The following is a 72,089-nucleotide window of genomic DNA, read 5'->3' on the forward strand; positions in this document are numbered from 1 at the left end:
GAAAGTTAAACACTGAAAATCTAAAAGAACGTAATTTTGCAATTTTTGCTTTTGTTCTGTAACAACAATAGGCCAAATACCAATATTCGTTGGACACTTGCAATAGTAATGACAATTTTATCTTCTACGATGCAATTGTTAAATCGATGGTGAAACCATAATTTTACGCGAGTTCACCTGATTTTAACGATTTTACCTGATTTCAACACGATTTCACCTATTTATAAGTTTTATGAATGATTTAGCATGTTAAGCCTACATTGACTCGTAAAATCATATGATTTTACTAGTCAAATTGTGATTTTAACAACCTTGATCTAGACAGTAACAGTTGGACATTAATAGTTCAATGTCTAGACAGTAACAATTAAAAAGTAACAGTTGGACAGTAACAGTTCAATGTCTAGACAGTAACAGTTGCACAAATAACAATTCAATGTCTAGACAATAACGGTTGGACAGTAACACTTCAATGTCTAAACAGTAACAATTGAACAGCAACAGTTCAAAGTTATATAGTAATAGTAGACTTTCACGTTAATAATATATGTAAGAATATAAAATAATTGAGTTATACGAACACTTGCACATTGAGATACTAACTCAAAAAATATACATGATATATGTATGTATATTATTATGAGGAAATGAACATGCATAGAAAGTAACATATGAGTAATGAATGAATATGGATTCTCTATAATATAATTGCCTAAAAATATCCAGGTCAGACTTTACAAGGTCACCCGGTTCATGCAAGTAAATAAGAGTATTCAAATTAAGAATATGTAAATGAGTGTTAATTGGGTTTAAAAGATTTACTAGCAAAATATAAGTTGTTTGTTAGAATTCCTATGAATCCGATAGAAAATTAATACTTCATTCGTATACATTACATAAGCATATATATATATATATATATTTCTTTTATCAACATAATGGTATGTTTATTTATGTAACAGGTCCATCAAATATTCAGGGAGATCATTAGTTTAAGACTCTACTTTGTCAAGCTTATATAAATATTTAACTTAAACAAAATAGAATTATCACGTTTATGTAGTATGCTTTTGTGTAAATCTTGATGTATTTATAAAAGTTCAGCTTAGCATGTAGTACTTTAGTTATCTTGTAATTAACCCTTTTGAAATGTTTAAGAACACTTATTATGTTGTAAATGTTTTCTTTGCATGTTAGTATTCCTTTTTCTTATATAAATATATAAGAACTACATGCTAAGCTGAACTTTTATAAATACATCAAGGTTTACACAAAAGCATACTACATAAACGCGATAATTCTATTTTGTTTAAGTTATATATATATATATATATATATATATATTGTGTGGATTGTATGAGGTGTTGAAGTATGATGATTGATATAAGGTCTGGAATTATGGGACCTTGTGATGATGGGTTGATTGAGTAAATTGATAGTAGTCGATAACTTCCGATGTCCTAAATACAAACGAAACTCTGCCGAATTTTTGGTAGATTTCAAAAAAAAAAAATTACCCTCAAATTAAGAGCATATGTTGGGATCTTTTAACATTGATCAAGTCATACAGTCTGGTCGATTATAGTAGTGGTGCTTTTCCATAGAGCTACTCGCAGTGGATCAAAGACAGGGAAGATGAGGAGAAAGTGGGAAACGAGGGCGGGGAGAGCAAGTGTGTGGTAGCTCTCTGCCCGTGTCTCGTATGCTTTATTCTTCTCCTGATTGTAGTCTCGGTTATTCTCATAGTAAAGTTCCATTTCTTATGCCACACTCTTCTCCACTCTATTATCGTCACAAAAAATTGTCACTTCAAATTAGTCCTCAATTTATCCTCTGTTCAATTAAGTCTTCAAATGCAATTTTGATTTTAAGAATCAATTTAATTGCATACTGCCAACTTCAATTGCCGGCCGTAAAATTGGCCGCCTTTTTAACTTTAGTCTTTGGTTTTGAATTTGTGCATTTTGAGCCTCAATTGATTAATAAACTTTAAATTTTTTCAATTTGGTCCCTGATTTAGTCAATTTTAGTCCCTCTATTTACGCGTATATTCTAGTTTGGTCCTTGGTTTTGGATTTATGCAATGAAGTCCCTAATTGGCCACCAAACTTCAATATTCATGCAATTAAGCCCCTGATGTGACCAAATCAACTCTTTAAAATTGTAATTTGACCCTTGAACTTTAATTTCTTAAAATTAAAGCCTAAATTGACTTAAAAATCAATTTTTCTTGCAATCAAACCCTCTATAAATTCAATTAAACCTTCAATAAAATCCAATTGAGTCTGTAAACATCTAATTTTGGACTTTTCTCCTTAAATTGAATTTTCTTTTCCAACAGGGTTCTCATCATTCAAGTATATACTGTCAAAATTTCAATCTTTGTATTTTTGAACCGCCTTAATCAATTTTTCTAACCATTTTTCTGAGTGCTCCAGCCTCCTACTGCTATTATGATTTTTCCAATTTCTTCGACTATACATTTACATTTATATTTATATTTATATTATATATATAATATATAATATATATATATATATATATATATATTGTATTGGGACCCAAAATGGGTTACAACAGATGCCCCTGTTTTTATAATACTTATGGAGTAGGGGTTTTGCATAGTAAGTTTTATAAAGATAAACAAAATTGAACTTTCAAAACTGATCTTGTCGAAGCTTGATTGATTTGAAACTCTATCTTTACAACAATCTCCTTCAACCCGAAACTAATGATCAAAACTATGTTCAACTTAATCATCTTGAGATCCCAATCTAGCGATCCTTTAAATTCTAACTTCGGTTTGATTAACCTGAAATTCCATCCAAGATCCCTTATGGCGACCTCTTTTTAACCAAAAATATATATTTGTAGCTTGGTCAACCTGAAATCTTATTTAGCAATTTCCTTTAACTAAAGCTGAAATCAGGTTTGTGGTTAGGTTAATTTGAGATTCCTTCTAGCGTCCTCCTTTAACCAAAACCAAAAAAATCTATATTTATAGCTCGGTCAAACTGGAATCCTATCTGGCGATTCCCTTTAACCAAAGCTGAAATCGGTGTTTCAGTTGGGTTAACCTGAGATCTCTTCTGGTGATCTCCTTCAACCAAGACCAGAAAATCTATATTTGTAGCTCGATCAACCTGGAATCCCATCTAGCAATTCCCTTTAACCAAAGCTGAACTCGATGTTGCAGTTGGGTTAACCTGAGATCCCTTCTAGCAATCCTTTAACCAAAACAAAAAAAAATCTATGTTTGTAACTTGGCCAACCTGAAATCTCATTTGGCGATTCCCTTTAGCCAAAGCTGAAATTGGTGTTTGTTCTTCTTGATGGCAGGGTTTGAGCCTTTCCTTTTCTTTTGAAAATTTCCTAATAGGTTCTTCTCACTTTATTATTGTTCCAAAATCAAAACCATGATTCTTTGTTATCATCAACTCAATGATTCTTTATTCATCCACAATCTTGTTAGATTACATTAAGGATTCCTCCTGTAACAATTCAAAAAGCATTTATGCAATGATTTATGGTTAGATGCCATGCATGTATTCTTACCTGGTTTTGAAACATAGGTCCGATCATTTCTTCTTTTTCATGAAACTCTCTCTTGACATGAGGTTGTTTATGCATTTGAAGTTGTATGTTAGATTCGTTTCTCGTGCTACCTCTTTTTACCCATCATATTTTTTAGAGGAAGTCTTCAACTTTTTACAGGTAGATTTTCCAAAAATGTATGATTTGTCATTACCTTCTTTTTTCATTCTCTTGTCAAATGCTTTAACCCATCTTTTTCAAATCTACAGGCTTTCGTCCCATTTCAACAGGTAAGACTTTTCATGAAATATCTCTTATTGCCCCTAGTGTAGAGGCGTGATCTTAGTCCAGGATTTTATAAAGAAGAAATTGATTCCGGCTCAAAAGGGGACCACCAACGATAAACTCTTTAGAGAGTGAAGGGATAACAAAAAAAAACAAAATTTTTCTCATTTCAAAAAATGCACATTGTTAAGATTGATAAACTTTATTCTTATCCTGAAACTATCTCGGTGTATCTAGACTCACATTCGGTGAGTTTCTTACTTAAGTAATAAATAGCCCTTTCCTTCCTTTTGATTTCATCATGCTAACCCAATACACATCCCATGGTTGCATCGGTTACTATTAGATATAATACTAGAGGTTTTCCTGATACTGGAGCAACCAGTAAAGGTGGATTTTGTAAATAATGTTTGATTTTATTGAATGCCTCCTCACACTCTTCATTCCAAGTTCCAGTATTCTTTTTCCTTAATAGTCGAAAGATAAGTTCACATGTTGTTATGAACTAAGCTATAAACCGAGCAATATAGTTTAACCTTCCCAAGAATCCTCTTACTACTTTCTCCATCTTAGGGGATGACATAGATTGAATGGCCTTTATTTTATCTGAATCCACCTCTATATCTTCGTCACTTACCACAAATCCTAACAGTTTACCTAATTTAACTCTGAATGAACATTTTGCAGGATTGAGCCTTAATTCATACTTCCTCAACCTCTCAAATAACTTCCTCAAAACCTCAACATGATTTTCTTTCTTTTTGGACTTAGCAATCATATCATCTACATACACCTCAATTTTCTTGTGCATCATATCATGGAACAGTGTCACCATTGCTCTTTGATAGGTTGCTCCTGCATTCTTCAAACCAAATGGCATGACTTTGTCGCACTATGTCCCCCGAGGTGTGATAAAAGTTGTTTTCGCCTTATCTTTTAGAGCCATTTTTATCTGGTTGTATCTTGAAAAACCATCCATAAAGGAATATATGAAAATCATTGTGTGCAGCATTGTCGACTAAAACATCTATGTGTGGTAGAGGAAAATCATCTTTAGGGCTAGCTTTATTCAAATTCCAGAAGTCCACACAAACTCAAATCTTCCTCTCTTTCTTAGGCACGATAACAATGTTAGATACCAATTGTGGATATCTAACTACTTCTAGAAAGCCAGCATTCCACTACTTCTTGAGTTCTGCCTTGACCTTGATCGAGATATCTGGGCGAGCCCTCCTCAACTTCTGTTTGACTGGTTTACAACCTTTTTCCAACGGTATTTTGTGTACTATAATATTTGTATCCAAGCCAAGCATATCTTCATAGGACTAAGCAAAAACATTTGAATATTATTGTAGTAGGGCAATTATTTTTGTCCTTTGTTCAGAAGTAATTAAGGTACCTATTTTCAACTCTTTCCTAAGCTGATCTCCGCCCATATTTATGGTTTCGAGTTCCTCTACAATGGGCTTCCAAGTCTGTTCACGTTGTTCCACTAGTTTTATGAATTCACTGATATTGCTTTCATCCCACTCTTCTTCTTCCATAGCTATCACATGTTCATTCAAGTTTGGCCATTTATTCTTGATGCTAAGTGTATGTGATGTTGTAGGCGATCCGCTTTCAGGATTCCTGAAAGCGTGAAATGTTTGGTGTAAATGCATATAAAAGACAATTTTGAAAAGTGCATGATCTCATCATTTATTTAAAGAAAAGGTGGGCGAAATGACAAACATAAAATCTAGCTGACATCATGAGCCTTGATTGTCAACTAGAGAAAATAAAAGCAAACAAAAGCAATGACAAAAGCATGTTAAGGCAAACAAAGTTGGTTTACATTTTAAAAACTACTAGAGCTTCTTGGGTCACTAGTTCTAAAACTTCTCACCCTGAGCCAACTTGCACACAAAGGTCTTGGCAGAGACTTCTTTTAATGTGTGGACAGTCAGTTATGGTAGTGCTTCATCTCCATTTCCCACTATCGTTTTCATGTCACCTCCTTCCACCTTATTTTCCTCCAAGGTGTTTATGCTCATATTTGACAGTTCTTCACCAAGGCTTTTTGCTCCTTTATCAGGTTGCATTACATATGCAGCTTTTGTGAATGACACTTTAAGGCAAGGGATTTCCATCTTTTCTTCTTCAGGCTCTTTCCCTTCAATTCTAGCCATTCTTCTTTCCCTTCTCCAACCAGCAACCCACTGATGATCCTCTTTGTTAGGTTTATACCCCCAGCCCAAATCTTTGATCAACGCATTTCATCTTTGTCAGATTAACCCTTTCTGGTACCCCAGTGATAGGGTTATACTGAAATGGGATCCTGAGTTCCAATAAGCATTGAGTTGCCATCCTTGCTGCTTCTAAGATCCTTGGCCTTCTTAGTACCATGTTCTCAGGCACCCAGTCAGTGTTCACAATCTTAAAAGCATGGATATTGTTATCCTTGCAATCCTTCACCTCGATGAAAGGTATGACCACATTCTTTATAATGGATATTGTATCCTCAGCTTTGACAGTTACTAACATCCTATTCATGATATACTTCAAGCATTGGTGTAATGATGAAGTTACCGTCCCCGCTCCATAAATCTAAGGTCTTCCTAACAACATACTATATGAAGGGTGAATATCCATTACTTGAATCGTCACTAGGAACATTTGTGGCCCTATATATAGCTCCACTTCTAAAGTCCCAATTATTGGCCTCGATGAGCCGTCATACGCTCTGGCCATCATAGTACTCGGCTTCATATGAGATTCATCGATCAACATTTCTTTTAGAATGTGCTTTGGCAACATGTTAAGAGCCGAGCCATTATTGACGAGCACCTTTCCTATGAGGCAGTCTTTGCACCTAACAGTAATGTATAAGGGCTTGTTATTTCATGTACCTTCAGCATCAAGCTCATCAGTCGTGAAGTACAGGTAATTAGTTGTGTGGATCCTCCCCAACAAATGCTTCATAGTTTTATGTTCAATATCTTGAGGTATATAAGCCTCACTCAATACCTTTTACAAGGCGTTTCGATACGACTCAGAGCTGAGTATCAAGGACATAAGGGAGATCTTAGCTGGAGTCTTTTTTAGTTGATCTACTATGCAATATTCACTATGCTTTATCAACTTCAAAAATTCATTTGACTCATTTTCAGTTACTGGCATATTAACTTCTAGTGCTTTGTCAAGATCTACCACTTCTTTCCCTTTTGCTTTCCTCAACTCCTCAGGCGTGAAGCACCGGCCACTCTATGTCAAACCATTGATCTCAGTTTGGAACAAAGGAAAAGGGGCTCGAATGTTAGAGGCATAGCCATAATTATAAGGCATGGCATTGTAATTTCCTTTTGTGTAGGAAAGTTTAACCAAGATTAACTTTGGTGGCCCATTAGCTATTGGTTAGACCCTACATACTCCTATCATCTTATCTTGACCTTCCATCATACTCACCTCATGACTGCCCTTCATGGGTTCAATCCTTAACTCCCCCATTATCAGCATTTTTGTAATCCTTTCACGAAACTCGATGCAATCCTCAAGTTGATGCCCCTCTCTTCCATGGAACTCACAATAATCACATCCCTCTAAATGGCATTCAACATTTATCTCTATAAATCTTGATTGTACCAATATGTTGTATATTTTTTTCATGGACACCTTCAACGCCTTGCTTTGATTCCCAACTTCTATCATGCCCACTCCACTATTACTTGCGACATGATTAGGCAACGAGTTTGAATTAACATTGGGTGTGTCTTCAAATGACACCCATCCTATCTTGATAAGCTCCAACAACCTTTTCTTGAAAGCGTAGTAGGTTCCAATCTCATGCTCGAGATTGCCAACATGGTACTCGTAAGTCAACTCGAGCTTGTACCAGATTAGGAATTGTGGTTGCAGTGGTAGTGCAGGGATATGAGCTATATGTCCAATGCTTAGCAGTTTGACATACATGTCCTTCAAAGGCATGGGTAATGGTGGCAGTTGTTTTGAAGTGTATTTTGTATTTGGTCTTTGGTGGTTGTTTTTGTTGTTTGACTAGTTATTTGTTCAATTAGGGGAAAAAGGTTTGCTAAAGTTCATGTGGGAAAATTGAGAGGTAGGTATTTGTGGGTTATGGAAATCCACTCTCTTGCCCTTGTACCCATATTCCAAGTTGTTAACGTCACCTTCCCTCTTCATTCCAATAAAACCCTTCTTCTCCAACAGCTCAACTATGCGTCTAGCTTTAATCCTTTGCTTTATTCTTTCAGTTATGTGTACTGCATTGTAGAATTGATGAGATGAGCTACCCATTAGATGCTCATAATAAGGTGCCTTGAAGATATTGGCAAACAAGGTCACCATCTCTGTTTCTATTAAAGGGGGTTGGTGTGTTGTCTCATCCCTCCACCTTTGTGCACAGGCCCTTACTAACCCTTGGCTCCTTTTCTCCATTGACATTAGATTTTTTCGATCTTGAGCAATTTTTAGGTTAAACTTGTACTGCTTAAGGAAAGGCTCCACCAAATCTCTCCAACTCATGATGCTGACACTGTTTAACCTCATGTATCAGCTCAAAGTAGATCCTACGAGGATATCTTGAAAGAAATATATTAGCAATTTATCATCATAAATTAATTTTGCTATTTTGTTGCAATATGATCAAATGTGAGTGTTTGGGCATTCCAAACTTGTGTACTTAATGAAATCTAGTATCCTAGAATCCTTTGGCACCACAATGTTTGGTACCAAACATACTTTGACTGCTCGCATGGGGTCGAACCAGTCATTACCCTCAACTGCCCTTAATTTTTCTTCCAAAGCAAACGGTTTGTCATGGTCCATCAAACTGGTAGACCTATTATTCGGGGTTCCCTCCACCGTTAAGTCCACAGTGATTGGAGCATGAGTTGGCTGGTTAGGGGTGATGGGCACAAAGTGTTGTTCATTGGCTGAATTTGCCCCCTGGTTTTGAGATGCTTGAGGGATATGAGTTGTTGGCGCTTCTACAAGCGGTTATGCAGATGTTCCTTCCTTATTCTTAGCTCTTAGAAGTTGCTCGAGTAAGTCGGTCAGCCGAGCAACTTTATTTTTTATAGATTCTAACTCAGTCTGATAATATGACTCTAAGCGAGCTCTTTCTTCGTTCTCCATCCTTGATCTGGACCGAGTGTGGTTGACTTTGGATGTGGGACACATGTTTCCTAATCTAGAATGCATATGATAAATTATAAACAAATGTGTGATGAAAATACGATACACATGCGATGTGTATTTTAGAGCTAATTTATGACTTTTGTAATCCTTTAAGCAAGATTTATGAGTCGAACTAATTGTTGTAAAGGAGGGTTTGCCAAGTTCTTATCATGGTAGCCTACCAAAACACATTAGAAAGAAAGATAGGTCATGGCCTTCTTATAAATAAGATTCGCTCATACAAAGCTAAAATAAAAAGGGGCCTTATACATCGTTACCCTTAAAGGCATTTCCCCTATTGGCTAAGTCCTTAATAAAGGAGGTGATGGACCCCATGTACTCTTGATACTTTGAAGCATCATTTCCAACTTGGGTGGCTTGTTGTTGCAACCTTTCCGTACAATGGGCTGCTTGCTCAACCTGCTTTTTCATATGTCTTATCTTATCATGGAACATGGTGTTATCTGCGATTATCACTTCGTTGCTGGCTCATAAGGCTTCATTATTCCTTTCCAATATTTGAACTATAGCCTCCGATCATGCCAACTTATCCCTTGCCCTTTGTAGTTCTTCTCTCTCGATATCCAGCTCGGCTATTTTAGAGTTAATTTAAACTGTAAAGCTGTCCATATAGTCTTGAAATTCTTGATGCTCTTGCTTAATCTTACTCAACTCTTCTTCCATCTCGAAGTAATGGCTTTTCAACTCCCTCAACTCTTCTTCTTGTATTTCAAGCTCGAATTGTAAAGCCATTAGCCTTCCCTTCAAAGACTTAGCTCTCTTCTGGTAATCTCTCATATCAGACTCAGTGGCTTTCCTTGCACTTCTCTCTTCCTCAAACTGCACCATATATTAAGCCTTGATCCTTTTTTCCTATTCTACGTTTAGCTGGACTAGCCAATTCTTCTTTTTTTCAACTTCTACCTTCTTTATAAGAATGCTCCTTCCCTTTTTCAAGGAATCCATCATCTCTTTATCAACATTCATCTTGCCTTTTGTTGATCTCTTAACCTTAGCCAACTCTTTTTCTATGAGACCATTCTTGTTAACCAGCTCATCATATTCAGTTATTCGATCGCTTAACTCAGCTTGGACCCCTTTTGCTGTTTCTTCAGCTACCTCGACCCTTTTCTGCCATTCTTTAAAAGATGTAACTACGTATCCTATTTTTTCAACTACTGGTTCAAGTAATTCCTCATCGTATTTTCTTCCTCTAATTGTTTTTCCAGTAGTTGTTGCTGCCCTTTGCTTTTGCTGAGATCAATTCTACATCGTTCTAATTGCTTTCTCAACTCTTCCTCGTTATCAGTCCTTTTACTTTTTGGTTGCTCTATTGTTGATTCTAGATGTTTTGGTGTTGAGAAACCCCTCACTTCAGAAAGCTTTTCATTTATCCAAATTGCATAATTCTAGCTGAATAACATTTCAAAATTGCTCCCTTCTTCCTTTTTTACCAGCAAGGGTATTTCCCAGTTTTGTCAAATAAGTTCCATCTTTTCAAGGAATGGTTGGTGTTTGAATAAACCTATGAAATTGGCTAAACCCAAAGTTCTTGGTGTGTACTGCATTCCACCCAACTGCCTTGTTACAAGTGCGGGTGCATAACTGATGTATCCAGTTACACTGATCAAGGGAACCCATATCTTGCTTCCACAACCCATTGTGTAAATGGTGTTGTTCATCCACGGTGCTTTCCATTTAAAGTTGCTCCGTGGGATTGCTGCATATTTATCCATTCATGCTTTCTTATCCCAGTTCTTCCAAGTCTCATCTATGGTAAATTTTAATGGTCGTAGGTTAAACCACTAGAAGTTGTTAAAAATGTCTCTTAGTGTTTCGATATGACTAATAATCCATAAATACAACATAGGGATGTAGCATCTCATAGCTCATTTTCCATGTGTTCTGCAGTGGTTGAGTGATAACATGGTTTCTCCTAAAATGGCTAAAGAGGGGTTGACCCGGTCATGCTTGTATTCTATGAAGACATTTACGGCTTCTAAACTGATGACTTCAATTTTGAATGGGAACAATACTAGTCTAAAGATGGCGAAGGCCACCAACCTGTATCATTCATCTCCCAACTTGCCTTCTTCAGCATTTTTCTTTCGGGCTTCAATGACCTTCCATTTAAAACCCCTATTAGCTACTCTACATTGGTTGATCTTTCTTAGGACTAATAAATTGACTACTTTCGAAGTTATGTCTTCAAATATTCGCCTAAGGTAGATCTAGGATCCCATATTCCTCCAAAGTAGGTGTCATATAGATGTTCCCAAAGCTAAAACACCGATAACTAGGATCCCAAAAATTCAGTAGGGCTTTGATTGTTGTTGCTTGTATGGGTAACCTCATTAATTGTGCAATTATCCCATATCGCCTTTCAAAAAGAGTCTCATCAATATATTCCATAATAGACAATAACTTCCCAAAGTCATTTACCATGTGATTTATCTTAGTAATGCAAGGCAATCCACTAGCATTAATTATTGGACATTTTCCTTCAGCTACCTGAGTCAACTCAGATTCATGCCCAAACTCTTAGAAAGATAGGTAGTCATGATTTCAGCTCAAAAACCTGGATTAATTAATTTAACATTATTAATCTTGATGCAAATGAAAGTAAAATACATATCCTAACGACAAGCTCTATTTATTAAGTGAGAATGGGTAGGTTTTTTATATGGTCTTGAAGGGGTCTCATATTTGCCCAATGACAGTCTTTGTAAAAACAGTATAGGGGCATTACAATAAACAGTTAAGGCACGAATGCCCACCATTACCAAGCACGCACTTAGATATGAGTTGGGTGTTTCACGCATTTGAACCCTGACCAATAGTCATAGGGCAGATCGTTAATCCCCTGCCTAACTTAAATCTTATATGTGCTTCTCAAAAATTAAAATATGTGATATATGAGACAGTTCTATACAATGCATGAAAAAAATGTGTTAAAAATTTAAAGCATGTAAACAAATAACAAAAGGAAAGGCATATTAACAATAAACACACGGAAACACAAACAAATTAGACAAAAACAAAGCTTAGTCCACAAGGTCCCCAGTGGAGTCGCCATTCTGTCGCACATGTGTGGCGTCGCGGTGAATATCCCACTTTATCTAATGTATCTATTTGGAAAATATGGGGAGACAATAAATTCTTGTCTTTTATTAGTGGAAAAATGGAATGGGATTCACCACCTAGTATTTTGATCACTAGGAACCTTAACTAGTCTTAGAGATCGAGTACGGGGACTGGTTGCGTAAATCGAAGGTATTAGCACCCCAAATATGTCTTACCTAAGGTAAGCTGCATTGTTTGATTGTCTGATAAAAAGCTAAGGTGTTATTATATTTCTAATTGTTGGTTCGTCTATGGTGCAAGAAAAGTCATCCTCATTAAGGAGGTCCTTATCTTATCGGGTAAAACAAACCTAACTGTTCTAATGTCTATATAAGAAAAAAAAAACTATATTTTCAATATTAGGAATACGTTTTACGTATAAATTCATAATCCCATATACTTAAAAAACAAAATATTTTTTGTAATTTTTAAAATATTGGCCTAGTTCTCCTGGCTCTAACAACTTGTTATTAAAGCCAAAGTGCATGCCAAAAACATATTTTTGAATTTTTTTTGTGTTTTATGTATAAAAAAACAATCATTTTTTTTTTGTATGAAAATACGATGTGATGATTTTTCTTATCTTTGAAAGACTTGGCCGTATGCATGAAAAACAAAATATTTTTTTTGTTTTTATAAATGTTTTTGCAATGTTTTGACAAAAACCAGATATTTTAATACCGGATTTGCATCTTTATGGTATAAAAATAAAAACCAATATTAAGCAAATTTGATAAAAAAAAAATGCTGGAAAATCAAAAAAATTTAAAAGGATTTTTCAGAAATTTTTAATTTTTTTTTTCATATATATATAATATAAAAATATTATAATATATAACATTATAATTATGTGGGCTGGGCCGGCCCAGCTAACTAGATCGGACTCAGCCCAAAAGGGTTGGGCTAATCTCAGTCCAACAGTCCTCTTTGTTTTCTTTTGGTCTAGGCTGGACCCGGACCAAACATCAAGGCTGGGCTAGAACCGGCCTAACCCAGAAAAGAAAAACGGGGGGGGAGGAATTATTTCCCCCCTCCCATCCTCCTACGTGTAGAATGATATTCGTTCTGCATGCAGGAAGTGATGAAGCCGAAGATGAAAAAAAAGTTGGAGGGGAAAGAAGAGTTACCTGGTGCGGAAGAGGCGGTGCCTTAATGGTCTGGCTGAGGATGTGACTCACGGACAAAAACTCTGGGCGGTGGTATTGTTGTTTCAAACAGCGGAGAGAGAGGTTACTGCTCTTCCCCTCTCCTCTTGTGTTTTGTTTTTCCTTCTCTTCTTTCGTTGTCAAGCGGTTTCCCCTTTTGTACTCCTTACTCTCCCCTGTTTCAAACTCGTCTTCTTTCCTCTCTCTCTCTCTCTCTCTCTCTCTCTCTCCTCTCTACTTTCCTTTTCTTTTCCTCTCTCGTTCATCATCCTTTGTGTTGGCATTAAGAGTGGTATTTATAGGGCAAAAGGGAGCAGGGGCATCCTTATCGCTGCGCATAGGGAGCGGGGCCTTCCTGCCCTGCCAAGGCGCCGGGCTAGGTGGCCAATGGGTGTGGATTGCATGGCGCAACCCCTGGGGGTCTCATCAATGAGAGGGCGTGCATTTTGACAGAGCACGCAAGGAGGAAGAGAGGCAAGAAAAAGTAAAGAAGAAAAAACAAAAGTTTCTATCTTCCACATCCAGAGGAAGAAGGAGGAACAATGTCACTCAAAACAACATTGTTTAGTTCTTTTTTAAAACAAAAACATGAAACGGCGTCATTTTAGACAAAATGCGCCGTTTCATTTAAATAAAATATAGCACCAAAACACGTCAACTTCCAAATTAGTCCGCAATTTATTATTTGTTCATTAAATCCTCAAATGCAATTTTGATTTTAAGAATCAATTCAATTGCATCCCTGCCAACTTCAATTGACGGCCCTAAAGTTGGCTGTCTTTTTTACTTTAGTCCTTGGTTTTGAATTTGTGCATTTTGACCATCAATTGATTAATAAACTTCAAATTCCTTTAATTTAGTCCCTGATTTGGTCAATTTCAGTCCCTCTATTTACGCGTATTTTCCAGTTTGGTCCTTGGTTTTTTATTTATGCAATGAAGTTCCTAATTAACCACCAAACTTCAATATTCATGCAATTAAGCCTCTAATTTGACCAAATCAACTATTTAAAATTGTAATTTGACCCCTAAACTTTAATTTCTTTCCAATTAGAGCCCAAATTGACTTAAAAAATCAATTTTCTTGCAATCAAACCCTCTATAAATTCAATTAAACCTTCAATAAAATCCAATTGAGTCTATAAACATCTAATTTTGAACTTTTCTCCTAAAATTGAATTTTCTTTTCTAACAAAGGCTCTCATCATTCAAGTATATACTGTCAAAATTTCAATCTTTTTATTTTTTGAACCCCCTTAATTAATTTTTCTGACTATTTTCTGAGTGCTCCAGCCTCCTACTGCTATTTATCATTTTTCCAATTTCTTCAGACTATATATTTATATATTTATTATTATTATTATTATTGATTTTATATATATATTATGTGGGGACCCAAAAATGGGTTACAACAATTCTCATAGTAAAGTTCCATTTCTTATGCCACACTCTTCTCCACTCTATTATCTGCACAAAAAATTGTCACTGAATGTTCTAGCTCAGCTCTCCCTGTAGCTGCTGACTGGTGAATATTTGTTACTATTATATTGCAATTCATCTGTATCCTCGAGGACCTTGACAGTGTATCAGCTTGTTTGTGTTGTATGTTTTTTTTTTTTCTGTTTGTTCTTGAGATTTATCGTTCATGTAATATATAAATTAGCCCTGTTTTTCTTTGTACCAGGTATTTGTTTGATTTCCATATCGATGCAGCATAGGAACAATGTAGTTTAGTTATTTGTTTATAATCTATTATGCATAGAATTTTGTTACTATTTAGATAGATTTTTAGGGCAGCGCCTTCAAAAAGTAAGTTGAGGTTCCCAAACCAAGATATGCTACATAAGTAAGTTGAGGTTGTTAGGACAATGTGTACATAGAAAAACTTGAACAGTAGAAACACAAAAGACAACTGGCTAGTTAACATGCTAAAAGAGATCCCGGGGAGATCAAAGGGCCAGAAATGTTTGGACAACAAAAGCAGCACGACATGGAGAAGCAGGTCAAAACCACAGCACACCAAGCAGGGCAGTGGAGAGCAAAATAAAACCAGCACTTGATGAAAAGACTGATGCAGTAAAATCTTTTGACCAAATGAAGAAATCTAGTCAGACCAGGAAGTTTTCAGTAGATACGAATGCTACTGTACAAGCTTAAAAAAAAAAAATCGGTTCATAGCATCAATTCTAATTCCATAACAGGCGCAATGCTCCTTTGTCAAGATTACCAGAAACACAGGTGCTTGGTCTCAGCTTACACCAGCATCATGGAAATGAAACAACCTGCAAGCAAAAACAAAAAACTACTACACTCCATAGGCAGAGGATGGACATTATTGGTTAGCAAAAAAAAGCCACCACAGTCACTGTTTTGTGCTTCAAAGAGTCACACCCACACTCCAAGCACCACCGTGCACAACAGGACCAGGTTCAACCAGAACCTACACAACCAAGGGAAAAACCAGCAGCGAAACCGTGACTCACTCCAAGCATATCCACGCACATGCAACAAGGGCTCATGAAAGATTAGCATAGGAAACCCAAAACTAGAGCAGAACCAAAGAGCAAAGCAAACAGCCGAAGCATGACTCTCACAAGCAGCAAAGATAGGAAATCAGGTAAAGCGTTGGAATCAAAAACTAAAATAAGAACAGGCCAAAAACAAGACTCTAGGATAACCAATTAGAAATTAAATAAACCAATTAGCAAATGATGAGCAGAGGCATTCACAATTAGAGAAAAAAAGAGTCATAATGCAAAATCATCAACCCTTTCAACTCCCATGCTAAACTATACAAACTGCATTGCTTTAACGGGGAGTATAGTTATCTTACTTAAAATATTCTTACTGAAAAATCTCAACCATTGAATTTATAAGGTCCCCTCATTCAATGCATGAAATTTTTAAAACTGCTATTGAAAAGGACATACGGTAGGGTTAGCATTACTTCTAGGATAAATTAGTACAAGGTCTCATTGTACATGCATGCATGAATCTAATGTTTAGAAGCAATGCAAAATTACAATAAAGATACATTAAAGGATTAAAGATGCATTTTTTTTCGTTGAATGTTTCTGATTGTCTCCTACAGCTGTTCCATATGGATTTTTTTGTTCACGCAACTATTTGTTCCAGCCTCCTTCATCTTCTTACCTTCACCTCCTGAGTTATCTGCTGAGAATGCTAAGATAGGAATGTGAACACCATAAAAATTCTCATAAAATCCTGAAACAACCAACTTATTACTAATCTGGTTTAAGTTTAATGTTCGGTTGACAAGAAGTTTTAATCAAATCTCACGAAATAAAACAGTATGCATTGTAGTTCTCTAACCTTCCTTGTGTATTCCCCCAAACTGGAGACTGGCAGTTTGCTTTTATTTGAGGAGAAAGAGGGGAAAAGGTTACGAAGGTGAATTTTGACATCTAAATGATTTACTAGTTATTGCAACTAGTATATGGAAGATCATGGGGAAATATGTTGCCACTTAAACTTGGTTCACGCAAATAATTTTATCATATAAAAAAGTTTATGTTAATCATGTTTTAATATCTTGTATTCAACAGATGCCAAAAATGGATGGGTATGAAGCAACAAGACAGATAAGAAAAGAGGAGAAATTTTATGGCGTTCACATCCCTATCTTAGCATTCTCAATAGATAACTCAGGAGGTGAAGGTAAGAAGATGAAGTAGGCTGGAAAAAATGGTCTAGTGAACAAAAAAATCAATATGGAACAGTTGGAGGAGACCATCAAAAACAATCAACAAAAAAGAATGCATCTTTAATCCCTTTAATGTATCTTCATTGTAATTTTGTATTGCTTCTAAACATTAGATTAATGCATGCATGTAAAATGAGTCCTTGCACTAATTTATTCTAAAAGTAATTCTAGCCTTACCGTATATCTTTTTAAAAAGCAGTTCTAAAAATTTCATGTATTGAATGAGCGAACCTTATAAATCCAATGGTTGAGATTTTTCAGTAAGAATATTTTAAGTAAGATAACAATATTCACCATGAAAGCAATGCAGTTTGTGATAGTTTAGCACGGGAGTTGAAAAGGTAGATGATTTTGCATTATGGCTTAATTTAGAAATTCAAAAAAAGAAACCCTTCCTGGCATGAAAGAAATTAATATGAGAAGGCTTAAAAAATATTAGGGGAGAAATACAAGTTTATAAACAAAGTTGATAGTGTATTTTTGTGTAGAAAAATATAATTCTGTAACAAAGCTAAATTCATATCAATTAAAAAGTATACTAATAGCCTTAATTCAATTTACTTAAGACCATACTAAAATATTATACTTGAAAAAAAAAACCTTATGCCTTCTATTTTCCGTACAACTTTTACTTCTAAGAAGATAATTTTCGTAGTAAAAAAACAAAAAATTATCAAATATAATCATTAATTTATCGTACAACATATAGGTACTCATAAATCATATAGGTATTCATAAATATATCATATAGGTATTCATAATCATTAATTTACTTCTAAACATTACTTTTTATTTTTTAAAATTTATTTTTAACATTAGTATATCAAAATAATTTAAAAATATTTAAAAAAATTAATTTAAAATAGATAAAATTAATTTTTTAAAATATTTTTAAAAAAACACAAACAAATGAATCTAAAACTACTACAAATGGTGTTAGGTTCTAGTCAAATTACTCGCACGCCACCATGTGTCCTTCAAATAAAAACATTTAACTAAGAAAACTTTTTAATGATTATATGATTTATGAATACATATATCTTGTACGATAAATTAATTATTATATTTGATAATTTTTTTGTTTTTTATTATGAAAATTATCTTCTCAGAAGTAAAAGTTGTATGAAAAATAGAAGGCATAAGTTTTTTTTTTAAATAATATTTTAGTATGGTATTAAGTAAATTGAATTTAGGCCATCAATATACTTTTAATTGATATGAATTTAGCTTTGTTATAGAATAATTTTTTTTTTCTACTTTGTCTATAAACATGTACCCCCCCCCCCGAAATATTATTTAAACCTTCTATATTAATTTCTTTCAGGCAGATCTCGAAAGATATTAAGCAATGCAATGTGCTCTTAAATTTTTTTTTTTCAATTTTACTCTATAGAATTTGCTGCCATGCTGATAAGCGGTAACAATACTGCTTGATTCTCTCATTCTTTATCAATTAAATGTCTTAACTGTATATAGAGAAATCAATAGTGATGATAAAAGAAACAAAAGAAAAGGGAAATTATTGGGGTTAGTACCACTAGTATTGCAGAAACTAACCCCTGGAGCTTATAATTTTCATATGAACAAGAAAAAATGAAAATAAATTATAAGTTAATTATTTTATTCAATTATTTTGTATGTATATTTATCTTTTCAAATCAATTCATGTAGAGATTGTTGTTGCATGGAGCCAACATGGTGCTTGTATCTTAAAATTTCTCAACAAAACAATAATTACCTTGTCAGTAATAGCTTAAATTTGTTTATTTCAATTAGTTGCTTTTCTGAATGATCAGTCCCTCGCTAAAATTATCGAAATTCCCATTACTTACCTAGTATTCTCCTTTTTTGAAAAACAAACTTTTCCTTCTAAATACATGAAAAAAAAACCTCGAAAGGTATTTCAACTTTCAATATACTCTAAATATTGCTCAATATTTGTCTACATAAGTGCCAAATCTTCCTTGATAGATATATTACTACCTTAATGAGCTAAAGCAACATATTTAAAAGAAGAAGAAAAAACACAAACAGAGAGTGATGCTTTCTGCTTCAAATGAGGAAGACATTGACAGAGAGTTAGAGTTTGGCACAGGATTTTGTGTTCGTTTTTATCCCCTCTTTTGCGGCGCAGTCAAAGCAGGTCCTCTCTTTTTCTCTCTCAAAACTAATATCTTTCTCTATGTTTTTTTGTACTGTTTTCCTTTCGGTGTTCCATCTATGTGTGGAGTACGTAGTCGATATCCTATATCCCTCTAAATCATATATATATATATAACAATTGAATCGTCTATATATGTTCGAAGAAGATTGAAAATTAAGGATAGTTGAGATTTTATAACACTATTTGAAGTACGTAGATATTCTTCTTTAATTATTTTTATTATGATTTATTACTTCAGAAAATCATGTTTATGTATATTTATATGGAGAAAAATATTCAAAGATTTTTTCATTAGTTTTTAAGAATAATATTCCAAGTTATTCCTAAACGAATACTCATAGTTAATTTCTAGAGAACTTTGTTCCTATAGGGTTGAAATAAAAAAGACATGGTTTTTCATCTTTTTTATTTGTTTGGAGAGAAGTAGTAGAATGAGAAAGAAAAGATAAAAAGAAAATCAAGCATATACCTTCTCTTTTTTTTCTTAATTAAAAACATGCATTTTGTTATTAATTTCTTGAATTTCTATAATTATCAATACATGTGTGTGAATTTTATATGATTTTTAAATCTCCTCTACCATGCTAAATTATAATAAAAGTATTTGTGGGCGTGTGGGCGTGTGTGTCTAATTCCTCCGTTTCAGTATATGATGAATGTTGTATATAAGATGATTAATTTGTTATTAAGTCAAAAGTTAATTTTTATTTTATTTCTTTAGTTAAAGGCATACAAATAATTTTATATAACTAATTTTTTGCACCGACTATTATTTAGTTAATTAACATAAACTATAATTTTATTTAAATTTTACCGAAAACTATATCTTAAAATATTAATTATAAAAAATATATTTTATAATTTTTATTATCACCTACTATTTTTTTCAAACTATATAACAATAAAAATCATTATAAGGCCAAATACACACTTACACAAGAAAGATTATTGAATATATAGGGTGGCATAGATTTCAATAAAGTTTGATGACTTAGATTTTTCACTTAAGAATTGTTGGGCTTTTTTATGTCAGCTATTTAAAGTGTCCAAATAAATAAAATTCTTCTATTCTTGTACCATTAAAGTGGTTGTTCAAGGTAAAGTATATGGTAGAATCCTCACACAAGTACAAACATGTTGCAAAAATGTTCCACTTGATCATTAATTAGTTTATGCCAGCAAAGTTCTACTCTGCTTTACATGATCCAGTCACATTAATTAGTAATTTTAAGGAAAAAACTATACCTAGCAATTTACTCACCAAATCATTGCATTTAATATCCAAATCACAAAATACGATTTATTATACTTGGCAAGAGTTTCTAAAATAAGTAATAACCATCCCTTTATATATATATATTATATATATAAAGAAAAATACTTTATAAACATCACAATATCATTACTTAACAAACTCTTTATTTTTACTTTTTTAAAATATTTAAAAAATTATTTTTTTATTTAATTTATTTCTTATGTTTGAAGGTATTAATATCAAAAAAAATTGATGTATTTTATAATAAAAAATATTTTAAAAGATAATCACTACCACATTCTCTAACATTATATAAGTCTTAGAACACTAACTACAAGGGGAAAATATATATTTTTTTTTTCTTGTTTTTTCTTCATCGAAAATGAGAATTTAGAAGCAAAATGATTTAATAAGAAATGAAGTAGAAACATTAATTACCATGTATATTTGAATATCAACCAGATATGATTTAAATCCTCTTACATATAGTCTTTATAAAAAATATATATATATTTCTAATTATGAATAACGATAATCAACATAACTAAGTGAAAATATTATTGATTTGAATCTCTATGGTTTTCATGGATGATGAAAAAGAATCATGTTTTTTCATCACTAAACAATAATGACAAAATATTAATTAGTTCAGAATTGTATGTTGTTAATTCATGCAATGGTAATACTGTTTATGAGCAATTGGTTTCCATGAAAGAGCAAAGCATGAGCATTTTGAAGGAATTCATCACTAAACATAATGTTCCTAATCATAGCCCTAATGAACTAGCTGAAAGCTCTTCAGAAGATGATGAAGTCCTTGAGAAGCATCAAGTTAAAACGAAGAAATCAAAACTTACTTAATATTTTATTTGTTCTTTGCTTAAAGTTGAAAACATGAAAGTTAAGCTTCTTTTGTATGGTTCTTGTTATCCTGAACAAAATATTCCAAGTATTAAGAATAGGTAGTTATGCTGCTTTACATTTCTTGGTCATCGACCACCTTCTCTCGCTTATTGTCAAAACAATATGTTATGATAACTTTGGTCGTTTAGTACCACTAGAACGAATGCTGAATTTTCAATACAATTCTAGTTGAAGCAATACAAAATTAAAATGAAGATACATTAAAGGGATTAGAGATGCATTCTTTTTTGTTGATGGTTTCCTCCGGCTGTTCCATATTGATTTTTTTGTTCACTCGACCATTTGTTCCACCCTCCTTCATCTTCTTACCTTCATCTCCTGAGTTATCTGCTGAGAATGATAACATAGGGATGTGAACGCCATAATACTTCTCCTATTTTCTTATATGTCTTGTTGCTTCACACCCATCCATTTTTAGCATATGTTGAACACAAAATATTAAAACATGGTTAAGGTAAACTGTATCATAAGATAAAATTATTTACATGAACCAAGTTTAAGTGGCAACATATTTCCCTATGATCTTCCATCCTGTATACTAGTTGCAAGAACTAATAAATCATTTAGATGTCAAAATTCACCTCCGTAACCTTTTCCCCTCTTTCTCCTCAAATAAAAGAAAACTGCCAGTATAAAGTTTGGGGGAAAACACGGGGAAGGTTAGACATCTACAATGCGTACTATTTTTTTCATGAGATTTGCAGAAAACTTCTTGTCAACCAACTAATTACTAGTCTAGTTTAAGTTTAATGTTGGGTGCTATTGTTGTTTGTTTTAAGAAAATAAAAGATAAGTAGGCATTTTTTGCGAATAAAACAATTGATAACAACATGAAAGTAACGAGATTCATATTCTTTACCTCGCAGTCCATTAATATGTAGTCATAAGGAAGCACAATAGAGTCGCTATATTCCCTTTGGTTGTGTGGACCTATGCGAACTAGTTGGAAAGCTTCCTCTCCATTTTCACAAACCTCAACAGTTGCACCATGCCTTTTAAGAATGTGTCTGGTCACTCTGCAGGATATTTCATTATCATCAACGACAAATAATTTCAACCTGTTTAAGGATTTGTCTTTGCTTAGATTACCACGTGCTTCTTGGATCTCTGATGATCTAACTGTTACCCTTTTAGTTGGAGACTGTCTTAATTTGGATCTAACATGAGAATGATCTGGATCATCTAACAAAGGATTCTTCCTGTTTTTTTTTCTTTTTTTGAGTTGTCTTCTGCCTGTGAGTCCACTTGTTGAAATGAGTTTTCACAAGTTGATGGAACCTTTAACTTTGTTCTTTGTGAATGCGTTGATCAAGATGAACCAGGATCATTAAGAGCATTTATGGCTTGGATTGCACTTTCTCTCTTTGATCTGGAAATAAGTCCATATCCCCGAAGAAGTCGTATCACTTGATGCAAGCGAGAACCATGAAATGGTTTCAATAAAATGCCATCCCTTGGATCGATCAAGTCCTGTTCAAAGCCTCTCAAATTGATATTTTATGAAGTTGGTTTATCCAGCCAAACAACCTTGCAGCAACTGCTATGAAGGTCTCTTTTAAATTCACCAACGACTCTACAAAGCTCCTGAAATGGTCCAGCACCACCATCAATCACAAGCAATACAAAGCCCGGCGCACCTCTAAGATTACTACTTCTATTTGCGGATGGTTTTTTATCTATCCCGTCCATGAAACTTAAAGGCACATCCTTCATTGATCTAGACTTGAAATGATCACTTCTTGAGCCCAAATCAGATTTTCTTGAAGAACTATGTGGTGAAACATTCTGCCTGGCTTTTATCCTTTTTAGGGTAGAGGGAAGATGCTCGCATTTCTTCACAGATGATACTTTTATCCCCAAACCCTCTATATATTTCTTTGAACTTCTTAGCCCCTCTTCATTTTGAATCAACATAACAATATGTGATCCTTCAATCTTGGGACTAGAACTAAGTATAGACAGCCTAAGACTAGGGGTGCGAATCACTATGTCTGGAGAAGGATTTCAAATAGTTAGCTCCGAATAGTTAGGTTCACCATCAGGCATGGAATCCTCTTCAATCTCAACTTCAGCATTTTGGATATCTGCTAAAGGTATCTCGCATATGTAAAGGAAAACATTGAACTTGAAGCAAGATCCCTTCTCGCCATTCTCTTTATTCACGATTCCTATTTCTCCTCCTATTAGATGCACCTAGTGAAAATTATTTAACAAAGATTGATCGAAGAAATATAATCAAAAGCATAAAAAAGAATGGAACATGTTTTGAGGATTTAAACAGGCTTTGGTACTTAATGTGCTATAAAAAAATACTAGTTAATTTGTGTAAAAGTTGAGTACGTACCAAAGATTGAACGATGCCAAGTCCTAAGCCAGTTCCTCCTTGTCCAAGAGTTGTTTCTTTGACTTGAACAAAATTATCAAACACTGATTTTTTCTTTTCTCTCAAAATTCCTTTACCTGTATCATTCACATCAAATACAAATTCTATAGAGCTTTGTTTTTGCTTCACTTCATTAAATTCTTTTTTGTTCTTGGAAAAAAGGCATGAAAAACATCTCCACAAACCATTCTGAGTGGAAGTGATTATCTTGTTCTCTAAACTAGGTTTTTTAGTCCAGGCTCGAACCGATACATGCCCCTCAAATGTAAACTTAACAGCATTGCTAAGTAAATTGCACATCACTTGCTTTAGTTTTCCCATATCGCCTTTCACTCGAGAATGTTTGAGAATAGAACCATCATAGGGGTCCAACACGACACCTACCCCTTTTTTCATCCCTACATGATGATACAAATCAACTGCATCTTCAAGAAGCTTGGCTAAATCAAATTCTTCTTCTTCAAGTTGCATTTTGCCGTCTTTAATTTTGCTGGTATCAAGAATAGAATTCAACAAACCTGTACAGGTAAGAAATTTAAATTATTAAAGAGAAGATTCTTTACATAAAAACTATAATTCTAATGCGCTAAAAAGATTAGTCCATATATAAGCTTACCTATTAGGTCCTTTGTGCAACCATCCATCTATCATAAATTTGTGTCTAACTCGGAACCTGAACGCACTTCTACATAGCATATCTCTATCAAACCAGTAATGCCTGCTAAAGCCGCTCGAATGTCATGGCTAGCACTAGCAAATGCAAGACTCTTATTCATACTCTATCATTCTGTTTGCTGCGTTGCTTTCATTTGCTTTATTAGTGCTGAGCACAAGTGGATTTCCCTTCTTGCAACCCTAACCACAAGCAATATGAAGCTAACAATCGAAATGAAAATCGCAGCAATCATTATTATGAATAGAATAAGGGATATTTTGATTCTTGTTAACACTGCTTGCTAGTCTATTGTATAGGAAAGCCAACACATATACCTGCAATCCAATAGAATAAGGGATATATGTGTTGGCTTTCCTATACAATAGACTAGCAAGCAGTGTTAACAAGAATCAAAATATCCCTTATTCTATTCATAATAATGATTGCTGCGATTTTCATTTCGATTGTTAGCTTCATATTGCTAGTGGTTAGGGTTGCAAGAAGGGAAATCCACTTGTGCTCAGCACTAATAAAGCAAATGAAAGCAACGCAGCAAACAGAATGATAGAGTATGAATAAGAGTCTTGCATTTGCTAGTGCTAGCCATGACATTCGAGCGGCTTTAGCAGGCATTACTGGTTTGATAGAGATATGCTATGTAGAAGTGCGTTCAGGTTCCGAGTTAGACACAAATTTATGATAGATGGATGGTTGCACAAAGACCTAATAGGTAAGCTTATATATGGACTAATCTTTTTAGCGCATTAGAATTATAGTTTTTATGTAAAGAATCTTCTCTTTAATAATTTAAATTTCTTACCTGTACAGGTTTGTTGAATTCTATTCTTGATACCAGCAAAATTAAAGACGGCAAAATGCAACTTGAAGAAGAAGAATTTGATTTAGCCAAGCTTCTTGAAGATGCAGTTGATTTGTATCATCATGTAGGGATGAAAAAAGGGGTAGGTGTCGTGTTGGACCCCTATGATGGTTCTATTCTCAAACATTCTCGAGTGAAAGGCGATATGGGAAAACTAAAGCAAGTGATGTGCAATTTACTTAGCAATGCTGTTAAGTTTACATTTGAGGGGCATGTATCGGTTCGAGCCTGGACTAAAAAACCTAGTTTAGAGAACAAGATAATCACTTCCACTCAGAATGGTTTGTGGAGATGTTTTTCATGCCTTTTTTCCAAAGAACAAAAAAGAATTTAATGAAGTGAAGCAAAAACAAAGCTCTATAGAATTTGTATTTGATGTGAATGATACAGGTAAAGGAATTTTGAGAGAAAAGAAAAAATCAGTGTTTGATAATTTTGTTCAAGTCAAAGAAACAACTCTTGGACAAGGAGGAACTGGCTTAGGACTTGGCATCGTTCAATCTTTGGTACGTACTCAACTTTTACACAAATTAACTAGTATTTTTTTTATAGCACATTAAGTACCAAAGCCTGTTTAAATCCTCAAAACATGTTCCATTCTTTTTTATGCTTTTGATTATATTTCTTCGATCAATCTTTGTTAAATAATTTTCACTAGGTGCATCTAATAGGAGGAGAAATAGGAATCGTGAATAAAGAGAATGGCGAGAAGGGATCTTGCTTCAAGTTCAATGTTTTCCTTTACATATGCGAGATACCTTTAGCAGATATCCAAAATGCTGAAGTTGAGATTGAAGAGGATTCCATGCCTGATGGTGAACCTAACTATTCGGAGCTAACTATTTGAAATCCTTCTCCAGACATAGTGATTCGCACCCCTAGTCTTAGGCTGTCTATACTTAGTTCTAGTCCCAAGATTGAAGGATCACATATTGTTATGTTGATTCAAAATGAAGAGGGGCTAAGAAGTTCAAAGAAATATATAGAGGGTTTGGGGATAAAAGTATCATCTGTGAAGAAATGCGAGCATCTTCCCTCTACCCTAAAAAGGATAAAAGCCAGGCAGAATGTTTCACCACATAGTTCTTCAAGAAAATCTGATTTGGGCTCAAGAAGTGATCATTTCAAGTCTAGATCAATGAAGGATGTGCCTTTAAGTTCATGGACGGGATAGATAAAAAACCATCCGCAAATAGAAGTAGTAATCTTAGAGGTGCGCCGGGCTTTGTATTGCTTGTGATTGATGGTGGTGCTGGACCATTTCAGGAGCTTTGTAGAGTCGTTGGTGAATTTAAAAGAGACCTTCATAGCAGTTGCTGCAAGGTTGTTTGGCTGGATAAACCAACTTCATAAAATATCAATTTGAGAGGCTTTGAACAGGACTTGATCGATCCAAGGGATGGCATTTTATTGAAACCATTTCATGGTTCTCGCTTGCATCAAGTGATACGACTTCTTCGGGGATATGGACTTATTTCCAGATCAAAGAGAGAAAGTGCAATCCAAGCCATAAATGCTCTTAATGATCCTGGTTCATCTTGATCAACGCATTCACAAAGAACAAAGTTAAAGGTTCCATCAACTTGTGAAAACTCATTTCAACAAGTGGACTCACAGGCAGAAGACAACTCAAAAAAAGAAAAAAAAAAACAGGAAGAATCCTTTGTTAGATGATCCAGATCATTCTCATGTTAGATCCAAATTAAGACAGTCTCCAACTAAAAGGGTAACAGTTAGATCATCAGAGATCCAAGAAGCACGTGGTAATCTAAGCAAAGACAAATCCTTAAACAGGTTGAAATTATTTGTCGTTGATGATAATGAAATATCCTGCAGAGTGACCAGACACATTCTTAAAAGGCATGGTGCAACTGTTGAGGTTTGTGAAAATGGAGAGGAAGCTTTCCAACTAGTTCGCATAGGTCCACACAACCAAAGGGAATATAGCGACTCTATTGTGCTTCCTTATGACTACATATTAATGGACTGCGAGGTAAAGAATATGAATCTCGTTACTTTCATGTTGTTATCAATTGTTTTATTCGCAAAAATGCCTACTTATCTTTTATTTTCTTAAAACAAACAACAATAGCACCCAACATTAAACTTAAACTAGACTAGTAATTAGTTGGTTGACAAGAAGTTTTCTGCAAATCTCATGAAAAAAATAGTACGCATTGTAGATGTCTAACCTTCCCCGTGTTTTCCCCCAAACTTTATACTGGCAGTTTTCTTTTATTTGAGGAGAAAGAGGGGAAAAAGGTTACGGAGGTGAATTTTGACATCTAAATGATTTATTAGTTCTTGCAACTAGTATACAGGATGGAAGATCATAGGGAAATATGTTGCCACTTAAACTTGGTTCATGTAAATAATTTTATCTTATGATACAGTTTACCTTAACCATGTTTTAATATTTTGTGTTCAACATATGCTAAAAATGGATGGGTGTGAAGCAACAAGACATATAAGAAAATAGGAGAAGTATTATGGCGTTCACATCCCTATGTTATCATTCTCAGCAGATAACTCAGGAGATGAAGGTAAGAAGATGAAGGAGGGTGGAACAAATGGTCGAGTGAACAAAAAAATCAATATGGAACAGCCGGAGGAGACCATTAAAAACACTCAACAAAAAAGAATGCATCTATAATCCCTTTAATGTATCTTCATTGTAATTTTGTATTGCTTCCAAACATTAGATTAATGCATGCATGTAAAATGAATCCTTGTACTAATTTATCCTAGAAGTAAGGCTAACCTGACTGTATATCCCTCTAATGGTTTTATTTTGTTCTCCACTGCCCTGCTTGGTGTGTTGTGGTTTTGACCTGCTTCTCCATGTCCTGCTGCTTTTGTTGTCCAAACATTTCTGGCCCTTTGATCTCCCCCGGATCTCTTTTAGCATGTTAGCTAGCCTGTTGTCTTTTGTGTTTCTACTGTTCAAGTTTTTTTTATGTACACATTGTCCTAACAACCTGGATAATTTGGGACTACAACTGCATTTATATAGCACATCTTGGTTTGGGAACCTCAACTAACTTTTTAAAGGCGTTGCCCATTACTGGGTCTTTTATCCTTCAGCTGTTATTTAAGGCATCACAAGGTTTCGGTGCTATCTTCTTGTTTGGCTATTTGACAGCACAACCAGTTTGGCTATTTGTAGACACTATCAGTTGAGAATTTTTGTCAATTCATGTTCTTAAGCAAATATGCACGATCTCTTTTGAAGCCAAGAGCAGGGATAATTTGTTCCCGCTGCGTTATGCTAGTCTAGCACGCCCGTAAAAGTGAGGATTTAATCGCTTAAAGACTACAAGACAGGCTTTATCAGTGTTCCTAGGCTTTGTTTTGGACTGATAGTGGATTTACTCTTTGCAGGACTCTGTAAGCTAGAGAAGAAAGTGGTAGAGCCATCGACATATAACAAGCATTGGAGGGAGGCAGAAGGCTATGTAGAGACTTTAGATATACTAACGCGTTGAAAGAATTCAATACTTCAGTATCGAGAACTTTGACTTACTAACTGGACCAGACAGAGGAAGGGGCAAACGAGATACGCGTCAGACTTCACGGTGTTCCTAGGGTTAGTAGAACACTGAAAGTCCTATTCTGCTTTACCGCTCTCTTTTATCCAGTTCTCAGTATTTTAACTTTAAGTGTTTAAGCTAGAATTGTATTGCAAATTCAGCATTTGTTCTAATACTATTAAACAATCAAAGTTATCATTATATACTGTTTCGGCGAGAAGAGAGAAGTGTTCCACAACCAAGAAAGGTCAAGCAGCATAATTACCTATTTTTAATACTTGGAATATTTTGTTAAGGATAATGATAACATACCAAAAAAAAATGTTTTTAATTTTGAACAAAGAACAAAGGAAATATTAAGTTTTGTTTCTTCGTTTTAACTCAAAACTTCTCAAGAACTTAATCTTTTGAAGAGCTTTCAGCTAATTCATTAGGGAAATCATTAGAAATATTATGTTTAGTGATGAATTTCTTCAAAATGCTTATGTTTTGCTTTTTCATGGAAACCAATTGCTTAGAAATAGAATTGCTTAGAAATAGTATTACCATTGCATGAATTAACATTATACAATTTTGAACTAATTAATGTTTTGTCATCATTGCTTAGTGATGAAAAAACATGAAAAAAAAAAATTAATCCATGAAAAAAATAGAGAATCAAATCAATAATATTTCCATTTAATTAGGTTGATTATCGTTATTTATAATTAGAAGAATATATATATATTTTTTATAAAAACTGTATGTAAATCATATCTAGTTGATATTCAAATATACATAGTAATTAACATTTCTACTTCTTTTCTTATTAAATCATTTTGCTTCTAAATCCTCATTTTTTATGAAGAAAAAACAGGAAAACAAATATATTTTCCCCTTGTAGTTAGTGTTTTAAGACTTATATAATGTTAGAGAATGTGATAGTGACTATCTTTTAAAATCTTTTTTATTATAAAATACATCAAAAAAATAAATTTGATACTCATACATTAAAACATAAAAAATAAATTAAATAAAAAAATGATTTTTTTAATATTTTTAAAAAGTAAAAACAAAGAGTTTGTTAAGTAATGATATTGTGATGTTTATAAAGTATTTTTCTTTATCTTTTTTTTTATTATTTTGATAGAGAAGGGGATGCTTATTACTTATTTTAAAGACTCTTGTCAAGTATAAATCGTGTTTTGTGATTTGGATATTAAATGCAATGATTTGGTGAGTAAATTGCTAGGTATAATTTTCCTTAAAATTACTAATTAATGTGACCGGATCATGTAAAGCAGAGCAGAACTTTGCAGGCACAAACTAATTAATGATCAAGTGGAATATTTTTGCAACATGTTTGTACTTTTGTGAGGATTCTACCACACTTTACCTTGAACGGCCACTTTAATGGTGCAAGAACAAAAAAAATTTAATTATTTAGATACTTTAAAAAGTTGACAAAAAAAGGCCCCAACAATTCTTGTGAGAAAAATCTAAGTCATTAGACGTTATCGGAACCTCTGCTAACCTATGTACTCAATAATTTGTAAGTGTGTATTTGGTCTTATAATGATTTTTATTGTTATATGGTTTGAAAAAAAATATTAGGTATAATAAAAATTATAAAATATATTTTTTATAATTAATATTTTAAGATATAGGTTTCGGTAAAAGTTAAATTAAATTATAGTATATGTTAATTAACTAAATAATAGTCGGTGCAGAAAATTAGTTACATAAAATTATTTGTATGCCTTTAACTAAAGAAAGAAATTAAATACTAACTTTTGACTTAATAAAGAATTGATCATCTTATATACACCATTAATCTTATACCGAAACAAAGGAATTATACACACACACACACACACACACGCACGCACGCATGCGCGCGCCCTCAAACACTTTTATTATAATTTAGCATGGCAAAGGAGATTTAAAAATCATATAAAATGCACGCATGTATTGATAATTAAAAAAATTCAAGAAATTAATAACAAAATACATGTTTTTAATTAAGACAAAAAATATATATATATATACTTGATTTTCTTTTTATCTTTTCTTTCTCATTCTACTGCTTCTCTCCAAACAAACAAAAATAAAAGAAAACCATGTTTTTTTATTTAACTCTATAAGAACAAAGCTCTCTAGAAATTAACTGAGTATTCTTTTAGGAATAACTTGGAATATTATTCTTAAAAACTAATGAAAAAATCTTTGAATATTTTTCTCTATATAAATATGCATAATCATGGTTTTCTAAAGTAATAAATCATCAATAAAAATAATTAAAGAATAATATCTACGTACTTCAAATAGTGTTATAAAATCTCAACTATCCTTAATTTTCAGTCTTTTACAAACATATGTAGACGATTTAATTATTAAATATTTTTTATATATGATATAGAGGGACACAGAAGATCGACTATATACTTCACACATAGACGAAAAAACACAAGGAAAACAGTACAAAAAAAAAAAAAAAAAAAAAAAAAGAGGACCTACTTTGACTGCGCTGCAAAAAAAGAGATAAAAACGAACACAAAATCATGTGCCAAACTCTAACTCTCTGTCAATGTCTTCCTCATTTAAAGCAGAAAACGTCACTTTCTATCTGTGTTTTTTACTTCTTCTAAATATGTTGCTTTAACTCGTTAAGGTAGAAATATATCTATCAAGGAAGATTTGGCACTTATGTAGACAAATATTGAGCAATAATTAGAGTATATTTAAAGTTAAAATACCCTTTGTGGTTTTTTTTCATGTATTTATAAAAGAAAAGTTTGTTTTTCAAAAAAGAAAAATAATAGGTAAGTAATGGGAATTTCAATAACTTTGGCCAGGGACTGATTATTCAGAAAAGCAACTAATTGAAATAAACAAATTTAAGCTATATATGACAAGATAATTGTCGTTTTGTTGACAAATTTTAGGATACAAGCACCACTTTAGCTCCATACAACAACAATCTCTGCATGAATTGATTTAAAAAAAGCAAAATATACATACAAAATAATTGAATAAAATAATTAACTTATAATTTGTTTTTATTTTTTCTTGTTCATGGGAGAACTATAAGCTCCAGTGGTTACTTTCTGCAATGCTAAAGGTACTGACCCCAATAATTTCTTTTCCTTTTGTTTTTTTTTTATCAGCACTATTGATTTCTCTATATATAGGTAAGACATTTAATTATGAGAGAATCAAGCAATATTGTTACCGCTTATCAACATGGCAACAAATTTTATAAAGTAAAATTAAAAAATGAAATTTTAAAAAGCAAATTATGTTGCTTAATATCTTTTGAGATCCTGTATATTTAGAAATTCAGAAAACAAGCCCTTCTTGGCCTGAAAGAAATTAATATGAGAAGGCTTCAAACATATTGAGGGAGAAATAAAGGTTTATAGACAAAGTTGATAATGTATTTTCATGTATACAGAAATATAATTATGTAATAAAGCTAAATTCATATCAATTAAAAAGTATATCCTAAATTCAATTTACTTAAGACCATACTAAAATATTATATTTAAAAAAAAAATCATATGCCTTCTATTTTCCATACAACTTTTACTTCTAAAAAGACAATTTTCCTAGCAAAAAACAAAAAATTATCAAATATAATCATTAATTTATTCTATCATTAGACTAACAGTAAGTTATTTAATCCTAAAAGCTTGTAGTGATCGATTGAACTCATTATTATATATATATATATATCTTATTATTCTATCAATTTATACCGTGTGTTATCATGGAAATAAATCATTTGTTTTAGCAAGTCTGTTAATGCTAAAAGTTCGGAGTGGTCGATTAAGCTCCTTATTATACATATTTTATTATTCTATCAATTTATATCATGTGTTGTCAAGATAATAAATCATTTGTTTTAGTAAGTTCATTAATCCTAAAGTTTGCAATCATCATTGAACTCATTATTATACATATCTTATTATACTATAGATTTATCCGAGTCAGCGTATCTCGACCAAACTTTAATTGCTTATTTATAGGAAAGATTTGATGTACTTGGTGCTCTATTACATACAAGATTTGTTTTTTTTAAAAAAAAAAAAATAGTAGTGTATGTATTTGCGAAAAATAAATTACATAAAATTAATATTTGTTAATTTTCTACTATTTTATCAAGAATTAATTATCAAAACACAAATCGAATTTTCTTACGTATTGAGAATAAAAAAAAATATGGCAATTAAAGGTATGAGATGCAGCAATTACTCACACGTGGACGCAGTAGATACTGCATTGAATGGAAATGAAAGCATAGATGTCTTTTACCCAGTAGAATCTCGTTTTTTATTCTTGATTCCGACGCTTTGCCTGATTTTCTAACAACCTCGATAATCAATATTGTACTAGTTGAAAAATGAGTTTTATTTTTTTTTTATTTAATTTTTATGATGTTATTTCGATTTTACTGTAAAAGCTTTATAAACTTTGGCACTTTACTCACAATCACAAACATCCTCCTATACATCATCGATTCAGCCACGTCTATAAACTGGGACAGTCATAGGGACCGTGACCCTTTCTATTAAAAGAAATGCTTCAAAATTACCAAGAAAACTCACCAGCACCAATGCAGTTTCTGAAAGCTCTGTCAAAAATGTACTCTGGACTGCCATAATATGATCTTTTGCACCCATTCTGACAAAGATGCGGTTAACAGGAGACAACTCGAAGCTTTCAGCAGGGGCATCAACTCCAATCTATGAAAAAAAATCAAAGATGGAGAATGTGGATGGTTACCAGGCAAAACATATATTTTAAAGGATAGATAATTTACCTGGGCCAGAATCACAGACAGCCAAACAAACTCGCCGAAGAAGAGTAGATTTTCCACCAATGTTAGGACCACTAAGAAGGATAAAGCCGGCACAACCAGAACCCCCAATACTAATGTCATTTGGGACAAATGCACCCTTTCCCAAAGAGTCGCTCCTAAGAACAGGGCGTCCTCATAGTTTTGCAGAAAGGCATGGTACTTCACTTGACAGTGATGAACCTACGATGGTTGGACGACAGGCAGGTCCTTCATAATAGTCACTTGCAATTGCCAGATTGATCAAAACATCCAGTTCTGCATCATGTGTGACTAGTTTCAGTCAAGAAATAATGAATTGAAATCATACCATGACAATAGTTTCATCCCACAAAGGAGTGGGAGCGCCTGCGTGTTTGAATAAAGTTGGTGCACAAACCTGCAGTTGCAGAAACTAATTGTCTCCACTTGTCATGGTACTAGCATAAAAGCACAATTAACCTCTGCAAAATGCTCTTCAATGCCGACTCCTTATCAGATTCAACCTGTGAGAGCTCTCCTAAGAACTTCTTTATACTTGGAGTCCAATACCTGTAGAAGCCCTGCATGTCCCAGGCAGCATGTAGAACAAGAATTTAAACAAGATAGCGACAAGGAAAACCAAATTTCCTAAGACCAGTAAGCAATTTGCTATAGTCAAAGTTAAGATCCCAGCCACAATGTTTCCTTGTCCAACAGAAAAGGGAACCAGTTAACATAGATTGTAGTTTGTAATAAATAAATGTAAAACCAGGTCGTTCTTATACATACATACACCATCATTCTCATTCACACTCTTTGACACCTAATCACATATTTGGAACCTGCCAGCTTTTATGGGCATGCTAGCTGATACTGACCCTATCTATTTATATTATAAACCATGTTTCCAAGGCCTTTTCTTTAAATATTTCACATGACCGTGATAAAAATTAGGCAAAAGAAACACAATTCATTTGCTTATGTTCGCATATGTGTTCACAATGTTTGTTAATGCATTCTACCACAACAGTATTTGCATCACCCCATGACAGATGGTGATAACTTTCCAAATGTTTTTAACAATAGAATCAACAAATTAGATGATGTTACACCTGTCACAATGATTAATTGGCCAAACACTAGCTATTTTTTCAAGAAAGTGTCATATACCAAACATTCAATATGCATCACTTACCTTTTTGGATGAACGCAGCTCATAATCTTGAGGAATACTACCACGCAGATGTTCAGGAACTTCTAACACGTACGCCTCTTTTCCAACTGTGACATAAGTAATCTGTAAAATAGGTCATGTAATGAGAGAACATGTTATTTACTAAAACAAATTAAGAGCAGACTAATATTTCTGGAGAGGATCTTACTGATGTGTCCCCTAGTAATTTCTGTTGTTCCTTCAGGTGTCTAGCCAAACTAGATTCAACCTCTTTAACTTTTTCACAAGCAGAATCATACTCCACATGGACACCTTCATGAGGTATTATACGTCCAGAATTGTTGGCTTCTGCCCAATCAAAGGCACTCTTAAAATGTTTGAGAATTGGAAGGGATGCCTGGAAGATCTTTACCTACAATTACATAACAAAATAAGATGCCAAACTACAATCTTATAAAAACATTGAAAGAACAACAAACTGAAAAGTACCAGGTGTTAATAAATGATGCAACCGTCCAGACTCCACATTTTCCAAAATGACGGCAAGCGAAGAACATGCTTGGGCCACTAATTCACAGCCACGTGGAGCGGATATAAACTCCTGAAGCTGCTTCTTTGCTGCATCCTCGTATAAAACTACTTTATTTGCACTTCTTCCATCAGCTTCGCTGTTTTTCAATAAAAATAATGCACAAGAAACATATTTACATGAAGCTCAGTACTTGCATAATGCTAGAAAAATACATTTGATGCATGCTTAATTCCTTCTTATCCTTCCCTGGTAGAAAATATGCGTGCAAGCAGCTGCTTAATGTCTGGATGGGTAAATTCAACTATCATGGGTAAATTTACCCCTAAAAGTTAGCTATGATATCAGAATGCAAACTCAAACAGCAATTAGCTGGTTAGAGAACGAAAAATATAAAATAAATGCAACTATCAGGCAGAAAATTGAAGAGATCAAAATATTCAGCTCAAAAATAAAACTTGAAAAATTATGAGAGCACTTAATCATATGGAGAAAAGCACTCTATACTCCTTGGACTTCGAAAACCAAAAGATATAAACTTTGAAAGTATAAACTTTGAAGGGACCATTTCAAAACAGTCCTGCCCTTCTGCAATTTTGCTAGAAGTGGCTGCTCTCAAGCCTTGAAGCTGCAACATCATAGCTGCAAGCCCGAGATTTCAAGTTTTGCTAACAACAATGAAGACCTTAAGAAATCACTACCAGAAAATCAATAAATACCAACGGAAATACCGAGGGAATATTTCCGTCGGTAAATTTCCGAGGGATTTTACCGACGAAAATATTTCCGAGAGATTTTACCGACTAAAAGATTCCCTCGGTATATACCGAGGGAATTACCGTGGAAAAAAAAATAAAGCAAAGCAAAAAAAAAAAAAGATGACGTGTCATTTTTACCGACGGAAAAATTCCGTCGATAATTCCGTCGGTAAATCCGTTGGTAAACTGTGAACACTGTTCATCATGTCAATTACAAAGGGAATTACCGACGGAATTTTTCCGTCGGTATTTTACAGAGAGCTCCAGAACTGTTCATCTTCCAATTGCACTGTTAATTGTTTTACTTTACGGACAAAATCACCGACGGATTGAAAATACGTCGGCGTGTTTTGGCGGTTTTCTGAAAAAATTCAATTGATTTAAAATTTTCATTTAAATATTACAGACGGAATCACCGACGGATTGAAAAATCATCGGTAATTTTTGGCGGTTTCTAAAAACTTTTTACGAAATTAAAAATTTAAATTAAATATTACCGACGGAATTACCGACAGAATAATTAAAAAATATTAATATTCAATTATCTGTCAGTAAATCCGTCGGTAACGCGCCCCAATAAAAAACCTGAATCCGCTTATTTCACAAGAGACAGACTCATTTCTTTTTCTTCTTCTTCTTCTACTACTACTTCTACTTCTTCTTCTTCTTCTTCTACTACTTCTTCTTCTTCTTCTTCACTATATGTAAAAAACATTAATATCTATTTCTTTCTCTTCTTTTCTCTCCTCATCTCCTTCTCTTTTCCTCCATGCTCGGGTATGTCTTCTTCTTCCTTCTTCTTCCTTCTTCTTTTATCCTCTTAGTTTTTTTTAATTAATATGCTTCACGAATTTTTTTTTCCTTAGCTTTACTTGCAAGTATATTAAGGTAAGATCTTTCTTTTTTCTTATTTTTTCATGATTTTTCACTATATTTTTTTTTATTTAATTTTAATTGATTTTGTTCTTAATAATTGTATAAATGTTGTTGTGAGTTTTTTTTTTTTCATATGAGATCAATTTTTAGTTGATTTATTTATAGGATTTTTAAATTTTTAGCAATTGCGACTTCATTTTTTTCATATGAATTTTTTAGTTGAATTAATTTTTTTGTTTTATTTATTTGTTACAAATTTGTTTGAGTTGATTTTCTTATTCTTTTTTCCAAGCATTTTGAGTATATATTATACAATGTTGATTTATGTTAATTTAATTATTTTATAATTTTATAAAATAATTTTTTTTAAAATGTTTTTCAAATAATTACCGACGGATTTACCGACGGAAATTTCCGTCGGTAAATCCATTGGTAAATCCATCGGCAATAAAAAAAAAATTACCGACGCGTCTATTCCGCCAGTAAATCCGTCGGTAATATCCGACGGACAAAAAATTACCGACAAACGATTCACCGACAAAAATTCTCCGTCGGTGATTTAGTCGGTAAATTAATTACCGATGGAATATGTGTCTTACGCCGACGGAAAAAATCCGTCGGTAAAACTGTTAAATCTTGTAGTGAATCCATTTTTTTGAAAAACGTGGAACAAGAAAATGGAAAGAGAAAAGGCAATGAAGCATGCCAATGATAGTAGCCCCATATTTATTTGGGAATCAAAACAGTAATACTGTTTTAGGTTTTTCATTAATACACAGCCCGTTAATTTTCAAATGGAAAAACTGGCATATGATAGCTAATTGACACTTTCCTCAAAATAAATCATCAATCCATAAACTGTAACTTTTAGTTCAAGAATTAGAGGCGTTGGAATTGTTCACCGAGGTCTAAAATTCCAATTATATATATATATATATATATATAAAGTTCACCCAGCAAAAACATCTCATGCTAGAAAATGAATACCTGCTGGAAACTTACCCGCAGACTTGCTACAGCATCCCAGCGATCTTTAACTAATTCCAAATGGTATAATGGTCTTGCTAGCCATGTTTGCAGCAACCTCTTTCCAAATGCCGTCACACAATGATTCGATTGTGCATACAGCGTCCTTCATAGATAACAAAATACCAAAAACAATTTTCAGGAGAGAAAAATTTTTGGCATATTCAAGAGCATATGACCCGCTTACCTTGAAGCGTATACATTTCTGCTGTTCTAAAAAATCTCAATGTTCTCCAGGGCAGCAGCATCGAGAATCATGTATGATTTCTTAGCAACCTCACAGAAATCAGAGCAAGGAAGGGAATCAAATTTCGCAAATCTAAGCAATGTCTCATCCAAAAATGTCTGTTTTAGATAATAGAGAGCGCCTCCAAGAGCTGAGAGAGCAAGGCTTTCATAAAACTCTGACAAAATGTTGGGCAGGTAGCTTGGCCTATATTCTCCAACATTAAGGTTAGTTGTATCCAAATCTGTTTTATCTGTTTTATTTAAGGGTCCAGAAGCTAAAAGATCACCAATATGCTTGTAGATAGTTTTGACTTCCTGAACAGTTTTCTTCGCGTCCCAGAATTCTGAGAGGGAAGCCAACTCATTGACCAAGGGATTTCTAGTATGTCTCACCATTACTCTCTCAGTTTCGGTGCTAAGCATTTTAGCAGGTTTTACAATTTCTACTGCCCTCAGCTCATATAATAGACAGCGCAATGAACTGCATTCAGCATCATCTCCAAACTTGAAAAGGGAATTGACAATAAAAGATATTAGCAAAACAGATGACACAATGGAATTATCAACAAAGCCTCAAAAAACAATCTCATCAACTAATACACCATAGAATCTGATAAAAATCAACAAACCTGTCCAAGAATGATTCTGCTAGTAGTGATATCAACAACACAAACACCAAAAATGCGCTCCAGACCTTGGTTTCCCAAACTCTGGTGACTTGCAGTCACTGCCATTAAATAAGAAGCATCAGGATTTGCAGAAAGCAACTCCCCCTCAGATAGTGTTCCTTTTGTAATCACCGCGCATATTTCACGTTTTACAACCTAACCAAATAGGAAATAATTGTCGAAACTTGGGATGAAAGAAACTAACAAGAGAATGCCGTAAAAAAATTTATTAAGACAAGTAATCCAACATGTGATTAGTGTTAACATCTAGCCTAAGTTTCAAGTGATTTTTTAATCTGATTTAAACATGGTCCTAAAATGACTGCAGGTTGATCATCAACAAATAACAGAGCAATCCGCTCAATCAAATGCAGAATAACAGTGGAAGCTGAAATTCCCAGGTAAAAACTGAAATCATTTCAGGAACGTGAAATAAATTCAGACCTTGTCTTTAGAACCTTTCTCTTTGCGACGAAGCTCTAACTGTTCAGGTGTTTCTGTCTGCTCTACAACAAGAACTCGATAACCCTGCTCTTCAAGGCAGCTTGTTAAATTTCATTGGAGAAACAAATGAGGCTAAATAAAATAAAATAAAAAAGGAGAAAATAAGTACAGGCCAACCTTTCTAGCCAATTTCTCCACATTCAAAGAGAAGTTCTTCTCTGGAAAGCCACAGTGAGGTTGTTCTCCCTAAGCATCGAAGAAGGAATCATATAATAACTTGAGTCAAAATCCAAAGAAACAAATAAATTCCAAAATATGTAACCATGAATAGAAGACAAATGCCTCAGGCCAATTTTGATGCCTTCTGATTAAATGATTGCATTGAGAAAGAGTCAACAAAAACAGCAGAGTCCAAAAGATAGTATTCATGATCGTTAGCACTTAATGAATCCTACCTTCATTTATTGCAAATCTAGTTCTTTAGCTCCTACGTGGGCATCCATTTCAAAGAGCTCGTAAAATTTGCCCATCTGCACCAGCAGAAATGATATAATTATTATTAGGCAGAACCTAGTAAAGAGAGATTTGATGAATGTATGAAATCCATCTGACTTATGTACATACCTTGAAAAACAAAACCTTATCCATGTGCTTTGACTTAAACTCCCACCATTGTCTCTCCACATAACAAACAATGAAATTCAAGAAGACAGCTCCTTAAATAGTTTCAAACCAATCAGTGTATGAAAGCCCCTCCCTGGCCACCTGTTAAACTCTTTGCAAACTCAGCGGGCAAGTATAGAGTCCTGGGATCATAATCTACATCTCCAGGACGCCTTCTCTTTGCATCCCTGCGTTCTCTGTTACAGAATCAAGGCAAGTAGCAATCAAGGGTGATGCTTCATTCAAAACAACAAACAGTTGGAGCTTCATCAACTATTTACTGTGTTCTTTATTTATTTACTTAATTATTTTGCTGGGTTGACCTCACTACATCAAGATGTACATCAGTGGGCCTAAAACATGAGATTCACATGCGTGAGAGGGGTTAAAAATGAAAATAACGCAGGCAAACAATGTACTGAAAGAAGTGCATGGTTTCTCCATTCTCTTCAAAATGATGTACGATCATAGGTATGCATGAAGACTAGAGCATATGGACCACATTGTTGCAATAAGAACTTACCGTCCAGGAAATGGAAACTTTTCAGCTTCACGCGTGCTAAATCTCTCTGATGCATCAGTCATCAAGGCATTTTCAAAGCCATTAAAAACTCCATCTGCAGTAAAACATGCACAAATTCAACAACAGCGATGCGTGACCTAATTGTCATTTTTTCCCTTCTTATGGGAATGTAAAACCTTGTTATAGCTCCTTTGTTCAAAAATTTTATAGAAGCAAACATTTATTGTAGCGAACTAATTATCCTTGGGCAGTAACCGTGATCATAGCATAAATGAAGATGCTACTGCAGAGACAAGCATATCCAGATAGAAACTACAAATAAAAGGAAGCCCTTTGAATCATAAAGAAACTCTCACGTAATGTCTAACGAGTCAGTATTTCCAGCCTGTCCACCAATAACCATTTTGTTATTGACTTCAGTACGTCTTTTTAGGATTTTCTAAATAAAATGTGATGAATCCATGTCATAAATTTCTTCCAACAACCCTCCTTATCTCAAACAAATAGAGAAGGAAAAACAATTACTTGCTCTCCTTGTTCTTTACAGGATCCACAAATGAAACCCTGACTCCTCCCGTGGACTGTAATAATAATAATAATAATTTGGAATGTCGCTGGCGGGGATTTAATGAGATTCCCGGCAAGTGCTCTCGATCTTCGTTAATTGGGCGATCATTGATTGCGGTCGTTGGGCGATCATTGATTGCGGGCGATGGGCGCTTAAAGCTTACTTTCTTCGCTGCACTTCTAGAGTTCACTGAGAATGGGAGAATGTTTTTTTAAAATAACTTTTAGTTTTAAAAAAAAAATAATTTTTAAAATAAATGAATTAAAAATTATTAAAAATATATAGAAATATCTTTTTAATATTTTTTTAAAAACATTTAACAGCAGAAAAAAAGTTACGGGAACCACGTGCTTGGAATATGTTACTCTTTGTTTGCATTAAAGTCAAGCCTTTACTACGCTCACTACTAAGAGGTTGTCAACCATGCATGTTAATAATGATGTTTAAAAAATGAAAAAATAAAGAAAATTTGGGTTATTGATTGATAGATTCATTTCTAGCTGTTTAAATGCCTAGTCACTTTGATTAAATCCACACGTTTTCTCAATTAAATTTATTAATATTTTTTTGAAAAAAATTGTGAAAAGGGAAAAAAAATAATTAGTTTGATGTTTAAGATTTTTACTGCATGATTTTACTTGTAAAAACTTTATGACATGTTTTCTCAATTAAAATTTTTTATTTAAAGGACACATGGTGGCATGCGGTTAATTTGACAAGAACGAAGAACGTAACACCATTTGTAGTAGTTTTAGATTCATTTGTTTGTGTTTTTTAAAAAATTAATTTTAATTTTTTATCTATTTTAAAATAATTTTTTAAATTATTTTGATATATTAATATTAAAAATAATAGCAGTCGTGCTTTGCCACGGAGCTACTCGCAGTGGTTCAAAAGACAGGGAAGATGAGGAGGAAGTGGAAAACGAGCGCGGGGAGAGCAAGTGTGTGGTAGCTCTCTGCCCGGGTCTCGTATGCTTTAATTATTCTTCTCCTGATTGTAGTCTCGGTTGTTCTTATAGTAAAGTTCCATTTCGACACCGTTTGGCATTGCGTTCCAAACGGTATTTTATCTAAATTTAAAAAAAAAAAAAAATTATTAAAATTGAGTTCGGTTTTGTACTTTTTGGATCATTTTGATGTGCTGATGTCAAAAATGATTTTTAAAAAATAAAAAAAACATCATTGGCATGTATTTCGGCACGAAAAGCTATTTGAAAAGCAACCGCTACCACACTGCCAAACACGCTCTCTTATGCCACACTCCTCTCCACTCTATTATCTTCACAAAAAATTGTCACTGAATGTTCTAGCTCAGATCTACCCGTAGTTGCTGACTGGTGAATATTTGTTACTATTATATTGCCATTCATCTTTATCCTCGAGGACCTTGACAGTGTATCAGCTTGTTTGTGTTATATTTTTTTTTTTTTTTGTTATTTGTTCTTGAGATTTATCATGAACTACTAGTGTATAGTATATAAATTAGCCCCATTTTTCTTTGTAGCAGGTGTTTGTTTGATTTCCGTATTGATGCAGCATAGGAACAATGTAGTTTAGTTATATGTTTGTAATCTATTATGCATAGAATTTTGTTACTATTTAGATAGATTTTTAGGATTTTGTTAATTTATTATTAAAACTAGTATTTATTATGATTATTATTATTAGTTTAGGACATTAAGGTTTCTTTTGTGTCTATATAAACACCATATCCTTTGTAAAATACAGAAAACATTTATTATGAATTAAAATTTCAGAAGTGATTATGTTTCTTCTGTGTATTTGAACCCTGTCCTATAGGGTTTTCTTCCAACTCATTCGCCCTCTTCTATAGGGTTTCTTTACTCTTTCTCTAATTTTCTGGAAACTCTAGTTTTTTGTACCTTTGACTACCCTTCCCTATATCACATATGCCATGCTTTATTCTAACTGTTTTTTTTTTCTCTGTTTTTGGGAGTGATGGGAGGTGTTTTGACTTAAATTCGTGGTCGACATTGGTGTGTATGGATGTTTAGCATAATCCCATCATTTTTTTTTTTTATTTAAGTGGGTGTCCGAGCCAGCTTGCGCACACCACGACTAATCCCACGACTCACTGAACATCCTGCAAACCCAATGAGCATGTAAGGCACCGCGGGGGTGACAGGCGTGTACAGTAAGATTTGAACTCAGAATGCAGAGGAAGGGAACAAGTCTCTTCAACCGCTGGGTCAAGCATCATTAACTGAACCATATGATGTTTTAGTAGACATTTATTTGCGGGGAGTTAATTGCTTGCAGATGACTGGTTGTTGAAGCTATCAACATTTCTTTCCAGAACTTCCTTGCTGAAATTTTGACAATTGTTCTTCATTCTTCTTCTTCAGGATAAAAACGGCAATTTGTTTCCCCTTTGGAATGTTATTGTTCCTGTTGTTTTATGTTTCGTTGTTGTCGCACCCGACATTGCAGTGACCCTAAAAATAATTCTCAATTATAAAAATAAAAAAATAAAAAAAAAAAAAAAAAACAAATTTCCGGCATCTTGTTCTTTTAGAAAAAAAAAAAAAAAAAACCTTATTTTAAAAAGTCTTCACCTAATATTATGGTTACTAGGAACCCTAACTAGTCAACAGAGATTTTATGGTTCGGGACTGGTTACGTAAAAGGAAAGATATTATCACCCCTTAAACGTTTTACCTAAGGCAGACTGCATTGCCGATTTTGTCTTAAATTGCTAAATGTTTATTAGTTTATACTATGATAATTTGCTTATAATATTTCTGACTCTGGCGCTAATGAATATTCAACTACGGATAATTTCAACTCTGGTGTTGGTAAACATTACGTAGCTATAAAATAAATTTAGATCAATTTTTTTTTATTCCTGACTCTAACGCTAATGAATAAAAAAAATTATTTTGTTACGCATTCATATATTGTTTATTTTTTTATGTAGCTAAATAAAAACAATTAAATCAATATTTTTATTCATAACTCTAGCGTCAGTGAATAAACCAATAAAATAAATTTTATTTTTCATGCTTGCACATATTTTTTCTATTTTTTTTATTTTTTTTTATTGGACCCAACTCAGCCCATGAGGGTTGGGCTGGGCCTAGCTAGCCTAGCCAAGTCCTTGATTTATACGAATTCTTTTATCTTATTATTTATTAATATTTTAAATACAACATGGTATGAGATTATTTAGATTATTAGAGAAGACTAGATTATAAAGCAAGATTTGATAAGTAATTATCAAACAATTAGAACTTACTTATCGATGCAATTTTATTTTTTTTTAATTCGTTTCATTAATTCTTTGAATTGCTTCCATATATAGGTGCCCGTGCAATTAGTGCAGATAGGGAGGTTGGTGACTTGGTGGTAAAGCTTTGCATGGCTAGATGAATAAAATATGCGAGGACGTGAAAGATTTCTAAGCTTTCAGGGAGGTTGTTTGTCTTGAGAAATTATTTTTTAAATTTTGTTTTGTTTTTATTTATTATTAAAAAAAATTGATCAATGAAAAATATTTTCCGGTAAAAAAAAAAAAATTGGTTTGATTTTCAAAAAAATGTTTTATTTTTATTTTAGACAGAAATACTTTCTAGAAGTTGTGAAAAATTTAGAAATATCATATTATTTATTGATTATATTAAATTTGGTCCTCAAATTTTTAATTGCTATATATTTTGTTTGAATTTTTTTTTTTTCAATTTCATCCCTTAAAATTTGATTTAATTTGATTTTTATATTAACTTTGGTTCTTATTTTTATGATTGTTATTTGTTTTTCTCTTCTTAATTTTTTAATTGAAATTTTTTATCTATCAAATTTGATCATCATTATTTTGATTGTTACTTATTTTATTTAAAATAATTTATGAAATTATAATTTTTATTATTTTAATTTCATCATCTTTTAATTTTTTTTTATCTATTAGATTTGATCTTTATTATTTTAATTATTATTTATTTTATTTAAGATAATTTATGAAATTAGATTTTTGTCAATTTTATTCTCATTTATTTTTTAAATTTATAGGATTTGTTTCTTATTATTTTAATAATCTTGAAAAAAAAAATCATAAGTTGTTTTCCGGTTTATTTTTCATAACATAACTAAATGGTAAAAAATATTTTTCAATTTATTTTCCATGACATTACCAAACATCAAAAAATAATTTATTTTCTTAAAAATTTACTTTTAAAAAGAATTCTTTTTCAAAAAAAAATTACTTTTCTACAAACAAATAGGACTCGTTTGTATTTTCTTTCCGTTACCGCTGCAAAGAAAGTTCAAAATTGTATATCTTGTGCTTGTAAATTGGGAAGGAAGCATCACTGTCTTGCTAAGATTTTCTTTGTTTCTCCGTTATCATCTCGCTCATAACTCGTTAATCCACAAGTTAACTTATTAAATTCATAAAAAATAATTAATTTAAAAATTATTTAATTTAAAAAAAAAACATAAAAAATAAACAAAGTTAACTTTAGTTATGAAATCGAAATAAAATAAAAAAAAATATGAAACTCATTTTTTAACTCGTTCAATATTGAATAATGAAAAAAAATCAATTAGAAAAACTGATAAAAAAATCAACTCAAGTCAACCTAAATTAACTTATTAAACTTATAATTTAGGTAATTAAATCAAGATAAATTCATAAAAAAAAAAAATTATGAAACCCACTTCAAATAAATCTATTGTTAAAGGATTTACTAAAAACAAATGATTTATTTTCATGATAACACGTGATATAAATTCATAGAATAATAAGATATATATATATATATATATATATATATATATATATATATATATATAGTGAGTTCAATTGAAATAAAAGTTATTGGGGTTAGTACCCCTATTATTGTAGAAAGTAAAAAATAGTGAGTTCAATTGAATAAAAGTTATTGGGCTTAGTACCCCTAGTATTGCAGAAAGTAACCTCTGGAGCTTATAGTTCTCCCATGAGCAAGAAAAAACGAAAATAAATTACAAGTTAATTATTTTATTCAATTATTTTGTATGTATATTTAGCTTTTTTTTCAAATCAATTCATGTAGAGATTGTTGTTTTCTGGAGCCAACATGGTGATTCTATCCTAAAATTTGTCAACAAAGCGATAATTAATACCTTGTCATATATAACTTAAATTTTTTTATTTCAATCAGCTGTTTTTTTGAATGATTAGTCCATAGCTAAAATTATCGAAATTCTCATTACTTACCTAGTATTTTTTTTTTTTTGAAAAATAAACTTTTCCTTATAAATATATGGAAAAAAAAAAACCTGGAAGGGTATTTCAACTTTCAATATACTCTAAAATATTTCTCAATATTTGTCTACATAAGTGTCAAATCTTTCCTTGATAGATATATTTCTACCTTAATGAGCTAAAGCAATATATTTAGAAGAAGAAAAAAAACACAAACAGAGAGTGACGTTTTCTGCTTCAAACGAGGAAGACATTGAAAGAGAGTTAGAGTTTAACATGGGATTTTGTGTCCGTTTTTATCCCTTTTTTTTTGGTGCAGTCAAAGCATGTCCGCTACTTCTCTCTCAAAACTAATATCTTTCTCTATGTTTTTTTTTGTACTGTTTTCCTTATGTTTTTTCGTCTATATGTGGAGTACGTAGTCAATCTTCTATGTCCCTTTATATATATATATATTATATATATATATATATATATATATATATATATATATATATATATATATTATATATAATGATTGAATCATCTATATATGTTCATAGAAGACTTAAAATTAAGGATAGTTGAGATTTTTATAACACTATTTGAAGTACGTAAATATTCTTCTTTAATTATTTTTATTAATGATTTTATTACTTCAGAAAACCATGTTTATGTATATTTACATGGAGAAAAATATTCAAAGATTTTTTCATTAGTTTTTAAGAATAATATTCCAAGTTATTCCTAAAAGAATACTCAGTTAATTTCTAGAGAGCTTTGTTCCTATAGGGTTGAATAAAAAAATATGGTGTTCCTTCTTTTTTGTTTGTTTGGAGAGGAGCAATAGAATGAGAAAGAAAAGATAAAAAGAAAATCAAGCATATACCCTTTTTTTTGTCTTAATTAAAAACAAGTATTTTGTTATTAATTTCTTGAATTTCTTTAATTATCAATACATATGTGTAAATTTTTTATGATTTTTAAATCTCCTCTGCCATGTTAAATTATAATAAAAGTGTTTCTGGGCACGCGCGCGCGCGTGTATATATATATATATAATTCATCTGTTTTGATATATGATGAATGGTGTAGATAAGATGATCAATTCTTTATTAAGTCAAAAGTTAATTTTTATTTTCTTTATATAGTTGAAGGTATACAAATAATTTTATATAACTAATTTTCTGCATCGACTAGTATTTACTTAATTAACATATACTATAATTTAATTTAAATTTTACAGAAAACCATATCTTAAAAATATTAATTATAAAAAACATATTTTATAATTTTTATTATAGCTACTATTTTTTTCAAAACTATATAACAATAAAAATCATTATAAGACCAAATACACACTTACATAAGAAAGATTATTGAATACATAGGGTGGCAAGGGTTGCCGATAACGTATGATGACTTAGATTTCTCTCTCAAGAATTATTGGGCTCTTTTATGTCAGCTATTTAAAGTTTTCAAATAATTAAAATTCTTCTGTTCTTGTATCATTAAAGTGGTCGTTCAAGGTAAAGTATATGGTAGAATTCTCACACAAGTACAAACGTGTTGCAAAAATATTCCACTTGATCATTAATTAGTTCGTGCATGCAAAGTTCTGCTCTGCTTTACATGATCCGGTCACAATAATTAATAATTTTAAGAAAAATTATACTTGGCAATTTACTCACCAAATCATTGCATTTAATACCCAAATCACAAAATATGATTTATATTGGGCAAGAGTCTCTAAAATAAGTAATAACGATCCCCTTTTCTAAAAAAAAAATAGATAAAGAAAAATACTTTATAAACATCACAATATCATTACTTAACTCTTTATTTTTTACTTTACTTAATATCATCACAATATCAAAAAAAACAAGGATTTTTTTTTCATCATCCATGAAAACCATAAAAAATCAAATCAATAATATCTCCGCTTAACTAGATTGATTATCATCATTAATTTTTTTATGTTTTTAATGTATTAATATCAAAAAATATTTTTTTTTCATTTTGATGTATTTTATAATAAAAAAATATTTTAAAAGATAATCGCTACCATATTTTTCTAACGTTATATAAGTCTTAAAACACTAACTACAAGGGGAAAATATATTTTTTTCTTGTTTTTTCTTCATTGAAAATGAGGATTTAGAAGTAAAATGATTTAATAAGAAAGAAAGTAGAAATGTTAATTACCATGTATATTTGAATATCAACCAGATATGATTTACATACAGTTTTTTATGAAAAATATATATATTCTTCTAATTATGAATGATGATAATCAATCTAGTTAAGCGGAGATATTATTGATATTTGATTTTTTATGGTTTTCATGGATGAGGAAAAAAAAAAAATCGTTGTTTTTTCATCACTAAACAATGATGAAAAAACATGGCTGGCATACACTTCTCCTGATTGGAGCTTCAAATGTTACTCTTTTTCATTTGAAGTTTAACCCAATTTTGTTTGTTGTTTGCTTGACTAAAAAAAAAATCTTATTTATGTTGTTCTTTCAAATGGTTAAGTTTGAGCATTGATTTCAGGATGTAAATAGTCCTCTGTATTAGGAGGTTAATTTTTCTTCTTCATAATATTTAACTAAGTTTATCATGTCAAGGTAAAAGGGTTCACTAATGGTGTTAAAATAAGTATAATATAAACTCAATATGGACTTAAATGCTTATATCTAAGAAAAATTAATATTAACATGTCTTATCTTTTTATTTTATTAATCCTTAATACCTTGCTTGTTAAATGATTAATCTAGATTTGTATTGTATAACACTTAGTACATTAAATGCTTGATCCTTCATAGTCTTCAGCCGACATCGTTATTATGAGAGGAACTTGATTTGTTGTCAACATAAACATCATGAATACCTGATAAAATTTATAAGTATGGTATTACGTAAATAAGATGATTAATATAATCATGTTGATAATTTGTAAAGAGTTTATACTTTACTTATCTTTAATACTATTAGTGGATCCTCTAATCTTAATATTTGTTTTATTATTATTGTTTAATCCTCATATTAATCTTACATCTCAAAGTCCTCTTTAACTTATCATCACCATCATCCTTATTGTTTTTGTTGTTGATGTTATATAGTTAATCTCCTTATAGTTCGACCACGGTTTTATTGGGTTATTTATTACTTTGACACTCTTGCACTTGAAATAAGATATCAACTATTTAATCGTATCACTAAACAATGATGAATACACTTCTCCTGATTGGAGGTTCAGATGTCACTCCTTTTCATTTGAAGTTTAACCCAATTTTGTGTGTTGTTTGCTTGGCTAAAAAAAAATCTTATTTATGGTGTTCTTTCAAATGGTTGAGTTTGAGCATTGATTTCAGGATGTAAATAGTCCTCTATATTAGGAGTTTAATTTTTGTCTCACTTGCTATGTTCCCCGTATCTTCCCCTATATTGTCTGGTTGAAACACTCCTAATCAACAATTTCAGAAAATTCATTCTTTTCTAAAGCTTAACCAGCACAAAATTTGCTACACAGCTTTCAACTTGCAAATTATAGTATCTTATCATGTCAATACTTAATGTAGTCTATACTGTTTATTGTTGATGCCAAGTTTTTAATTTGGGAGACTAACTAGGAGAGCTAGGATTAGACACTGTAGCACTCAAAAGCAAAGCTTCAAAGTGTAGCAATCCTGCACTTCAAGAAGCAAAGCAAAGTGTCCCCTATTCAGAGTGTTAGTGAGTGTCGAGATTTATGTTTGCTTTGATAATTTGATATCCAGCTCGTTACAATGGGGGTGATTACTTGTTTTGGAGGGTTCAGGTTCAGGACCTCACCTTGAACATGATGATGATGCCTTCCATTTCTAGGGAGATACGAACCTGACGTGACAAATCTTAGCATCGTGGGAAAAAATGGCGACTTGAGTATCAATATGAAGTCAATTCATGTAAACTCTTTCGATGAACGTGAATTACATCCAGATTAACGGATTTTATACAGTGTAGCGAAGCACGCTGAAGATGGCTTTTTTTCTCCCATACCTGAAGCAATTCCATTAATGCATACTCTGAAATCTCAATGAAAACACAGTATTGAACTTTTTTTTTAATTAAATGTAAGAATTATATAGATCAAAAATAAGCTGTAAGCCAGCAGTATATAATTACAGACATCAGCAACTCTTGCTTAACAGAAAGGATAACAACCCAAAAGACTTGTGTTGAGGAACAGATTCCCCAGATCAAGCAATCCAACCATACCAAGAGGGAACACATTCCCTGTAGAAACTAAAGCAAGGCATCTTGCAGAACATAAATATAATTCAAAAAGCGTGTGCAGGGGAATAGCCTCCCCAGACAGGCACACTAAAAGCAAACAATCCAGTATACCAGCCTAACTACTCAAACAGTGATGAGACAGGCTCCTTTAGGACACAGCAAAGCAAGCAATGTGCCTTCCAACAAGAACAGTCAATGTCAACCAGCAATCGCAACTCCAGCAAAACCAGCCAGCAGCTAGCCTAGCGCAAAATCTTCAAACCAAGCAGGAGGCCATCCAGTATCGAACTTTATTGTGTCAAAGCATGGAGGCAAGGCTAGTGGAGGCCTGCAATAAAATCGTCAAAACTCTGGCATCTGATCACACCATACATTTAGAGTCAACAATCTCAGACGAAAGCACTCAATCAAACAAAGCATCGGCCCTCAATCATACCAGAAAGCAGTGCGGCTCAAGTGAAATGTTTGCAAGCCCATAACAAAACAGAGTAGACCAACTGATGATCTCTGAGTTTAGCATCATGAAGCACCTCCGGAGGATCAACAACTAAATATGTCGCAAGTAAATATATCAAACTCATCACTGAATATCTGAATGCTGCATAAAGGACTCAATCCAAAATATCTCATCCAGGCAAGCCATTGAGTATACTTTGCAAAAAGTAAATCAAGTATTTGTTCAGAAAATGAGGTCCTCTGTTTAACAGTAAAGCTGATAATAATTAGACCACACAAAACCAATAACCACCAGTTGCTGCATGAGCATACTAGTCCAAATTTACCTCGCTGATTCCTTTGTAAGAACCACATCAATAATTTATCAGATCCAATACTTGATCGTCATCAATCAAACCAAGTAACGTCACAAATCAATCCTAGAGATCAATCGAAATTAATACCAAAACAAGAGGGTAACGGAATTTGCATTCAACACCAAACGCCCAACTCGAATTTCAAGGCACTTCTGGACCAAATTAGAACTGCTTAAAACAAGTTTTGTGGAAAAGTAATAGCCCCGGCCTGTTGGTATATGTCTTTGTTACGCTGTTCAGCCTGAAATTAAACTCCACAAAGTTGTCAGATCAGCAAACTAATCGCAGTTAAAAGGTCAGACAATAAAATAGCAAGCTGGGGGTTAAATTTTACCTCTGGTGAATCAAATGTCATAACGAGTGTGATCAGAACCTTGGACTCCAATGCTAGCTGGCCGCCCTTAAAAAATTTTACTTTAAGTATAACATCATAGCAGTATGACATTCCACAACCAGACATCCGAAACAATTCAATTATTTGCCTCAGAAACTTTAGATTATATGATTCAATAGTGATTACAGCTGTGGCCTCAATCTTGAAAACTAACTTCTGCAGCAAAAATGGTACATGGTTCAGATATTTGTTGTAGTCTAGTTGAGTAGCTTTCATTCCCTTAATTTTCTATCATCTCCTCCAATTATTTGCATGCCTCTTCAGATCTACCCTGACTTGTAAGCCCTCCAATGAAAACAGTACAGGAGTTATCATCAGGGCAAAAGCCTTTCTTACTCATCTCATCCCAAACTGCATGACCCATTTATTAGCAGCAGCAGCAGCAGCTTCATCTCTATGCAGCTTCATAAATCAAAACTCTGCAACAGCAACATCACGGGAGAAACAGCAGCAGCATCACCACCAAAGCAGCATCAGCAGCGGCATCACAGCATCCTCTAACCAAGTCTTGATCAATTGTAGGAAAATACTCCAACAGCTACTACACTCATAATGGCAAACCCACCATACATGGAAATTACAGCCTGAAAGCAAATCAGAGACAAATCAGCCTCCATGACCAAGAAATCCTACTCAGTGGCCTACTACACTCCAGAATGGCAACCACCATAACATGGAAACTAGCTTGGATGCAAATCAGAGACAAATCAGCCTCCATAATGAAGAAATCCTGTAACTATAGAAACAAATACAACTATGGAAAGTCAATAGTTACTCCTTTTCTTATATATATAGTTACATCCTGCACAAGTTGTATCGTGTGTGCTTATGTCTCATTTTATATATCAATAAGAGAGAATTTCTTCACCACCATCTTCTGCTGCTCTATTCTCTTCTCTTCGTCTGTCATAAATCCAATGAAGCTCAGCTCCTTGATAGCGTCAAGGCCTGTTCTCATCTTCATCATTCTGGTACTACACTCACTCATTTTAATAAAACCACGTACTTGCATGCAAAATTCTCTTATTACTTGTTTGATTTTCAATGTAGCTTATTACTGCATGCCTGAAATATACTGATGAAAATATTTAATTTCTTTGATGATAATCACCTATTCTAAAGTGGGTTTTCATCTAATATTTCTTTAATAATTATTATGTTCCTTTTCTTTTATTCCAATGCAAATGAAATTGCACTCAGGGTTTGTACAAACTTAAATGCAGGCAATTGGAGTTGTGCTACTACCTTGTGTAGTGGTACCATGGTGGTATAATATGATCAAACAGGCGAAGAAACACTTGGATTTCAACGCCCATGTTGTTCAATCTGGATTGTTGTCTGAAATTGAAAACATAGCTAAATTATTGCACCCCTTAAATTCAATCCAGCAATAAATTTAGCAAGAGTTATGAGTTCCTCCATCAAATGGAAGCATACTCTCATCATACGATGTTAAGAATAAGGTTTGTGTCCATACTCAATTCAGTTATTAGTATTTGTAATAATAATATGTTAGGGATAATTTACCATTAAGAGTGCTAAGTTCAGGTTTTTATTTTTTCCTTCCCCTTTTGTCTACAGGTGGCTCCCTCATTGTTTCAAGCATTTGCAGTAATTCCTTTCATATCACAGATTTCATTTATTGGACTGGGAGGTCTTTTCTTCTCATACTATTATGAGGGAAACCAAACGTTTGTTATGTACTCTAACTCTACAGCTTCAAATGCAAGGAACTTTTCTTGGTATAGACAACCTGTAAATTCAAACACGGGAAAAGTATATGGAGATGCAGTTAAATCCTTTCCTTTCATTACGACTAATGCAAGTTGGATTGAGCAAGCATTAAATAGTAGTCAAGGGTATGCATCATTTGAGAATGGATGGAACGGTGCTCAAGATCCTCTATTCCTTAACACGATTAGTTTACAAGGACAAGGAGTCCTCTCTTTAGGGTTTTCGGCTAAAGCATTAACTAGTTTCTTCAACAACGTAGAACTTTATGGTGGGAGCTTGTACTTGGCTACCCAATCTGGGAAAGTTCTTGTAGGAGGACTGCCTAACACTCAAACCGTGATAAAGGAAAATTCAGTGTCTCTGTGCATGACAAAACTGAATGGTGATCAACTTGATCACGTTGGAAATGTTCCATGCATGCCAAACAATGGCAAACTAGAAGATTCAGTATTATACCTTGGGAAAGCAAAGTACAGAGTTTTCTGCTCCCATGCTGAAATTGTGGGAGTGCAATTGGTATGTATCATTCTTAAAAGTATGCATCTTAGCAATAAGTCTCTGAACAAGTTTTTAGTCGAGAACGAGTTACTTTCTGGTCACTTTCCATGCTTTGTTGTAGTATACTGATGTGTTTTCATTTAGAGATCATAAAATTCGAGCCTTTCATATGTGGTTGTCGCTTCAAAATCATTCATGCAAGATTGGCTCATAGATTAATTTGAATTTTATTGATAACTGCTTTTTAAATTCATACAATTTATGGGAATTTGAATTGCAGGTATATGCGTTGGCTTTCCCATACAATGAACTAGCGAGCAGTGTTAACAAGAGCATCAAAATATCCCTCATTCTATTCATAATAATGATCGCTGCGATTTTCATTTCGATTGTTAGTTTCATATTGCTAGTGGTTATGGCTGCAAGAAGGGAAATCCACTTGTGTTCAGCACTAATAAAGCAAATGGAAGCAACGCAGCAAGCAGAACGAAAGAGTATGAATAAAAGTCTTGCATTTGCTAGTGCTAGCCATGACATTCGAGCGGCTTTAGCAGGCATTACTGGTTTGATAGAGATATGCTATGCAGAAGTGCGTGTAGGTTCCGAGTTAGACACAAATTTACGACAAATGGATGGTTGCACAAAGGACCTAATAGGTAAGCTTATATATTGACTAATCTTTTTAGCGCATTAGAATTATAGTTTTTTGTATAGAATCTTCTCTTTAATAATTTAATTTTCTTACCTGTACAGGTTTGTTGAATTCTATTCTTGATACCAGCAAAATTGAAGCCGGCAAAATGCAACTTGAAGAAGAAGAATTTGATTTAGCCAAGCTTCTTGAAGATGCAGTTGATTTGTATCATCCGGTGGGCATGAAAAAAGGTGTAGATGTGGTGTTGGACCCTTATGATGGTTCCATTCTCAAACATTCTCGAGTGAAAGGCGACAGGGGAAAACTAAGGCAAGTCTTGTGCAATTTACTTAGCAATGCTGTTAAGTTTACATTTGAGGGGCATGTATCAGTTCGAGCCTGGACTCAAAAACCCAGTTTAGAGAACAAGATAATCGCTTCCAATCAGAATGATTTGTGGAGATGTTTTTCATGCCTTTTTTCCAACAAAAAAGAATTTAATGAAGTGAAGCAAAAACAAAGCTGTATGGAATTTGTATTTGAGGTGAATGATACAGGTAAAGGAATTCCAAGAGAAAAGCAAAAATCAGTGTTTGAGAATTTTGTTCAAGTCAAAGAAACAGCTCTTGGACAAGGAGGAACTGGCTTAGGACTTGGCATTGTTCAATCTTTGGTACGTACTCAACTTTTGCACAAATTAACTAGTAGTTTTTTTATAGCACATTAAGTACCAAAGCCTATTTAAATCCTCAAGACATGTTCCATTCTTCTTTCTGCTTTTGATTATATTTCTTCGATCAACCTTTGTTAAATAATTTTCACCAGGTGCGTCTAATGGGAGGAGAAATAGGAATCGTGAATAAAGAGATTGGCAAGAAAGGAACTTGCTTCAAGTTTAATGTTTTCCTTGACATATGCGAGATATCTTCAGCAGATATCCAAAATGCTGAAGTTGAGATTAAAGGGGATTCCATGTTTGAGGGTGAACCTAACTATTCGAAGCTGACTATACGAACTCCTTATCGAGGCCTAGTGATTCGCACCCCTAGTCCTAGGCTGTCTATACTTGGTTCTAGTCCCAAGATTGAAGGATCTCATGTTGTTCTGTTGATTCAAAATGAAGAGCGGCTAAGAAGTTCACAGAAATATATAGAGGGTTTGGGGATAAAAGTATCATCTGTGAAGCAATGGAAACATCTTCACTCTACCCTAAAGAAAATAAAAGCCAGGCAGAATGTTTCACCACATAGTTCTTCAGGAAAATCTGATTTGGGATCAAGAAGTGACCATTTTAACTCTAGATCAATGAAGGATGTGCCTTTAAGTTCTATGGATGGGATAGGTCAAAATTCATCCGCAAGTAGAAGTAGTAATCTTACAGGTGCGCCAGGCTTTGTATTGCTTGTGATTGATGCTGGTGCTGGACCATTTCAAGAACTTTATAGAGTCGTTGTTGAATTTAAAAGAGACCTTCATAGCAGTTGCTGCAAGGTTGTTTGGCTGGATAAACCAACTTCACGAAGTATTAATTTGAGAGGCTTTGAACAGAACTTTGATCGATTCCAAGGATGCCATTTTGTTGAAACCATTTCATGGTTCTCGCTTGTATCAAGTGATACGACTTCTACCTGAATTCGGGGGTCATGGACTTATTTCCAAATCAAAGAGAGAAAGTGCAATCCAAGCCACAAATGCTCTTAAAGATCTTGGTTCATCTTCATCAACGCATTCACAAAGAACAAAGTTAAAGGTTCTATCAACTTGTGAAAACTCATTTCAACAAGTGGAATTACAAGCAGAAGGCAGCTCAAAAAATGAAAAAAACAGGAAGAATCCTTTGTTCGATGATCCAAATCATTCTCATGTTAGATCCAAATCAAAACAGTCTCCAACTGAAAGGCTACCAGTTAGATCATCAGAGATCCAAGAAGCACGTGGTAATCTAAGCAAAGACAAATCCTTAAGCGGGTTGAAATTCTTGGTCGCTGATGATAATGAAATATCCCGCAGAGTGACCAGCCACATTCTTAAAGGGCATGGTGCAACTGTTGAGGTTTGTGAAAACGGGGAGGAGGCTTTCCAACTAGTATGCATAGGTCTACACAACCAAAGGGAACATAGTCACTCTATTGTGCTTCCTTATGACTACATATTAATGGACTGCAAGGTAAAGAAAATAAATCTCGTTACTTTCATGTTGTTATCAATTGTTTTCTTCGCTAAAAAATATCTACTTATCTTTTATTTCTTAAAACAACCAACATAACACCCAACATTAAACTTAAAATAGACTAGTAATTAGTTGGTTGACAAGAAGTTTTCTGCAAATCTCACAAAATAAAGCAGTACGCATTGTAGTTGTTTAACCTTCCTCGTGTTTTCCTCCAAACATTATACTGTCAGTTTGCTTTTATTTGAGGATAAAGAGGGGAGAAGGTTATGTAGGCGAATTTTGACAGTTAAATGATTTATTAGTTCTTGCAACTAGATATAAAGGATGGAAGATCATGGGGGAATATGTTTTTCAACTTAAAACTTGATTCATGCAAATAATTTTATCTTATGATAAAGTTTACATTAACCATGTTTTAATATCTTGTGTTCAACAGATGCCAAAAATGGATGGGTGTGAAGCAACAAGACAGATAAGAAAAGAGGAGAAGTTTTATGGCGTTCATATCCCTATCTTAGCTTCTCAGCAGATAACTCAGGAGATGAAGGTAAGAAAGATAGAAGGAGGCTGGAACAGATGGTCGAGTGAATAAAAAAATCAATATGGAACAGCTGGAGGAGACCATCAGAAACACTCAACAAAAAAGAATACATCTTTAATCCCTTTAATGCATCTTCATTGTAATTTTGTATTGCTTCCAAACATTAGATTAATGCATGCATGTAAAATGAATCCTTGTTCTAATTTATCCTAGAAGTAATGTTAATCTTACCGTATATCCTTTTCAAAAGTAGTTCTAAAAATTTCATGCATTGAACGAGCAGACCTTATAAATCCAATGGTTGAGATTTTTCAGTAAGAATATTTTAAGTAAGATAACAAAGCTCCCCGTGAAATCAATGCAGTTTGTGATAGTTTAGCATGGGAGTTGAAAGGGTAGATGATTTTGCATTATGGCTTTATTTTTCTCTAATCATGAATGCCTCTCCTCATCATTTGTTGTTTGGTTTATTTAATTTCTAATTGGTTCTCCTAGAGTCTTGTTTTAGGCCTATTCTTATTCTTATGTCAATTCTTGATTCCAACGCTTTACCTGATTTCCTAGCCTGGATATTCAATATTAGGCTAGTTGAAAAATAAGTTCCATATTTTTTTTTTTATTTCTATGATGTTATTTCAATTTTACTGTAAAAGCTGCATAAACTTTGGCACTTTACTCACAATCACAAACATCCTCCTTATACATCATCGATTCAGCCACATCTAATAAAACTGGGACAGTCATAAGGACCATGACCCTTTCTCTTAAAAGAAATGCTTCAAAATTACCAAGAAAACTCACCAGCTCCAATGCAGTTTCTGAAAGCTCTATCAAAAATGTACTCTAGCCTGCCATAATATGATCTTTCGCACCCATTCTGACAAAGATGCGGTCAACAGGAGACAACTCAAAGCTTTCAGCAGGGACATCGGCTTCAATCTATGAAAACAAATCAAAGATGGAGAATGTGGATGGTTACCAGGCAAAACATATATTTTGAAGGATAGATAATTTACCTGGCCAGTCACAGCCAAACAAACTTGCCGAAGAAGAGTAGATTTTCCACCAATGTTAGGACCACTAAGAAGGATAAAGCCGGCACAACCAGAACCCCCAATACTAATGTCATTTGGGACAAATGCACCCTTTCCCAAAGAGTCGCTCCTAAGAACAGGGCGTCCTCATAGTTTTGCAGAAAGGCATGGTACTTCACTTGACAGTGATGAACCTACGATGGTTGGACGACAGGCAGGTCCTTCATAATAGTCACTTGCAATTGCCAGATTGATCAAAACATCCAGTTCTGCATCATGTGTGACTAGTTTCAGTCAAGAAATAATGAATTGAAACCATACCATGACAATAGTTTCATCCCACAAAGGAGTGGGAGCGCCTGCGTGTTTGAATAAAGTTGGTGCACAAACCTGCAGTTGCAGAAACTAATTGTCTCCACTTGTCATGGTACTAGCAAAAAAGCACAATTAACCTCTGCAAAATGCTCTTCAATGCCGACTCCTTTTCAGATTCAACCTGTGAGAGCTCTCCTAAGAACTTCTTTATACTTGGAGTCCAATACCTGTAGAAGCCCTGCATGTCCCAGGCAGCATGTAGAACAAGAATTTAAACAAGATAGCGACAAGGAAAACCAAATTTCCTAAGACCAGTAAGCAATTTGCTATAGTCAAAGTTAAGATCCCAGCCACAATGTTTCCTTGTCCAACAGAAAAGGGAACCAGTTAACATAGATTGTAGTTTGTAATAAATAAATGTAAAACCAGGTCGTTCTTATACATACATACACCATCATTCTCATTCACACTCTTTGACACCTAATCACATATTTGGAACCTGCCAGCTTTTATGGGCATGCTAGCTGATACTGACCCTATCTATTTATATTATAAACCATGTTTCCAAGGCCTTTTCTTTAAATATTTCACATGACCATGATAAAAATTAGGCAAAACATAAACGACTTAAATTCCAAGTTCTTTTGTTGCAATTCCATGGCACAATGACAAAAACATTCTTAAGGAATCTAAAAAAGCAAGAAACACAATTCATTTGCTTATGTTCGCATATGTGTTCACAATTTTTGTTGATGCATTCTACCACAACAGTATTTGCATCACCCCATGACAGATGGTGATAACTTTTCAAATGTTTTTAACAATAGAATCAACAAATTAGATGATGTTACACCTGTCACATTGATTAATTGGCCAAACACTTGCTATTTTTTCAAGAAAGTGTCATAAACCAAACATTCAATATGCATCACTTACCTTTTTGGATGAACGTGGCTCATAATCTTGAGGAATACTACCACGCAGATGTTCAGGAATTTCTGACAGGTACGCCTCTTTTCCAACTGTGACATAAATAATCTGTAAAATAGGTCATGTAATGAGAGAACATGTTATTTACTAAAACAAATTAAGCGCAGACTAATATTTCTGGAGAGGATCTTACTGATGTGTCCCCTAGTAATTTCTGTTGTTCCTTCAGGTGTCTAGCCAAACTAGATTCAACCTCTTAAACTTTTTCACAAGCAGAATCATACTCCACATGGACACCTTCATGAGGTATTATACGTCCAGAATTGTTGGCTTCTGCCCAATCAAAGGCACTCTTAAAATGTTTGAGAATTGGAAGGATGCCTGGAAGATCTTTACCTACAATTACATAACAAAATAAGATGCCAAACTACAATCTTATAAAAACATTAAAAGAACAACAAACTGGAAAGAACCAGGTGTTAATAAATGATGCAACCGTCCAGACTCCACATTTCCCAAAATGACAGCAAGCGAAGAACATGCTTGGGCCACTAATTCACAGCCACGTAGAGTGGATATAAACTCCTGAAGCTGCTTCTTTGCTGCATCCTCATGTAAAACTACTTTATTTGCACTTCTTCCATCGGCTTCGCTGTTTTTCAATAAAAATAATGCACAAGAAACATATTTACATGAAGCTCAGTACTTGCATAATGCTAGAAAAATACATTTGATGCATGCTTAATTCCTTCTTATCCTTGCCTGGTAGAAAATATGCGTGCAAGCACCCGCTCAATGTCTGGAAGCCCGGACAACACCTTTTGAAATTCAACCATCATGGGTTGATTTACCCCCTGAAAGTTAGCTATGATATCAGAATGCAAACTCAAACAGCAATTAGCTGGTTAGAGAACGAAAAATATAAAAGAAATGCAACTATCAGGCAGAAAATTGAAGAGATCAAAATATTCAGCTCAAAAATAAAACTTTAAAAATTATGAGAGCACTTAATCATATGGAGAAAAGCACTCTATACTCCTTCGACTTTGAAAACCAAAAGATATTTATGGTCCCATCAAAGTATAAACTTTGAAGGGACCATTTCAAAACAGTCCTGCCCTTCTGCAATTTTCCCAGAAGTGGCTGCTCTCAAGCCTTGAACCTGCAACATCATAGCTGCAAGCCCAAGATTTCAAGTCTTGCAAACAACAATGAAGACCTTAAGAAATCCATTTTTTTGAAAAACATGGAACAAGAAAATGGAAAGAGAAAAGGAGATGAACCATGCCAATGATAGAAGCCCCATATTTATTTGGGAATCAAAACAGTAATACTGTTTTAGGTTTTTCATTAATACACAGCCCGTTAGTTTTCAAATGGAAAAACTGGCATATGATAGCTAATTGACACTTTCCTCAAAATAAATCATCAATCCATCAACTGTAACTTTTAGTTCAAGCATTAGAGGCTTTGAAATTGTTCACCAAGGTCTAAAATTCCAATTATATATATATAAAGTTCACCCAGCAAAACATCTCATGCTAGAAAATGAAAACCTACTGGAAACTTACCCGCAGACCTACTACAGCATCCCGGCGATCCTTAACTGATTCCAAATGGTATAATGGTCTTGCTAGCCATGTTTTCAGCAACCTCTTTCCAAATGCTGTCACACAATGATTCAATTGCGCATACAGCGTCCTTTATAGATAACAAAATACCTCAAACAATTTTCAGGAGAGAAAAAAAAAATTGGCATATTTAAGAGCATATGACACCCTTACCCTGAAGTGTCTATGTTTCTACTGTTCTCAAAAATCTCAAGGTTCTCCAGGGCAGCAGCATCGAGAATCATGTATGGTTTCTTAGCAACCTCACAGAAATCAGAGCAAGGAAAGGAATCAAATTTCGCAAATCTAAGCAATGTCTCATCCAAAAATGCCTGTTTTAGATAATAGAGAGCGCCTCCAAGAGCCGAGAGAGCAAGGCTTCCATTTTCTCCTTTATTGACAAACTCTAACAAAATGTTGGGCAGGCAGCTTGGCCTATATTCTCCAACATTAAGGTTAGTTGTATCCAAATCTGTTTTATCTGTTTTATTTAAGGGTCCAGAAGCTGAAAGATCACCAATATGCTTGTAGATAGTTTTGACTTCCTGAACAGTTTTCTCCGCGTCCCAGAATCCTGAGAGGGGAGCCAACTCATTGACCAAGGGATTTCTAGTATGTCTCACCATTACTCTCTCAGTTTCAGAGCTAAGCATTTTAGCAGGTTTTACAATTTCTACTGGCCTCAGCTCAGATAATAGACAGCGCAATGAACTGCATTCAGCATCATCTCCAAACTTGAAAAGGGAATTGACAATAAAAGATATTAGCAAAATAGATGACACAATGGAATTATCAAAAAAGCCTCAAAAAACAATCTCATCAACTAATACACAATAGAATCTGATAAAAATCAACAAACCTGTCCAAGAATGATTCTGCTAGTAGTGATATCAACAACACAAACACCAAAAATGCGCTCCAGACCTTGGTTTGCCAAACTCTGGCGACTTGCAGTCAGTGCCATTAAATAAGAAGCATCAGGATTTGCAGAAAACAACTCCCCCTCAGTTAGTGTTCCTTTTGTAATCACCGCACATATTTCACGTTTTACAACCTAAACAAATAGGAAATAATTGTCGAAACTTGGGATGAAAGAAACTAACAAGAGAATGCCGTAAAAAAATTTATTAAGACAAGTAATCCAACATGTGATTAGTGTTAACATCTAGCCTAAGTTTCAAGTGATTTCTGAATCTGATTTAAACATGGTCCTAAAATGACTGCAGGTTGATCATCAACAAATAACAGAGCAGTCCGCTCAATCAAATGCAGAATCACAGTGGAAGCTGAAATTCCCAGGTAAAAACTGAAATCATTTTAGGGACGTCAAATAAATTCAGACCTTGTCTTTAGAACCTTTCTCTTTGCGACGAAGCTCTAACTGTTCAGGTGTTTCTGTCTGCTCTACAACAAGAACTCGATAACCCTGCTCTTCAAGGCAGCTTGTTAAATTTCATTGGAGAAACAAATGAGGCTAAATAAAATAAAATAAAAAAGGAGAAAATAAGTACAGGCCAACCTTTCTAGCCAATTTCTCCACATTCAAAGAGAAGTTCTTCTCTGGAAAGCCACAGTGAGGTTGTTCTCCCTAAGCATCGAAGAAGGAATCATATAATAACTTGAGTCAAAATCCAAAGAAACGAATAAATTCCAAAATATGTAACCATGAATAGAAGACAAATGCCTCAGGCCAATTTTGATGCCTTCTGATTAAATGATTGCATTGAGAAAGAGTCAACAAAGACAGCAGAGTCCAAAAGATAGTATTCATGATCGTTAGCACTTAATGAATCCTACCTTCATATATTGCAAATCTAGTTCTTTAGCTCCTACATGGGCATCCATTTCAAAGAGCTCGTAAAATTTGCCCATCCGCACCAGCAGAAATGATATAATTATTATTAGGCAGAACCTAGTAAAGAGAGATTTGATGAATGTATGAAATCCATCTGACTTATGTACATACCTTGAAAAACAAAACCTTATCCATGTGCTTTGACTTAAACTCCCACCATTGTCTCTGCACATAACAAACAATGAAATTCAAGAAGACAGCTCCTTAAATAGTTTCAAACCAATAAGTGTATGAAAGCCCCTCCCTGGCCACCTGTTAAACTCTTTGCAAACTCAGCGGGCAAGTATAGAGTCCTGGGATCATAATCTACATCTCCAGGACGCCTTCTCTTTGCATCCCTGCGTTCTCTGTTACAGAATCAAGGCAAGCAGCAATCAGGGGTGATGCTTCATTCAAAACAACAAACAGTTGGAGCTTCATCAACTATTTACTGTGTTCTTTATTTATTTACTTAATTATTTTGCTGGGTTGACCTCACTACATCAAGATGTACATCAACGGGCCTAAAACATGAGATTCACATGCGTGAGAAGGGTTAAAAATGAAAATAACGCAGGCAAACAATGTACTGAAAGAAGTGCATGGTTTCTCCATTCTCTTCAAAATGATGTACGATCATACGTATGAATGAAGACTAGAGCATATGGACCAATTACTTGTAGGAACTGAGTGGCTCCAAAGTAGAAGCAATTATAAGATCATGATTTCTTGTAGGAAGCACTGGCTAATCAACTCTTGTTTTAACCCATGCAAAGTAATCTACGTTCTTTGCCTTTGGTAAACGTGTCCTCCACGAACGTGGTGTGCCCTTTAAGAATTAAAGTAAATATATGGAGGGGGAACTGTTTTAACCGCTCCTCCTCCTAGCATGGTGTTCGAAGTTCATTTAGCACTAATGTCTCTCTTTTTGTTCTTTTTTTTGTCCAAAACATTTCGATTTCGAAGATTTTCTTATAATTGAAAAGAAGAGGAAACGTGCTATAAAGAAAAACCCTCATATCTTCCTTTCTTTTCTTCCTAGCCTTGATATATCCCCTGATCTCTTCTCAAACGCAGCTTCTTACAAGAATATCTTCAATGCTTTGTGATTTAAAATCCTTCGAGGAGTATGTATAGATACATGCATGGACTATCTATATATCTATCTATCTATAACAAAATCAAGCCTCCCCCTTGAATCCTTTCTTCTTTCGAAAAAGATGATTAAAGGGAGGGGGGGAAACTGAAAAGGTCTTCGATACATACTTTTTGTCTGTGAATTGTCTACTTTAAAGGAAGCGTAATAAACAAACAAAAAACTATACTAGAAACCATAGTTTTAAAACCCGGACCGGCCCGGCGGGTTGACCCGGGACCCGGCCGACCCGGGCATGGAACCGGTCCGGGTGAAGGCCAAAACCCGCTTGGGATTTGGCCCGGCCAAACCCGGTCGACCCGGTGGGTCGACCCGGAACCCCGCCGACCCGGCCTGACCCGACTGAGACCCGGCCACTTTTTTTATTATTTTTCCTGTCATTAAACCACGTCGTTTAATGACATCTAAAATCCAAAAAGGCTAAAACACGCTCGGCTGAAAAACAGTAGAGAAAGATGAGCTGGTGGTGGTCTGGTGCTATCGGCGCTGCCAAGAAAAAAACTGGAGATGATGAAGCATCAAGAGGTTACCCAAGCGTGGCCCTGATTCTAGGTGTTACCGGGATTGTTGGCAACAGCTTGGCAGAGATTCTCCCACTCTCAGACACGCCTGGTGGCCCATGGAAAGTCTACGGCGTCGCCCGACGTTCCCGCCCCAACTGGAACGAGGATCATCCGGTGGAGTACATCCAGTGCGACATCTCCAATACTGTCGAAACCCAATCCAAGCTTTCTAAACTCACCGATGTCACCCACGTCTTTTATGTTACCTGGGCCAGCAAATCCACGGAGGAGGATGTAATGTTTCTAAATTAATAAGATAGGATTTTACAACAAAGCCCTTGGAGGCTTAAAAGTTGGAATAAATGAATAAGGGGTATTATGGTAATTGAAAAAAAATTGATAAATATAAATAGGAAGTAAAAAAAAAAAAAAAAAGGGAAAGTGATCTGAAATTAGAGAGCAGAACCGTGAGAGAGAAGAGAGAAAGAAGAAGAAGAGAAAAGAAGGGAAAATAAGGGAAAAAGGAAGAGATTTGGAGGAAATAAGTGAAAAGGGTAAGATTTAGGTTGTTTAATATGTATAATATGTTAATTCAACTTTAATTTCAGTTTTGATGAATGTTAGGGTTTTGAGAATTTGTGTTTTGGGTTTAATTGATGAATTAAATTGAAGGTTAGGGGTTGATTGTTGTGGGTAATTGATTATTAAGTTGATTATGGAAGATTGTGATGATTTTGAGTTATAATTTTGTTTGAATGGTGAATTTGTGTTAGAAATCAGGGGATAACAGTAGGTGATCTGTTGAAATTCTGGGTTTGAGGTTGAAGATGACGAAAATTCAATTTGGTCCCTCAATTTCCGAAAATTACAGTTTAGTCCCCGAACTTTGGAAAATTACAAATTGGTCCCTGGAGCATATTCCGAGATTCTGAACAGAATAACATATGAATTATGGACAGAATTACTGTGTAGATAAGATAATTTAACACTTTCAATTTAGTCCTCCAATTTAACAAAAAGTACGATTTGACCCTAAAAATTTAGTAAAATTCCAGAATGATCCTGAAGCATAATGATACATCCTGGACAGAATTGAGGATTAATTAAGGTCAGAATTTCAGTATATTCATGGATTTATGACAAATTTCAGTTTGGTCCTCCATTTGATAAAAGTTACAATTTGGCCCTAAACTATGGAAAAATTCCAGATTAGTCCTAGCTGTAATATTAGCTTTTGCAGATTAGTTTGATGAATAATTAAGGGTTACTTAGTGAATTATTATCAATTTTATTAGTTGTTTTTATTATGGATTAGATTTTGGGAAAAACCGTTAGATTTTGGGTTTTTGAGAAAAGTGACTAGTTAATTTAAAAACATATAGGATTACGGAATACACCCTTAGTTAAGTGTATTAAATAGGTTATATGTTCTTTCGAGTCGTTCTTGAAAATGTTTCCTTTGTATTCAGATAATCCTGATATTCTACCGACGGGACGTCAGTAGGATTTTCTTCAGTGTTTGCTTTTGGCTTCTGTTTGCTTTTGAGTCAGGTGAGTGGATAATTTTCCATATGCATGAGAAATAGTATAAATATTTGATTTGTTAATATGAATTGGATCATGCTTCTTGATAATATATATTGATTATTATCCTTGTTATGATAAAGCATGATCAATTATTGAATCTGAATTCTTGATATGAACCAGTATGTATTTTGAAGTGAATTCTGAATTGATAGCTCCTCATTTGATTGATGTCATGAGTTGAGCTTTGAGATATGAATATGTTTGTTTGATTATGATTATGAACCTATGGTATGTCAGTCAGAATACCCATGCTAACAGGGTAGTGTTAGTCTTTGTGCACATCGTATCTGAACCCTAGTTGGTCGGGGGAGACACCAACCTGTGTGGACTGATCATCCAACAGTACGGAGCCTCATGCTCATTGCATTTTGATTTTCTGACGAGTTCTACCATATGATATTCTTGTTATGGCCTATTTGATAAACCTTCGTATAAGAACTAAAGCCATACTTGTATATATATTTCTCATTGCTATATTACCTCGTGTGTGTATATTGAACGTTATCTACTCACTGAGTTGTTGAACTCACCCTCTCATTATTTATTCTTTTCATGCTTATAGCTTGATAGCGGGTTACTTTTGTTGAACCTTCCGAACCTGCTTTTGGTTGTAATTTGTATCTTTCTTTTTATGTCAAGTTAGTGCTCCAAAACTATGAAATTATATTAACTCTTGTATTAAGACAATCGAATTATGTTATGAAATTAATTTGTTGTTAATGCTGTGCTAAACTCTGATTGAGTTGTTCAAAAGATTGTATGTAAGTTTGGGTTCGCATAGGTTTGGAACCTTGGAGGGGAACCTTGCCTATGTGCCGGTCATGGATTCGGGATTCGGGTCGTGACAAACTTGGTATCAGAGCTTTAGGTTAAAGAAACAATAATATAATTAATTTCATACTAAGTGGAGCATTAGGATCCGTATTGTCTTGTTTGTTGTTTTTGAAATTTTAAATTCTCATCAAGTATGTCTTCTTCCTTGTGATAGATATGCTTTCCTATAATTCTGTGATAATCATCATGCTATTGTTCCAGCATGACTTAAGTGCTCTCACTTTTATTTTAGGAAATGTCGAGGAATAGACGAACAACTGATACTCTTAGGGTAGATGATGATCAAGATGATGTCCCTATTATGCAGTTGATAACTGCAAGACAGAGAAGGAGGCGTGGTGCAACTGTGCCTCAACATGTTGATGAGGTACCTCCACCAGTGGAGGAAGAGCCTCAGGAAATAGAAGAGGAAGATATGGTTGATGAAACAGGTGTGGGGGTAGCTGACCCTGAGCCTGTTACAGATGTTCAACAACTTAGCCAGGTTGTGCAGACTTGGATAGAGTTTACTATGGAGAGAGACAGAATGAGGGATAGAGATGTACCCTCGACATCCCACACTGTTCAGGGAGTTAATGTGCCATTGGATGCCTTTATGAAGTTGGCACCTCCTATTTTTCTGGGATAGACAGTTCAGAGGATCCTCAGAGGTTCCTAGATGACATTTGGCGATGATGTAAAGCTTTGGGATGTACAGACCACCGAGCTGTGAGTTTGGCATCGTTCAGGTTGGAAGGAGATGTGGCAATCTCTTGGTTTGAGTCTAGGGAAAGAGCAAGACCAGTAGAGACTCAGTGGACATGGAAGGAGTTTAGCTCCATGTTCTTGGACAGGTTTCTCCCTCAGAGCATCAGGGATGCTCGACTTTATGAGTTTGAGAGGCTATCTCAGGGGAGCATGACAGTGGATGAGTATGATCTGAAGTTCACTCAGCTGTCTAGGTATGCAGAACATCTTCTACCCACTGAGGAGTGGAGGGTGAAGAGATTTATTAGAGGACTCAAATCCTCTCTGTATATGGTATTGGCGCCACAAGTGTTTCCATCCTACTCCTCAGCTGTTGATAGCGCCAGATTGCTAGAGGCACGTGAAATAGAAGACATGACTGCTGGCCAGTCTAAGAGGCCTAGAGAAGAGGGTCAGTCTTTTAGGCAACATGGATTAAGTGCAGGTCCGTTTAGGGGACGAAGTGGCCGTCAGGGCTCATGGGTTCAGAGGAGGTTTAGACAGAGACCATCAGTTAGTGGCTCAGGCAGTCAGAGTGGCAGTAGTGGTACCCAGAGTTTAGTTCAGACTGCACCTCGTAGTTCATTTGTTTCACCCGGGGATAGTTTTTCATGTCAGCACTGTGGAGGAGGTCATAACAGTGCAGAGTGCTACAGAAGAACTGGGGCTTGTTTTAGCTGTGGCCAGATAGGTCATAAGATTAGAGAGTGCCCGAGGAGACAGTTGTCCACTTCAGGGTTATCTGCTTCAGTCCAACATCCTATTCAGACACCATCGACGAGCCAGTCTGTGGCTCATGGGGGTAGAGGTTTTGGTGGCCGTGGTCAAAGAGGTCGGGGTGCAGGTGATAGAGGTCAGATACAGCAGGGTCAGGGGCATGCTAGAGTTTTTGCCTTGACTCAGCAGGATGCTCAGGCATCCAACACAGTTGTTTCAGGTATTCTTCTTGTTTGCTCTTTTGAAGCAAAAGTTCTGTTTGATACGGGTGCAACTCATTCGTTTGTGTCCCCATATTTTTCCATGAGGTTAGATAAACAACCAACCTTGTTAAAATCCCCCATTTCAGTCTCCACTCCCTTAGATGAGTTAATATTAGTAAAGTATGTGTATCTGGATTGTGAAATAGAGATTGGAGATAAGATCTTTATGGGAGACTTAAATGTCTTAGATATGGTTGATTTTGATGTGATTTTAGGAATGGATTGGTTGGCTAAGCATAGGGCTTCGGTAAATTGTTGGGGTAAGAAAATAATGTTTGATCTAGATCAAGAAGTTGGGTTGGTATTTCAAGGAGATAAGATTGAGTCTCCATCAATTATGTTGTCGGCTATCTCGAGGAAAATGGCCCGAAAAGGGGTACAGTGCTACCTAGCATATATAGTGGATGTAGAGAAAGAAGTTCCCCAGTTAGAGGAAGTCCCTATAGTAAGAGAGTTTATCGATGTCTTTCCTGATGACTTACCTGGATTGCCTCCGTATAGGGAGATTGAGTTCTGTATTGATTTGGTTCTGGGTACTGAACCAATATCAATGGCACCATATAGAATGGCGCCAGCAGAATTGAGAGAGTTAAAGGAGCAGCTGCAGGATTTATTGGATAAAAAGTTCATTCGACCAAGTGTGTCCCCTTGGGGAGCTCCGGTGTTGTTTGTGAAGAAGAAAGATGGGTCATTGAGGTTGTGTATAGATTATAGGCAATTGAATCGGGTGACAGTTCGAAATAGATACCCACTCCCTCGTATAGATGATTTGTTTGATCAGTTACAGGGAGCTCAATTCTTTTCTAAGATCGATCTTCGATCTGGGTATCATCAGTTGAGGATTAGGGAGGAGGACATTTCAAAGACAGCTTTTAGAACTCGGTATGGTCATTATGAGTTTTTAGTGATGTCTTTTGGGTTGACGAATGCACCAGCAGCTTTTATGGACTTGATGAATAGAGTGTTTGGTCAATTTATTGATCGATTTGTGATAGTTTTTATTGATGATATTTTGGTGTATTCGAGGTCTAGAGAGGAGCATGAGCAGCATTTGAGAATGGTGCTTCAAACTCTGCGAGATCATCAGTTGTATGGCAAGTTCTCAAAGAGTGAGTTTTGGTTGGAGAGTGTAGCATTTCTTGGGCATGTAGTGTCAAGGAATGGGATTGAGGTTGATCCTCAAAAGATTGAGGCAGTTAAGCAGTGGCTTAGGCCTACTTCGGCGACAGAGATTAGAAGTTTCTTAGGTTTGGCCGGCTACTATCGAAGGTTTGTGGAGAACTTTTCTCGAATTTCTGCACCATTGACTAAGTTAACGCAGAAAAATGTTAAGTTTCAGTGGTCTGAAGCTTGTGAGAAAAGTTTCTTAAAGTTGAAGGAGAGATTGACTACAGCGCCTATTCTAGCAGTACCATCAGGTTCTGGTGGTTACACAGTGTATTGTGATGCTTCGAGAGTGGGGTTAGGATGTGTTCTAATGCAACATGGCAAGGTTATTGCCTATGCTTCACGGCAGCTGAAGAAGCTTGAACAGAACTATCCTACACATGATTTAGAGATGGCGGCTGTAATTTTTGCTTTGAAGATTTGGAGGCACTACTTGTATGGTGAAACTTGTGAGATCTTTACAGATCACAAGAGTTTGAAATACATCTTTCAGCAGAGGGATCTAAACCTGAGGCAGAGAAGATGGATGGAACTACTGAAGGATTATGATTGTACCATACAGTACCACCCGGGTAGGGCAAATGTAGTTGCCGATGCTTTGAGTAGAAAATCATCAGGAAGCTTAGCTCATATTCAGGAGGTACGAAGACCTCTGATTAAGGAGCTGCATGAGTTAGTGGATGAAGGAGTCAGATTTGATCTTAGTGAAGCTGGAGCAATGATTGCTCATTTTCAGGTTAAGTCAGATTTGTTTGATAAGATAAAAGCAGCTCAGAAGAAAGATGATTCCCTACTCAGGATTCGAAATGAGGTTGAGCAGGGTAAAGCTGCAGGTTTTGTGATTGGTGATGATGATGTGCTGAGATATAGGGATAGGCTTTGTGTACCTGATGTTGATGATCTGAGGAGAGAATTGATGATAGAGGCACATCAGACAGTTTACACAATGCATCCAGGTTCCACCAAGATGTATAAAGATCTTAAGGTGTGTTATTGGTGGAATAGGATGAAGGCTGATGTAGCAGATTTTGTCTCTAGGTGTTTGACCTGTCAGAGGGTAAAGGGTGAACACCAGAAACCTCCTGGACTGTTGCAACCATTGTTGATTCCAGAATGGAAGTGGGAAAGGATCACAATGGACTTTGTGACAGGATTGCCTAAAAGTCAGGAGGGTTATGATTCGATATGGGTGATTGTTGACAGATTGACAAAATCAGCCCATTTTCTGCCAGTTAAGATTACTTATGGATATGCAAAGTTGGCGGAATTGTTTATTAGTGAGATTGTACGGTTGCATGGAGTGCCAATCTCGATAGTGTCTGATAGAGGTCCACAGTTTACATCGCGGTTTTGGGTGAAATTTCAAGAGGCTATGGGTACTAAGGTGCAGTTGAGTACAGCTTTTCACCCTCAGACAGATGGTCAGTCTGAGAGGACTATTCAGACCTTGGAGGATATGTTAAGGGCTTGTGTTATGGATTTTGGAGTTAGTTGGAGTAAGTTCCTATCATTAGTGGAATTTGCTTACAACAACAGTTATCAGGCTAGCATAGAGATGGCACCTTATGAAGCTTTGTATGGCCGAAAGTGTAGATCACCGGTTTGTTGGTTTGAGGTTGGTGAGAAGAGGCTAATAGGACCGGAGTTGATTCAGATTACCTCAGAGAAGATAGAGGTAATTAGAAAGAAGCTTCAAACAGCTCAGAGTAGACAAAAAAGTTACGCGGATAAAAGAAGGCGTGACTTAGAGTTTTCAGTGGGTGATTGTGTGTTCTTAAAAGTATCACCTACAAAAGGAGTATTCAGGTTTGGGAAGAAAGGCAAGTTGAGTCCTCGATTCATTGGACCGTATGAGATTCTGGAGAGAGTTGGGGCAGTTGCTTATAAGTTAGCATTACCACCAAACTTGTCTGCTATTCATCCAGTATTTCATGTTTCCATGTTAAGGAAATATATGTCAGATCCATCACATGTATTAGAGGTTCATCCCATTGACTTGAGGGATGATATGGTTTATGAGGTGCAACCGGAAGCTATAGTCGACCGACAAGTGAGGAAGCTTAGGTCGAAGGACATAGCTTCAGTGAAAGTGAAATGGAAAGGCCATTCACGTGAGGAAGCGACTTGGGAGCTCG

The 72,089-nt window shown here is 34.4% G+C and overlaps 5 protein-coding genes and 4 pseudogenes across 7 annotated transcripts in view; 4 read left to right on the top strand and 5 right to left on the bottom strand.

The window, feature by feature from the left end:
• Positions 1-16,301: 16,301 nt before the first annotated feature.
• On the bottom strand, positions 16,302-24,722 carry LOC118049994 (histidine kinase CKI1-like; annotated as a pseudogene).
• Positions 24,723-24,724: 2 nt separating this feature from the next.
• On the top strand, positions 24,725-26,785 carry LOC118049993 (histidine kinase CKI1-like; annotated as a pseudogene).
• A 6,154-nt stretch (positions 26,786-32,939) lies between these two features.
• On the bottom strand, positions 32,940-40,522 carry LOC118050003 (DNA mismatch repair protein MSH6-like; annotated as a pseudogene).
• A 12,093-nt stretch (positions 40,523-52,615) lies between these two features.
• Positions 52,616-57,396, top strand: LOC118049992 (histidine kinase CKI1-like; annotated as a pseudogene).
• A 554-nt stretch (positions 57,397-57,950) lies between these two features.
• LOC118050002 (DNA mismatch repair protein MSH6-like) lies at positions 57,951-60,393 on the bottom strand. The gene is made up of 8 exons (XM_035060201.2): positions 60,320-60,393; positions 60,031-60,209; positions 59,820-59,953; positions 59,564-59,665; positions 58,765-58,865; positions 58,295-58,442; positions 58,151-58,217; positions 57,951-58,054 (listed from the first exon to the last, which is right to left on the bottom strand). Exons 1-8 carry the CDS (start codon positions 60,391-60,393, stop codon positions 57,951-57,953), a joined length of 909 nt encoding a protein of 302 aa, XP_034916092.2.
• LOC118050067 (DNA mismatch repair protein MSH6-like) lies at positions 58,301-63,044 on the bottom strand. Its single transcript, XM_073407456.1, has 10 exons — positions 62,965-63,044; positions 62,687-62,755; positions 62,510-62,593; positions 62,027-62,221; positions 61,129-61,901; positions 60,031-60,411; positions 59,751-59,953; positions 59,564-59,665; positions 58,703-58,865; positions 58,301-58,581 (listed from the first exon to the last, which is right to left on the bottom strand). Exons 1-5 carry the CDS (start codon positions 63,037-63,039, stop codon positions 61,338-61,340), a joined length of 987 nt encoding a protein of 328 aa, XP_073263557.1. The 5' UTR covers positions 63,040-63,044; the 3' UTR covers positions 58,301-58,581; positions 58,703-58,865; positions 59,564-59,665; positions 59,751-59,953; positions 60,031-60,411; positions 61,129-61,337.
• A 79-nt stretch (positions 63,045-63,123) lies between these two features.
• Positions 63,124-72,089, bottom strand: part of LOC140955263 (uncharacterized) — a 13,098-nt gene continuing 4,132 nt past the window's right edge. Inside the window, exons 2-3 of the mRNA XM_073407457.1 lie at positions 63,275-63,369; positions 63,124-63,187 (exon numbers count right to left, since the gene is read on the bottom strand). Coding sequence (XP_073263558.1) covers positions 63,168-63,187; positions 63,275-63,369 — 115 coding nt within the window. The 3' untranslated portion in view covers positions 63,124-63,167. The remainder of the gene's footprint in view (positions 63,188-63,274; positions 63,370-72,089) is intronic.
• LOC118050001 ((S)-8-oxocitronellyl enol synthase CYC2) overlaps positions 64,563-72,089 on the top strand; it is a 10,523-nt gene continuing 2,996 nt past the window's right edge. Inside the window, exon 1 of the mRNA XM_035060200.2 lies at positions 64,563-64,954. Coding sequence (XP_034916091.1) covers positions 64,902-64,954 — 53 coding nt within the window. The 5' untranslated portion in view covers positions 64,563-64,901. The remainder of the gene's footprint in view (positions 64,955-72,089) is intronic.
• On the top strand, positions 64,954-67,724 carry LOC140955264 (uncharacterized). 3 transcript variants are annotated; one of them, XM_073407459.1, is made up of 3 exons: positions 64,954-65,214; positions 66,130-66,211; positions 67,314-67,724. In XM_073407459.1, the coding sequence occupies exon 3, from the start codon at positions 67,317-67,319 to the stop codon at positions 67,707-67,709; it is 393 nt and encodes a 130-aa protein (XP_073263560.1). In that variant the 5' UTR covers positions 64,954-65,214; positions 66,130-66,211; positions 67,314-67,316; the 3' UTR covers positions 67,710-67,724. The 3 variants fall into 3 exon arrangements, with proteins under 3 accessions (XP_073263560.1, XP_073263559.1, XP_073263561.1); XM_073407458.1 differs by having other exon boundaries at positions 64,954-66,211; XM_073407460.1 differs by lacking the exon at positions 66,130-66,211.

Source organism: Populus alba, chromosome 2 (genome assembly GCF_005239225.2).
Source record: "Populus alba chromosome 2, ASM523922v2, whole genome shotgun sequence".
NCBI classification, from domain to species: domain Eukaryota; kingdom Viridiplantae; phylum Streptophyta; class Magnoliopsida; order Malpighiales; family Salicaceae; genus Populus; species Populus alba.

Bases quoted from the DNA above. Each gene is read 5' to 3' on its own strand.
- LOC118050002 (XM_035060201.2), bottom strand. From the start codon at position 60,393: ATGGTTGAATTTCAAAAGGTGTTGTCCGGGCTTCCAGACATTGAGCGG. The intron at 59,666-59,819 runs GTTTAAGAGGTT...CCTATTTTACAG, and splicing joins ATGATTCTGCTTGTGAAAAA to ATTATTTATGTCACAGTTGG. The intron at 58,866-59,563 runs GTAAGTGATGCA...TGGGACATGCAG, and splicing joins AGCCACGTTCATCCAAAAAG to GGCTTCTACAGGTATTGGAC.
- LOC140955264 (XM_073407458.1), top strand. From the start codon at position 67,317: ATGTCGAGGAATAGACGAACAACTGATACTCTTAGGGTAGATGATGAT.
- LOC118050067 (XM_073407456.1), bottom strand. From the start codon at position 63,039: ATGGGCAAATTTTACGAGCTCTTTGAAATGGATGCCCATGTAGGAGCT. The intron at 62,594-62,686 runs GTTGGCCTGTAC...CTTGAAGAGCAG, and splicing joins TGGAGAAATTGGCTAGAAAG to GGTTATCGAGTTCTTGTTGT. The intron at 61,902-62,026 runs GTTTGTTGATTT...TCCCTTTTCAAG, and splicing joins GCAGAATCATTCTTGGACAG to TTTGGAGATGATGCTGAATG.